Source organism: Sycon ciliatum, chromosome 12 (genome assembly GCF_964019385.1).
Source record: "Sycon ciliatum chromosome 12, ocSycCili1.1, whole genome shotgun sequence".
Classification (NCBI taxonomy): Eukaryota; Metazoa; Porifera; class Calcarea; order Leucosolenida; family Sycettidae; genus Sycon; species Sycon ciliatum.
In genome coordinates, this window is record NC_088654.1 from 2,141,702 (window position 1) to 2,213,790 (window position 72,089).

At 45.9% G+C, this 72,089-nt stretch overlaps 2 protein-coding genes across 2 annotated transcripts; both read left to right on the top strand.

The window, feature by feature from the left end:
* The first annotated feature begins 3,645 nt into the window (after positions 1 to 3,645).
* Positions 3,646 to 4,611, top strand: LOC135828708 (uncharacterized). The gene has a single exon (XM_065341132.1). The coding sequence runs from the start codon at positions 3,646 to 3,648 to the stop codon at positions 4,609 to 4,611; it is 966 nt and encodes a 321-aa protein (XP_065197204.1).
* Positions 4,612 to 25,372: 20,761 nt separating this feature from the next.
* LOC135828361 (uncharacterized) lies at positions 25,373 to 60,250 on the top strand. The gene is made up of 14 exons (XM_065340815.1): positions 25,373 to 25,433; positions 27,341 to 27,417; positions 28,458 to 28,754; positions 29,599 to 29,679; positions 30,814 to 31,107; positions 35,149 to 35,442; positions 42,222 to 42,395; positions 46,251 to 46,310; positions 48,064 to 48,324; positions 51,699 to 51,971; positions 57,536 to 57,841; positions 58,267 to 58,356; positions 58,737 to 59,114; positions 59,644 to 60,250. The coding sequence occupies exons 1-14, from the start codon at positions 25,429 to 25,431 to the stop codon at positions 59,661 to 59,663; spliced, it is 2,610 nt and encodes an 869-aa protein (XP_065196887.1). The 5' UTR covers positions 25,373 to 25,428; the 3' UTR covers positions 59,664 to 60,250.
* Positions 60,251 to 72,089: the final 11,839 nt, after the last annotated feature.

A 72,089-nucleotide genomic window follows, 5' to 3' on the forward strand; every position in this document is an offset into this window, starting at 1 on the left:
TGGATCTGCACATAGGCAAAGCAAGGGTTGAGGGCGGAGGTTTATAATAGGGAGGTTTCGCTCTATGGAATTACGTATAAAAATAACGTTGAACTGCACGGAATTTTCATACGTAAAAATCAGAGCTGTTGGGTTTCGCTCTACGTGATTTCTCCGCGATGCATTGTTGCTTTGGAGACGCGTTGGCTGCATGCGCCCACCGCATGCACCATGAACCGAAACCGCGTTTTCCATTATATCTTGCACGTGGTGTACAGTGTGTGTACCTTGTGTTTCGCGCGGCTTGAATGTTGCCATGGACAAATGCGGAAAATAGTAGTAGTAGTAGTATTTATTATTTTACTAGGGCAATCCCCACAGACTGTGAGTCTTTTTACAGGGTACCCTAGGTAAGTGCGTGAAATAGAGCTGAATGAAGAAAGCCGTAAGTGCGTGAAATAGAGAAAATGCAAAAAAATATTTCCAAAAGTCCTACGGAGGACCCAACGTAGGAAAGAGCGTTCCTACGGAAATCCGTAGAGAGATTTACGTATGAAAGTTGCCCTCGCTCCCCGGCGCGTACGACATACGGATTTTCATACGTAATTACGTAGAGCGAAACCGCCCTAATGTACTACATAAATAAAATAAATAAAAAATAAATTCGACGGGTTCGCGTACCGGGCAGGTCAAGAACAAGGAGTCGTACAACTCCCTGGTCAAGAACCACCTTTCCGCTTCCGTGGGACGCCACCACCCCATGATCAGGCGTCAGATGCGGCTCCTAAACGGTGGGGGAGGATAGATCAGATCCACCAACCATAGGCCAAAGGCCTAAATCCCATTTGCCACATCCATGATTTACTCATGCCAGGCCACGAGTTCCCAATTAACTGTGGGTCGCAGCACGGTTGGAAAAATCCTTCCGCTTCCAAGCAGGACTTGAACCTGGTACCTCTCGTTCATTAATCATGGTCTTAGACCAACCCACTGTGCCTGCCTGCTTCATATGTACTACATACTCACTGAAAATTGCCGCAGATCAATATTATTCACCGCATATTTACCGCATATTTACCGCAAATTCACCGCTAATTATTATTTTTTGTTTTTTTTTTCAAAAACGAAAAAAGAAGTTAAGAGAAGTGCAAAGCAGAGCTGGAGTGCAGCCGCCCAATAGCGGACTGAAAACTACTAGTAGTAGGATGAAAAGAGCACAGACGAAGCCAATACAGTCAAAACCAGAGGCAAATGGTATCAAATGCGAATGCCCGCCTCAGCAACCGCCAAGGTGGGAGGTGAGTCCAACTGCACCGGCCGAAGATTCCGGGATCCGCGCAAACACATCACGCTGGACCGGAGTAGGGCAAAACTCAATTTGCATCGAACCCAAGACATAACACAGCTGTATGCTTCTCCAGTCTTCGCGGCTTGAAGAGAAGCTATCCGCTTGTAGAGCGACTCCGCGTGTTTGCCCAAACCACCAGTGGTAGAGAATATGGCCGGAACAAACGACGAATGCTCTAACCTCCCTAATGTCAACAATTTACGTACTAGGTAAACACGTAATTTTCAGGACACGAATAAAATAATATCCTGTCACAGGTTCAACATTGTCACATGTCATAGTGAACAGACAATGCACCGTGGGCAGACTCCCATTTTTCGGGTGAGTTTGGGGCGCTTAGTATGCTACAGATTATACATTCGTGTTCACAAGGACAAGACGAGACCAAAAAATGCAGACGAGAGAATCTCACCAGTAGTCCACAGCTGAACATCTCCACAACTCAGGTCACCAAGTGGATACGTGGCGTCATCTTCATCTTCCACATCACTTTGGCAGGCATCTCTGTCAAGCTCCATCATCCTTTACCCCGTCAAGGCACAAACTTAGAATCACCAAATCAACTGCTGACACTCGGACGATTCCTTGGGAGCAGGATAATTTTTTTGATTTTTGGGACCAAACAGCGAACGCGTCCTTTGTGCATGACCTGCGCCGCTTTGACCTCATGGGCATTCTATATTTTCCCTCAGCACTCGTGCCCGAGCTGAGTCAATCATCCGACGCCTCCCCGTATTTTACGACTCCCTGCTCCGTATAGAAAAAAGTATAATACCAGAGAGGTTTTGCATTCCGAATGTCGGAATTATTTTCGGAATGTGGCGGCAGCAGTCGAAAAAGTAGTCGAACTTTCGGAAGTGTGGTGGCGAAAGTGCATGGTTTCCCGAAAATGGATTTTCGGCTCTTTCGTGTTTGGGAGTGCATATTTGAATACAAAAAAGTGTATTTTTCATGTTTGTATTTTTGCTTTCTGCTGCTCTCGATCTCGATTATTTGAAATTTTTCCACGTATGTAGTTTTGTTTTTATGTAGTTTTGATTTTTGCTGGTTTTGCTGCGCTCGCTGATCTCGCCATGTTGACTAATCTTCTCACACTCCATCACACTCTATCTTCCTTTGCCATGAAGCCTACTGACAGTATAAGACAGTAGTTCGCCAACCTCGTCTTCAGCTGTTGGATCACTTGGTCCACCATCAGTCCGTCCTCGTCTTCGAACCGCACCTAAATAATTCAGTGTGACCTGCGCACATGGATTTGATCCTGTTCAACCCCTTCTGTTATCACTTGGGTTTGGTAGTAGAGCATGAGACCACCAGAGATACCAGTTTATTACAGTCGGTAAAGCATATATCTCACAGGACGAGGACAGAATTATTAGACATCAACATTAGGGAATGTATTCGACTTCGAAGTTTGGTTATTTTAGAGTGAACTAGAATAGAATGTACGGTGCAATGCATGAGCGCGCCCATTTAGCTGGGCGCGCATTATTATGTGTATAGCCCGACCACGTACACTATAAAGGGATGTAATTAGATCAAATATACGGTGGTTTTATGTGCAGGGGCAGAAGGAGGGAAAACGGGCTACAAATGTGTATGGTACTAATTTAGAAAAGCGATCCTGTCAGCTTTTCTATTCTTTCACATGGCAGAAAAAACGACATCGCTATGCTACGTAAGTTTCTACGTCAGGTGCTCGGTATTTCACTTAGGCTACGTAAGTCTCTACGTAAGGTGCTCGGTATTAGATCTGTAGCAACCCGCTGCGCGCTTTATGGATTATTTGTGTTTCGTCTGGTTTACCATAGATTTTCAGTTTTTTCCCTTTTGCGTCACACTTGCTTTTGCGGAGGTGTACAGCACAGCGTACACCATGTTTGTAACTCGCGTTGTATTCCCGTATACGATTTTCTTGCACATGCCGCGCGTTCGTATGAACCTTGAACTCTGCGGTACAACCCAGTCCCGTACGGCATGCATTTGTACACACTGAGTTATCCGACTTGTTTATTTTTCTCCTCTGCCGTTGCCTTTCGGCTTCTTCCCCACTCGATTGACAACAACAAGTACTCTATTTTCTACTCTCTCAGTCTTGGTGTTCGTGGGTGAATTAGTATAGTAATTGGAGCCGCTATCCTCCAAATTGGTGACCCCGTACAACCGGTCAGCATCAGGCTACCGCGTTGTGTAGCCCAAGTACCGGTATCCCGAACTCTCGCTGCAAGTAATTTTCGTTCGTGTGTGGTTGAAGACCCTGCCTAGTACTAGTAGTAGTAATGGAGCGCGATACCTCAGCCCACGCTAAAGGCACTCCCATGCCCAGCACACCTATCGGTAGCAGCAAATTGCTAGCTCGCACCGAGACCGCGCTGGCCGCCAAGAGCACAGGGACACCGAGCAGGTTGGCCGCCAAGCAGGCGCCTTCGTCCACAGAGACAGAACAAGGCACAGGTACTCTTGTCGCTGCCAACGCCGACCCGCCCGCACACCGTGCTGGCAGTCCCGATGTGTCAGCCATTACTGCGGTGAAGCTACCGCCTTACTACGCGAGCGACCCACAAGTCTGGTTCGGCGTGGTGGAAAGTTTGTTCCGGACTAGGAATATCAGCAGGCAGTCCACGAAATTCCACCATGTCATCAGCAGTTTGAGCGCTGACTTCGCCACCGAGGTACGCGACCTCATCCTCAACCCGCCAGAGGATGCACCGTTTGACCAGCTGAAAGCTCGCTTGATACAGCGTACGCAGCTGAGTGAGCAGCGCCGCATACGCCTGCTCCTCTCCGAAGAAGAATTGGGTGACAGGAAGCCCACACAGCTGTTGCGGCGGATGCAACAACTCCTGGACGACCACACAATGGACGACGGACTGTTCCGCGAGTTGTTCATCCAGCGGCTGCCAGAGAAAGCCCGCCTGATCCTCGCGTCAAGCTCAGAGGCACTGCCCCTGGAGGATCTGGCCACCATGGCCGACCGGATTTTGGCAGTTTCGCCCGAAGCGAACGCAATCATGGCTCTTCGTCCCGCCGCAGCAAGTATGCCGGACAGTACTGTGGCACGCCTGGAGCGGCAAATTGCTGAACTGACTGCAGCAGTGTCCGCCCTTGCTGAGCCTCGTTTCCGTGGTCGTTCTACAAGTAGGAGCAGCACACCTTCGCACTCCCGGTCCAGCACACCAACACGTGACGTGTGCTTTTATCACCACCGATTCGGCGATCGTGCTCGCCATTGCCGGAGCCCCTGCTCTTTCAAGCGGCAGGAAAACGCGCAGGCCAGCAAGTAGTGGCACCCTTGTCTGGCCTAGCTGGAAGTCGCCGCCTGCACGTCCGTGATCGGCTCTCCAAGATGCAGTTCTTGGTGGACACCGGAGCCGCTGTCAGTGTAGTGCCGCCGACCTCCCAGGAGCGTCACCGTTGCCGTGGCACTCCACCACTACGAGCAGCTAATGGCAGCACCATTGTCACCTATGGGATGCGATCCCTGACTATTGACATTGGTCTCCGTCGCCGTTTTCAGTGGGTGTTTGTCGTGGCCGACATTATGCAGCCCATTCTCGGTGCAGATTTCCTGGCTAATTTCCAGCTGCAGGTTGATCTGCACAGCCGCCGCTTGCTGGATGCCCGCACCTCACTGCATATCTCTGTGCCTGTTTCTGCCTCCGCTCAGCCGTCTGTACATGCGTTAATGCCTGACTCTTTGCCGCCGCCTATTCGCTCCATGCTGGCTCGCTATCAGTCTGTCACGCAACCTCCTGCGTTTGATCGGCCCGTTCTGCATAACGTGGCGCATCACATCGTCACCAGTGGACCTCCTGTTTTCGCCAAGCCACGCCGCCTCGCTCCTGAACGCTTGGCAGCGGCGAAGCAGGAATTTCAGCACATGCTTGACCTTGGCATCATCCGGCCATCCGAGTCACCCTGGGCCAGCCCACTCCACATGGTCCCCAAACCCAACGGAGATTGGCGACCTTGCGGCGACTACCGCGCCCTCAATCTGGCCACTCAACCAGATCGGTACCCAATTCCTCACATACAGGATTTTACGGTACGACTCGCCGGCTGCAAGGTTTTCACCAAGATCGACCTGGTCCGGGCATACCACCAAATCCCTGTCGATCCCGCCGATATTGCAAAAACTGCTGTCACGACGCCATTTGGCCTCTTCGAGTTTGTGCGCATGCCGTTTGGCCTTTGCAACGCTGCACAATCCTTCCAGCGATTTATGGATCAGGTGCTCGCCGGCCTCGACTGCAGCTTCGACTATATTGATGACTTGCTCGTCGGCAGCCCAGACCTGTCCACCCACCTCAGCCACGTGGAGCAGGTTCTGCAACGCCTCGATAAGCATGGGCTCGTCATTAATGTCACCAAGTCCGTATTTGCTGTGCCCACCGTAGAGTTCCTGAGCCACACTGTGTCTGCCGATGGAATCTGCCCTCCTGCCAGTCGGGTCGACGCCATCCAGCAGTTCTGTGCACCTACCTCGCTGACCCAGCTCCGTAAGTTCTTGGGGATGCTGAACTACTATCGACGCTTCATCCCACATTGTGCGGAGATTGTTCAGCCCCTAACGGATCTGCTATGCACCAAGGTCGGCAAACAGTCTGCTCGTCCGCCACGTAAGCCACCTGATTTTGTCTGGCCACCAGCTGCTGCTGATGCATTTCTCGCCGCTAAAGCTGCTCTGGCCTCCGCTACCCTGCTCTGTCATCCCTGTGTGCAAGCGCCGATTTGCATAATGGCTGACGCATCTGACCTGTGTGTGGGCGCTGTACTGCAACAATACGTGCACAGCTCCTGGCAACCGCTGGCCTTCTTCAGCAAGAAGTTGTCTGACACCGAGCGCCGATATAGCACCTTCGGCCGAGAGCTATTGTCGGTGTATCTGGCTGTCAAACACTTCCGCTACTACATCGAAGGTCGTGTGTTCCGCGTTTTAACGGACCACAAGCCGTTGACGTTTGCTCTGAAGCAGACCACCACAGCATCACACTCGCCCCGTGTCCTCCGTCAGCTGTCATTCATCGCAGAATTTACCACGGACATTCGTTTCGTTAAGGGTGAGCACAATCCGGTTGCGGATACTTTGTCTCGTATTGCTGTCTCTGCTGTCTCAGCTGTCTCGCCGCCTGCCACTGTTGACTTTGCTAGTCTCGCTGCTGCGCAACAAGCTGATGCTGAAACTCAGTCTTATCTCAATCATCCTGACTCTGCCTTGCGTCTTCAGTCTCTTGCTCTGCTCTGCCTGGCTCTGCTGCTCCTGTGCTGTGCGATGCTGCAACATTGCCCGCCCGTCCGTTTGTACCGCTGCAGTTCCGCCGTGCTGTCTTTGACTCGCTTCATGGCCTTAGTCACCCTGGGATCCGCGCCAGCAACCGCCTCATTGCCGCTCGTTTTGTTTGGCCGCACATGCACCGTGATATCACCACCTGGACCCGCAGGTGTGAGCAGTGTCAGCGCGCCAAAGTGTTCCGTCATGTGAAAAGCCCGGTTGGCCAGTTTCTGCCACCCGACGACCGCTTTGCACAGGTACATGTTGACCTAGTTGGCCCTCTGCCTACCTGCCAGGGTTATACATACCTGCTAACCTGCATCGACCGCTTCACCCGCTGGCCAGAAGCCTTCCCTATTGCTGATTCAACTGCCGCTACAGTAGCCGCTGCCTTCGTCTATGGCTGGGTTTCCCGATTTGGCGTTCCGTCCTCCCTTGTGTCGGACCGTGGCGCTCAGTTCGAGTCCAATCTCTGGTCAGAACTGATGAAGTTACTTGGATGTCACCGCTCCCGCACCACCTCCTACCATCCCCAATCGAATGGTATGGTGGAACGCTTTCACCGCCACTTGAAGTCGTCACTGAAAGCTCTCAATGGTCCAACCCACTGGCTGACATCACTACCGTTGATCCTCCTCAGTATCCGCTCCTCCACGAAGACTGACACTGATTGTTCCGCCGCTGAGCTTGTGTATGGGACTAGTCTCCGGCTCCCAGGTGAATTCTTCCCTGGCACGTCTGCTCCCATCCGCTCTGGTAGAGCCGATTATGTCGCTCGTCTTGCTAACGCCCTGCACCGCTTGCAGCCACTGCCTGTTCGCCAGGTGTCCGACTCTACTCCTATCCATCTGCCCGCTGATCTGCAATCTGCTGCTAAAGTGTTTATCCGCTGCGATGCAGTTCGAAAGCCACTTCAGCCACCCTATGATGGTCCCTACCCTGTTGTTCGCCGCAGTGCTAAATATTTTAAAGTGCTGGTGAAAGGCAAGGAGCAGGTTGTCTCAGTAGACCGTCTTAAGCCTGCTCACTTGCTCTCCTGACTCTCTTTGTGTCATTGCTCACTACCCAGTCGTACTTAATAACTCTGGTTTTCTTCTTTCGTTTTCTCTCTATTCTCTGAGTTTATCGTGTTCGTATCGTGCCTCTCGTCCACTGGCGGGGGAGTGATGTAGCAACCCGCTGCGCGCTTTATGGATTATTTGTGTTTCGTCTGGTTTACCATAGATTTTCAGTTTTTTCCCTTTTGCGTCACACTTGCTTTTGCGGAGGTGTACAGCACAGCGTACACCATGTTTGTAACTCGCGTTGTATTCCCGTATACGATTTTCTTGCACATGCCTCGCGTTCGTATGAACCTTGAACTCTGCGGTACAACCCAGTCCCGTACGGCATGCATTTGTACACACTGAGTTATCCGACTTGTTTATTTTTCTCCTCTGCCGTTGCCTTTCGGCTTCTTCCCCACTCGATTGACAACAACAAGTACTCTATTTTCTACTCTCTCAGTCTTGGTGTTCGTGGGTGAATTAGTATAGTAATTGGAGCCGCTATCCTCCAAAGATCTACCAACGCGTGGTAGCCGGGTGCTGTGCACGTGCACGGCAGACATTGTGTTCAGTGCATGCATGCAGTCCGCGGATCCGTGTTCGGATGTGCATGCGCGAGGAACTAACCTTCCTTCTTTGGAACTGCTTCTTGCATGCGCTGTTTCGGATATTTCGTCTCATGGCCTGGCTTATTTCGTTTTGGCGCTGCTGAGACCTCCTTTCGCGGAATATTACTCAATGACAGGTGAGTTGACCAGTTGCCTTTGATTCATTTGCTTGTGTTGACTCTTTCATTCAGGAAAAGTGTGCTGATTTTGGGACGGAATGCAATAAATAATGGAAAAGTTGACAGGATCTCTTTTCTAAATTTTGCTTTTCTGCTGCTGAGCTGCGAGGCCTCCTTTTACGGAATACTCGATGACAGGTGATCTCTAAGTTGACCGGTTTCCTTCGATTCATTTGCTTATGTTCACCTTTCATTTACGGAAACGTGTGCTGATTTTATTCGGATTTAGATCCATTTTTATCTCTTTGCCCTTGTCTATATACAGTGTGCGAAGAACGCGAGTTCAACTTCTTGACGGTAAGGCTTATGTTAGTTGTGTTGTAGAAATACTCATATTCATTGTACATTGGTACGTTACAAGTCAGGCACTGGTCAGTGGCATACTATCGTTGGCAGTTCCCAATCTGGAGGGAAAGGTTCAAGTACCAATTGACCGAGTTTGCAAAATAAATTCGCATATCAGGGTTAAATCTCTATTGTGGAGAGGTTCAGTTCAGTAACTATGTTACTTGTTTGTTTCATACGAAACAAGCCAATGGGTGCAGTCTCGTCTCGTGAAAATCTCGTACTTGTATGATTGGATTTGTTTACTCAAGTCTGGACTGTTTGATTTGTGAGTACCGCGAGATTGCACTGCCCCAAATAAAGTTTCGTGCCGCCAAAGCAAGAATTACGATCTGCAATCTGTTTGTAGTACCTGTAAGAATGTGCAGTACATGTATCGTACTTTCTCTGTTGCTGTTTCAGTTTCCGTCCTGTTGCTAAAGAAAGGTTCAGTAGAGAGGTTCTGCAAAACGAAAATTCGAACGAAGTTTCGCGACAGTCCTTGCGAAAGTGTGTGCGAATTTTTGCACGAACTTTGCGTTCTGCACATTTTCGTAGTTTGCGCGGGCCAAGTGCACGTACGCCATGACCCGATCTCACGAAATTTCCTACGACAGTTCATTTCGCGTTCCCTGCAAGTTTCGCACTTCATGATGTAGAGCGAAAGTTTGTACGCATTTTCGTTTTGCAGAATCTCTCTAGTGACTCAATTGTTTCATACGAGACGAGTCAATGAGTCGGTGTGGCTTAGAATCTTTCGCTGTAGAAGAAGTCTATTCCTATGTCTATTGGAGATATAATTGTATTCTCTGGTTATAAAATAGGTTAAGCTCACAGAATAAATACCATCGGTCCCTTGGTGTTCGTCCTAAAGAGGTTCGACTGGATCATTCATACTCACCAAAAGATGTGTCAGATTTTATTATTGTGGAGTCCCTTGTTTATCTCTCAGTACCTCTAACCATAGCCTTGCCCCTTTTCTCCTCAGGATCAGTGTAGTTGTTGGAACGAGGTTTTGGACTCAGCAATGTATTCGTTTACATTTTAATACATGTTTATTGTTCCTCCTTTGCTGTGTTGTTTTAGACAATCGTGGACTAACAGTTTGAAGTCATTGAACTACTTCCAAAAGTTGTATCGACATCAACAGGATTACGATTTCAGTTTCAATATGATGCTGGATGACCTTATCACGATAACCCATGACTATAAACCATTATAAAAACAGAATCAACAAAAACATCTGCGACACGCACCTGGCGCATGGCTACATTTCTCAAATATATCTGATTGAGGGTGGAGAAATCTGAAATATCTGAAAGGCAAGACAATTTTATGACAGAGTCATGAAATTCTGCAACAGCAACATGCACAGAATGACCTCCGTATAAAAAAAATATCACCACCACTGCTCACATGTTTCCCCGCAGAAGAACATGCATTATGCTAGTGCCATTTTCTGCAAGAAAAGGCTTGCACATCAATGCGTATAATATGGTATTGATATGATGTGAAGGCCATCATTTACATATTGATATACATGTAGGGCATTCCATTGATTGGTGACAGAAAAAACAAAAGAAATTATAGCAATAAAAACTGCTTTATGGCAGTTTTTTTAAAAAAGTTATTGTGTTCTAGTCCATGGACCCCGTCTCAAAAGTAAGAAATTAACGAAATGTGATAGCTGAAAATTAAAATTTCACACAAAACCTCACAATAATCACACACAGAATGAAAAGCTACATGCAGAAGACCTTTTCCCTCGTGATCCTCTTTCCTATGCATGCATATTGCCAATTGTTGGTGCAGTACAAGTTTAGTGTTGAAAGCAGCATTTCAAGTGTTGTGATTATTGTGAGGTTTTGTGTGAAATTTTAATTTTCAGCTATCACATTTCGTTAATTTCTTACTTTTTAGACGGGGTCCATGGACTAGAACACAATAACTTTTTTAAGAAAACTGCCATAAAGCAGTTTTTATTGCTATAATTATTACATGCAGGGGCAGCGGGGAAATGGGTCAAATATGGTTATAAGTGTGTACGTACGAACTACTGCATGCAGGGGTAGGGGTAGGGGGTAATGGAGGGTGTACAAATTACTGCATGCAGGGGTAGGGGTAGGGGGTAATGGAATGTGTAAGAATTACTGCATGCAGGGGCAGGGGTAGGGGGTAATGGAATGTGTACGAATTACTGCATGCAGGGCTAGGGGTAGGGGGTAATGGAATGTGTACGAATTACTGCATGCAGGGCTAGGGGTAGGGGGTAATGGAATCATGCCGGGGTCGGGATCCAAATATGGGATGCGTATAACACTTCGATGCTCTCCATTTTGTTTTGCATGGCAACCCTTGGAAACAGGGAGTAGTACAATACCGGGAGGTGACATGGGCACAAATCCAGGCGGGCGAGCTTTGCCTCAGGTCACTTTTCTGTGGAGCGCTGTGTCTCGGGAAACGTCACGAAATGTCGTACTTTGCGTACCTTTATTTATTTTTTTTTTTTTTAACTTGGTAAACCGGCCTCTTGAACGGGCTTCATTGTAGCATTTCGTAGCATTTTTTAAAATTTTTCATGGAACCAGTTCAAGAGAGTGCCAGAATGCTGTCAAGAAGTTTTCGAGCAGTACTTTTTGAAGTTTGTTTTGACGATGTAGGGAAGGAATCCATCAGTCTTTGCTGAGTGATGAGGATGAATCCTACGAAGGATATCAAGTAGCAGCTGGCCTTCGCATGGGTACCTTCAGTGTGTCCAGTATTTACGTGGGCGGCTTGTAAGAGTGAATTTTCTTCCTAATTTAATTTGTATTACTTTTAGTTATTCACGTCGTTTTTAGGGGAATAGATAATGTTGACGCAAGTTTTAGTCACAATGAACGACATGTTTCAGGTATGGCCGACCCGTATGGCTGACCCGTCTCAAGATAGTAAGGCTATTCCGAATCCAGATGCTATAGTCGTCTGAGTGAAACACAAAACGAGAGAGCTTGGAAGCTCAGGGCCCTACGCTATGCTTTTATGCTTTTTTGCCTAGCTCATCGTACATGTTATAAGAACTGATGGCATTGTCTTTTTCCGTTCATTGGCCACATCACTGTATTGCAAAAACGTTTCAATCGGTTTGAATATTATGAGTTAGGCAAAAGTATTTGCAGAATTTATTGCGGATTGTTGTTTCTCTAATAATCATCTACTTTTGTTTTGCTCCTTCTTTAATTTTTATCTCCTTATATTGGAAATCAACAAATTTTGGCCGATGAGAAATAGAAACCTCTCGATTAGAGAGGTTAAGGTGCACGTTATTTCCGACGTGACGCGCAGTTTCACGTCAAATTTGAAATCGATCGGTATTTTTTGCTCTCACATGCATCCATTGCTCAATCATGCATCATTTGCCTATATGACAAACGTTGGCCTGCGATTTACTTTGTCCGGTTGGTACTAAGCGGCGAAATCAGCGAAATTAAATCGCCAGCGAACATTAGTTTTTAATACAGGAATCGAATTTTCTGGCCTTCTTGTAGTAATACATTTACATTGACCTGTTGAGCCAATGACGACGCCGAATGCATGGTTGCCTGTGGAGCACATTACATAACTTTACAGTCTCCTAAAATACGTACGTATCCTGTCCGACGGCAAAAGAGGCTGCAGATTTAGTTTTTCTGCGCGTCGACTGGATGTCTGCGACGCGAAAGTTCAGCTCGCGTTATTTGGCTTGCACGTCGAAAAAATCAACGCGAGTGACCTGCTGCTCACGTCGAAATTTGGACATTACATAACTTTACAGTCTCGTATATAAATACGTATCCTGTTCGACGGCAAAAGAGGCTGCAGATTTAGTTTTTCTGCGCGTCGAGGGGATGTCTGTCCTGACGTTTACTGGGACCGGCGCTGACTCTGCCGATCACGGGCGTTCTGGACTCAACGGGATGTCTGTCCTGACGTTGCCTGGTACCGCCGGACTCTACCGATCACGGGCGTTCTGGAGTCGACGGGATCTCTCTTCCGACGTTTCCTGTGACCGGCACTGAATCGCTCGTTCACGCTTATTTTGGAGACGACGGGATCTCTCTTCCAAAGTATGTTTATGCTGACGCATCCTATCACCTAATCGGCGTCTATTCTGATTTAATTTCCTCCTCGTCTCCCTATTTCTTTCCAAATCCCACTCTACATCAGGGAGTCGTATGCATAATACGACGAATATTGGTACGGTACGGGACAGATACAGGAGCCCGCAAATATTGTGGACAGCTGTTATGTACAATCCTGTAGAGCCTTTGTAGTCACAGATACGGGACAGATACGGGACAGATACGGGATAGCGCCAGGCGTGACACAAACAAACAAACAAACAAACACACAAACAAACAAATACCAAATTAAAGCTGTGTGGACCCTGGCTAGCGCCAGACGTTACTGAAGTAACGTCTTCTGCATAGCTACGGGAATAAAATATATTTCATACTGCTGAGACAGCTAGCTATTCGCAAATGTCACTATGACGCATGTCTGCGTCAAGCAAGGAGTAGCACAATGGTACAATGATATTGTGCTACTCCCTGCTACAAAGCCTGAGATGTTACGCGTTAACAGGAACTGGTGTTGATGATAAAGGCAGTGTGGAATTATGTACATTGTTACTGGTGCAAGTGTCCATGCTGTGTAAGTAAGGTATGCAGGTAATCAGACCAAGCGTAAAAGGATAAAGATAGCCTGCTTATGTACTACTAGTACGTGTGCTTATTATAGTCACGTTGTGTGACTACTAGTTGTATGTGTGTGCATATTACTATACGTAATAGTACGTTATTGCTTTTACTACAATTTGTACTTTGTGGTGAGCTGCGTGACGATGAAATATGGCCACCAAGAGCGTACGCAAGAGCGTACGCAATCAGAATCGTACAATATCATTACGTAGAGGATATAACCCGAGTCGGAGGGTTATACCGGCTGAATATAAATCCCGACTGCGATAGCAGGAGGGATTTATATGAGGGTACGGTATAACCCGACTAGAAGGGTCATATCCTACTTATGCCAGGTACCCCAACGCATTTCCAGAACAACGAACCTATTTGGAGATCTCGTACATCATGCAGTACACGAACATCTTCTGATGGTTATCAGTTGTCAATTGAAAGAATGGTCGAGCAACATCAGAAGGAGATTCCTCCGTGGATATCTGGCATAAGATTTCCTTTCAGTTCCAGTGCATATTGTAGCATCTTCATGATCTTGTCTCGTGAGCGGTGCGGAAATCAACTGTATTGCTGGGGTGCTGAAGTTTGACGGTGAATCAAACTACCGTCACTAGTTAGATTACAGCTTGGACTCTTTGGGAGTAAGTGTTACTATAATTATGGTACCGTGCTGATTTTAACATGCGGCATCTTATAATCAGTTTTGCTTACTACTTGCAAGTAGATGCATTTGCATAGACTGTTTTGTATCACTGTATCACATTTCAATCCAATCCAGCATTTTCCAAACTTAATTACGAAAGAGACTGTTGATGATCTTCAACTCTTTGAAGTACAATGTACATTGCTGACCCATTTGATACTTCGTGGTTATTCGACGTTCTTTATCCTCAGATTCAGTATAATAGAATACTCTGTGGACGAATTCCAGGTCATTCTTCTTTTCCATTGTGTACTGTTCCTCGTCAGTGTGCCGTTCTGTGTGGAGTGTACACGTGCATGTGGTGTCTGTTGTGAATGGTCCGTGCGCTGGAGTACTGCCGCCGTACAAGTTCACTGCCTTTCAGACAGTGAACTTGTACGGCGGCAGTGCCCTAACGTAAGTACCGTGCACCGGGATTTATATTGGCCAGTAGGGAGGTTCTGGTATACGTGAAACGTAGAGAAATCACGTAGAGAGCAGGTGTCTGGGTTAGAGTCTACGGCTTCGCGTGTTTCGGCTCCAGATTTCTACGTGGAGATGGGGTTCTCTACGTTGAGGCACACGCAGAGAAAATGCGTACGGATTTGCTGGGTATCGATCAACTGCATGCAGAAAACTGCCAAATATGGAAGCAGTCCGTGCGCCAAATTCAAAAAAGTCGTCTAGAAGTTGCACTTTTATTTGCAACCGCGGGAAATTTGAGAGGTCTGGAGAAGAAAATTCTCAATGGGACTCAAAATTGACAAACAAGACGACGACCAGCGCTCGAGCATAGTACCTTTTCGCCATTCCTTCGTGCATGATACCTATTCTAATTGATAAACACTACCCTCATGTTTCGTTTCATGCGCAACGGACGAAGCGAAGTGTCTTTTTTCGTCCACGAAAGAAAGGTAAGGAAATTGTCGTCTTCGCGACACCCTTCGGATTTTTTAGTGGGGCATTGTGGGCCAAGGGTATTTTTTCTTTTTCTTTACAACTGTCCCCAGGTACTGAGACGGCGCTGATATCCTAGGAGTTCTGTTGGTGCAAAATGCCAGGTTACTGACTTATGGCGAGGTTTGTCCACCCAAAAATATGGCAGATTTTTTGGATACATACACACATAATACAGTGAATGGTATTGCAGTGGGCATCCAAAACGGTTGAACCAAACAAATATGGTATGATACCTAGAGGCCAGGCACACAAAAATCACTCAGGAATTGGACGCAAGTCCCGGGACCTTGGTGCGTCATTACACCCAGACATTGAATGTTTGCCGGGGCACGGCTTTTGCTTCACCACTTCATATAAGTTTACGCACTCACTCAATTCGAAAGACTGGAACGAGACCAAACCGAATGTGACAACTAAGAGCGAGTTGTGCATTTGTTGGAACAACATTCGGGTATTGCGAGAAGGATATCAGCAGGGTCCAACAATGGCAGCAACAGCACCAGATGATGATGGAGTACCAAGGAGCTTGTATCATGCACATTACAGTGAGCAACAAGAGAAACCGTACTGTGGTACGTGAAATCAGAGCCTGGGCAGGATGATCGACACTGTACACTGTGCTACAGCACCTCAATTGTGCGAGAGAAAACAAACAGACCAGCAAGCACAGATCATGAACTGGTACACAACATTGACAAAGCACAAACCGCACAGCAAAGTTACAGGGCATAGCCGAGCGTTTTGTTACCAATGAATTGCTTGAGAAGGGAGCAGTATTCCTTGTAACATTGCATGGAGTATACAAGAACGCAGAGTCAGAACCAGGCGTAACAAGGCAAGACGGCTACTGTACAGGGGCAGGCTTGACGATCACTTGCATACTCGCAATTTTGGTACAACCAGGAAATTAGGCATCACGTCATACTGAAGTGGCTTCGACACGCTACATTGCATTCATAGCTGTACGGTGAACCTGTTACACGAGCTTCTGCGAAACAGACAGCATGCCAATGACCTGCAAGCACCAACAAACGCAGCCGGTAAAACAAACGCTACATAACTGCCCAACATAAACTTGTACATGCTGATGAGAAGCAAGAATGTGCTTGATGTTGGAAGTTATGCTCGCATATTCAAAAACATGCATGGAAAAACATCAATGACATTGTTCACGAATACAACAGAAACATCATACAGGGAGAGTAAGTAATCCTTCCTCCGTTTTGTATACGCGCACGCGTGCGCGTGGTAGATAAATCCGTTCGGCATGACTTTCGATCGAGGTTGCGTTCACGGTAGGGATAGGTGAACTCGAAACCAACACCTCTCACTTTCGCTCTACTGCCCCTTTGGGGCCGATGCGATCCTTGTGCCAAGTTGTGGTAGTGGCTCAACAGAACAGGACAACGACAGGTGTGTGTGTGTGCGCACGCGCGCGTGTGCGCATGTGTGTGTGTGTTTGTGTGTGTGTGTGTGTGCGTGTGTGTGTATGTGTAAGTGTGGTTTCTGAACTTTTCTCACAATAGTATAAGTTTCAAATTTTCGTGAAAAACCAGCTACACTGTGACCGGTACAATCGCATGTCGTTTACTAGTATCTGGCGGTCAGTCACATGGCATGTCGGGTATCCAACAGCACCGCACTGACAGCTTATAGACCTTATATTTAGTATTTATAGTCCTAATTCAAGTAAATGTAGACAGTCAGCATCATGGAAGTTGCAATTACGTAGAGTTAAATACAAGCCAGTCACTAGAGATGAGCACGACTGTCTCAGGGTAATACTAGTGATAAATACAGGTACTTCGAAGTACTGTCTTTTTGATCTGTTAAGTTAACACAAGATGGCTTTGTAGCTTCAGTCGTCCAGAATATTCATTTTATTCCGCGGTTGCCGCATAATCGACACGCAACTGTACTTGTGCAAATCTCCAAACGCTACGTAATTGGCCGACATTTACTTGTCCACGGTGATGAGAAGCACGGCTCCTAATTTTGATATCTTGAAAGGATTACATATGCAGGTACATCCACACAATGTGCACTATCCTGAAGTGGTGCGCAAATATTCAAAATCATTCACCGAACACAGAGAGGCGCACATACCGTAAAGAACCGCGAGAGCGCCCCACCTTGCTTTTGCTGCGACAGATTTTACAGCCAGGGAAAGGAAAATCGTATGGCAGAGTGCTGCGAAGTTCGTACGGAGTGAGCAACTTAGTGAACTAAGGTCACACAGGTTTTTGTGTGGAGCTCGTGTCCGCTTAAAGGTACGGATTGTCTGCAGAACGTGCAATATGTGTACAAAGTTCGTGTCGTATAACCTACAGACAGGAGACCAACCCACAATACGACCCCGAAAGGACGAGATGGTGGGGCGCTCTGGCGGTACTTTACGGTACATGTAAATACGAAGGAACCACATGCGCAGCAAGGAGATTAGTCATTACTTTACTTATGAGTTTGATGGATAGAAGTTTCCTTTCAGCTGACCATTACCACTCATGAAAGCAATAGTGAGTGCTGTTGTTCTGATTCACAGGTATATATTCGGCACTTAGCGCAATGTGTTTTCGAAGCTAGGCACACGATTTTCATGAGGAAATCATGCAAAGATGTGGCATAAGGCCCTACAAACATGACCTAGGTAAAGGGATGCCATTATTTGCATTTGCAGTACTTTGGCATAGGATAATTTGTGGATGATTGTGTTGATCAATTTCACATAATCTCACGACAGGTCATAGTTTATTTGACGGGGTGTTGTGGGCCAAGGATCTACGACCATCTCTTTCGCATTTCGAACAAGTAGACACTTTCAACAATTCATACAAAAAATGCTTTCAGTGCAAAACATACCGTTCGGACACACCAGGCAGTCCTTTCCAGCCTTGATTTTCAAGTGCAGACGTATCCACGATGACCTTCGAGTGAACTGCGGCTTGGAACACTTTGAATACGAACCACACACTCAAACTAACTAGACCACCGCATAGCTAGTGTATTCACGGAGCCAAAGAAGTCTCCTTCTGCCCCCACAGGGTCTTGGTTAGTTCTCTAGAAGGGACGAGAGCCATACCTAAATTCAATAAATTCTCCAATTCCAAAAGCCTCAAATGAAGGCGTCTTGGTGACTTCGTCTCCCGCGGTTGCAAATAAAATCAGCCCTTATTCAATAAATTCTCCAATTCCAAAAGCCTCAAATGAAGGCGTCTTGGTGACTTCGTTTCCCGCGGTTGCAAATAAAATCAGCCCTTGAGTACCCCTTGGCGCACGGACTGGAAGGGGAAATTCCAGGTACACATTCCACGTGACTTCTCTAGGGGCATGTTCGATTGGTAAGGATCGGGATCCAGATCTCAGATCCGTCGGATCCTTCAGAGTCAACTGGACACTTTTTTGAACCTTGACTGTTGCCATGTGGACGAAGTAATAAAAAGTCTTACTCACAGCGCCAGTTGCACAAAAAGTCAGCAAGCTCTATCTCGATCCACGTGTGCGTACCATAATGTGTACAAAAACGAGTTTTACCCACCATATACGCACAAAGGTCACATTTGGATTCGTTGGATCCGGTCAACCCTGCTCCCCGAGGTGGGTTGACCGGATCCAAATCCGAAGGATCCGGATCCGGATTCGACCAATCGAAAGGGTGCGAATCCAGTAGATCTGGTGGATCGGGATCCCGATCCTACCAAACGAGCATGCCCTAGGTGAAACGTAGAGCAGAATAGCATTTCTTTACGTTACGGGAACGCGAAGAACGTTTGCGTAATTCTTTGCGTCGCGTTCCCAAAACGTACAGCAGAACCTCCCTAGTATAAATCTGTCCCTCTAGAAACTTGCGAATTGCGGAGACATTTCGGAAATATCGCGGAAAAAGTTGCGAGGTAAAATGCCACAAATTGCGGGGAATATTACGGATTTTGTCAAATATTGCGGGATTATTGTGGTAAACTTGCGGAAATGTCGCCCGAATTTGGTACTTGTACTGTAGTGGTGTACGATGTATGAGTTGTACAGCATAAATCATGCATGACAAAACAGAACGTACGTGTGCTGCGCTGACTGTGTTCAACTGCAAGACAGCTTTCCTCCATCCTCGGACAACACTCGACGCGAGCCTTATTTTGTGACTTGTCAGCCGCTGATTTGCCCAGAAACTTCTCCATTCTGGTGTCGATCTCACAAGTAAACTACTGATGAGCTTGAAGAACCAAACAACATCGAAGAAAGACCCGAATATCGCGGTTGCTTTTCGAAATATCACGGTGCTTTTCAAGTACCAAGGACAGTTTTCTACAATAACGCGGATGATTTTTCAAATATCGCGGATATCACGGACTTTTGTTCAAATCGCGGAAAACGACGTGGCCGCGGAATCGCAAGTTCCTGGAGGGACAGATAAATCCCGCGCGGGATTTATACTGGCCAATATAACCATGGCTAGATCCGCGCTGATTGGCTGAAAACAGGCCCTCCGTACCGTACCATGGTATAATCCATGATTATAACCAATGTTACTTTTATGGCACCGTGGAATCGTGTACAGCGTACAATGCCACAAGTCATCCCTGTGCCATTCATGTTATGCAAATAATCACCAGGGAGTAGTACAAAATGTTATCCTGTCAAACACAAAAGGATAAAGACGAATAGTTTTATGTATGCGCACGTGCGCGCGCGTGTGTGGTGTACAAGTACAAGAGGGTGTGTGTATGTGTGTGGGTGTAATTTAGAAAAGCGATCCTCTCAGCTTTTCTATTATTGTGTTCACATGGCAGAAAAAACGACATCGCTATGCTACGTAACTTTCTACGTAAGGTGCTCGGTATTTCACTTAGGCTACGTAAGTCTCTACGTAAGGTGCTCGGTATTAGATCTACCAACGGGTGGTAGCCGCGTGCTGTGCGCTGTGCACGTGCACGGTTCCAAGTAAGGCACTGGTCAGTGGCATACTATCGTTGGCAGTTCCCAATCTGGAGGGAAAGATTCAAGGACCCATTGACCGAGTTTGCAAAATAAATTCGCATACGGTATCAGGGAAAATCTCCATTGTGGAGAGGTTCAGTAAACTTGTATGCTTCATACGAAACAAGCCAATGGGTGCAGTCTCGTCTCGTGAAGATCTCGTACTTGTGTGATTGGATTTGTTTACTCGAGTCTGAGGCTGTTTGATTTATTATTTGTGAGTACGGCCGAGATTGCACTGCCCCAAATAAAGTTTCGTGCCGCCAAAGCAAAGAATTACGATAGCAATCTGTTTGTAGTACCTGCAAGAATGTGCTGTACATGTATCGTACTTTCTCTATTGCTGTTTCAGTTGCCGTCATGTTGCTAAAGAAACGTTCCCAGTAGAGAGGTTCTGCAAAACGAAAATTCGAACGAAGTTTCGCGACAGTCCTTGCGAAAGTGTGTACAATTTTTTGCACGAACTTTGCGTTCGGCACATTTTCGTTGTTTGCGCGGGCCAAGTGTGCACGTACGCTATGACCCGATCTCACGAAATTTCCTACGACAGTTCATTTCGTGTTCCCTGCAAGTTTCGCGTCCAAAGTTCGTGCGAAGTTTCGCACTTCATGACGTAGAACAAAAGTTTGTACTCATTTTCGTTTTGCAGAACCGCTCTAGTGACTCATTTGTTTCATACGAGACTAGTCAATGAGTTGGTGTGGCATAGAATCTTTCGCTGTAGAAGAAATCTATTCGTATGTCTATTAGAGAAATAATTGTATTCGCTGGTTATACATGTATATATAAAAATAGGTTAAGACAAACTCACAGAATAAATACCATCGGTCACTTGTTGTTCGTCCCTAAGAGGTTCGACTGGATATCATCAAGAGTACATGTACTCTTGATATCATTCATGCTCACCAAAATATGTGTAAGATTTTATTATTTATGGAGTGCCTTGTTTATCTCTCAGTACCTCCAAGCATAGCCTTGCCCCTTTTATCCTCAGGATCAGTGTAGTTGTTGGAACGAGGTGTCGGACTCAACAATGTATTAAATATTTTGTTTACTTTTTAATACATGTTTATTGTTCCTCCTTTGCTGTGTTGTTTTAGAAAATCGTGGACTAACAGTTTGAAGTCATTGAACTACTTCCAAAAGTTGTATCGACATCAACAGGATTACGATTTCAGTGCAATATGATGCAGGATGACTTTATCACGATAACCCATGATTATAAACCATTATAAACACAGAATCAACAAAAACATCTGCGACACGCACCTGGTTACATTTCTCAAATGAATCTGATCGAGGTTGGGGAAATCTGAAATATCTGAAAGGCCAGACAAATTTATGAGTCATGAAATTCTGCAACAGCAACATGCACAGAATGACCTCCGTATAAAAAAAGTATCACCACGGTCCATCACTACTCACATGTTTCCCCGCAGAAGAACATGCTAGCCTAGTGCCATTTTCTGCAAGAAAAGACTTGCACCTCAATGCGTAAATACGGTATTGATATGTTGTGAAGGCCATCATTTACATATTGATATAGGCAAGAGTGCATAAACAAGAGTATGCAATTGTGGTGATGGGTCAGTGCGCGGCGCGCTGCCTTCATTACGCATTCAAACTCGCGCGGCGCGCTGCCTTCATTACGTAACTTGCCTTCATCACGCTCTTAAAGCATGCATTCAAACTCACAATTTCTCGTACGAGCCCATCCGTTTTTGCTCGATTCGTTCCAGTACCTACGCGATCTAAAAATTCTGGCGCGTGAACTCCAGTTCCGTACGAAAGTTCATTTCAAACCAGAGGGAAAGTGCGGTGTTTGATTTTCCGCATTGCGCGGACTGCAGCTGAATAGTGTAATGAAGGCAGTGCTCCGCGCATCTGGCCCATAGAAAAGAGATCACATTTGCATACTCTTGTTTATGGACTCTTGATATAGGGCATTCCATTGATTGGTGAAAAAAAAAAGAAATTATAGCAATAAAAACTGCTTTATGACAGTTTTCTAAAAAAAGTTATTGTGTTCTAGTCCATGAACCCCGTCTAAAAAGTAAGAAATGAACGAAATGTGATAGCCGAAAATTAAAATTTCACACAAAACCTAACAATAATCACCCACAGAATGAAAAGCTACATGTACTCGTAGAAGACCTTTTCCCCTCGTGATCCTCTTTCCTATGCATACACGACATGCACGTTGCCAATTGTTGGTGCAGTACAGTGTTGAAAGCAGCATTTCAACTGTTGGTATTATTGTGAGGTTTTGTGTGAAATTTTAATTTTCGGCTATCACATTTCGTTAATTTCTTACTTTTTTTTTCTAGAACACAAGAACTTTTTTTTAAAACTGTCATAAAGCAGTTTTTATTGCTATAATGTACAATGTGGTTACTGCCTGCACGGACAGTGGTCAGCAAGGATCCCAAACCGTTGAAAGTTCCACGCCGATCCAATGACAAGGATATAAGCACCAGCATCCACAATGACGTTGTAGCTCACCGTGACTTGAAGTATGGCCCTTACTTTGAACCAAATGAATATGTATCATAACAGTGCAATCTTCGTCAATTCTCTAGTCCAACTACAAAAATGCAACTTGTCTCCCGAGCTCCATCGCTCTCAAACCTTGATTGGATTGAAAAGAAAGGCAGCATCTTGTTTTTGGTATAGCTGTACCTTGGTAATTGTATTGAGAACGCAGTTGCGTCGATCCCCAAAATGCGTAGATGTACCTGCCGCCTGGGATAAGTAGGATATTGACCCGCGTACTCGTGTGTTACCGTACCCTCATATCATCCCTCCTGCTACGCAGTCGGGATGATATTCGGGAGGTAACACCCTCGTACTTGGGTAATATCAAGAGTAGATAAACAAGAGTGTGCAACTCCAGCTATGGGGTCTGCGACGGCAGAACTTCACATCACGTGATGAACCCGTGCACTCTAGTGCATGATGGATACTGGGTTGTACGCAGCCCAGCTTTGGGTACAACTCTCTTGTGGTCACTTTGCACTGTTTGCCAGCATAACCTTTTGAACCATGTCACGTGATGTGAAGTTCTGCCGTCGCAACACAGCATAGAGGTTGTGCAGGCAGTTGCACACTCTTGTTTATGTACTCTTGGTAATATCAAGAGTACATATGTACTCTTGGTAATATCCTACACTTAGTTAGTATATGTGCACCTACTGTCAATTATGTCCCAGCAACTTACGCCTTCGGCAATGATCATACTGTACAAAGGGTTCGTAAGACCTGTGATCGAATATAGCTGTACGGTGTGGTCGTTCTGATCTAATAAGAAACCCATGACCACTCTTGATCAATTCCAGGCAAGGTTTGCTAGAGCTCTACTGAAAAAGAAAAAAATTGCATTTGATTACACTTCTTCCAAATCTGTCTTAAATTCTAAATGCTCCCTAGAGTCACTAGCCTATCGTCGTCAAATCATCAGTCTCACTACTTTTCACAGATATTAATGCGATTAATAGTATAAGTGAAGCGGACATTACAAAATGATGAATGAGAATACATGTATCTAAAATGGTTGTTCCTAATCGATTTTCTTGAGACTATCATCTTTCACAGATATGTTTTCCATCATCGTGATTACCTTGCTGATTTCCATTTCAAGATTACGAATAGTGAGCGACGACCAAATAAAATCATTCTTCCCAAATTAAAATCATTGTCTAAGTCTCTCTTCATGTTCCGAACTGCTATTCTATGTTGTTGTTGTTGTTGTATACTTTATTTATAATGGAAATCAAAACAGGCAAAATGCCTCATAACATTGGACCCACTATGGAACTGTTTACCCCCCCAGTCTAACATCGGAAGCCTCGCTCTATAAGTTCAAAGCTGCCCTCAGGAAATTTACAGCTGACTATGCTTATGCAATCAACGGAATTCCGCCACCTTGCAGTTGATTTTCCCCATTTCTCTCCTCATCAATCCCTACTTCTCTTTGTACACACATCTACATCTACTTTTCTTTCAATCAAATGAACCCCTCGATAGGCACATTGCCTTTGGGTCATTTCATAATATAAGCGCATGACGTACTAGTACGTCATCCGTGGGGCACTGTGTGGGTGTTATGACGTACTAGTACGTCACCCGCGCTCAAGGGGTTAAATTAACTGAGCACAAAGAGGACTAAAGTAGAGGACTGAGGCAATTACAAGGAGAAGGCAACTCGGAGGACTACAAGAAGAACAACTGTGAGAACAACTAGGGGAACTCTGTAAGGAGAACGACTAGGAGAACTACACAGCGCAAGCGCAGCCTTTTGGGTATATTAAACTAAGGGTGCGTTCTTAAATCCTCTCGGAAAAGTTGGAGACTCTCCGAAAAGTTCGAGAGCTGTTCTTATATCCTCTCCGACTTTTAGGAGGCTCTCCAAAGCTCTCCAAGCTCTCCAAGCTTCAGAGGTGGTTGAAACTTGGAGATTCCCGCGGTTTGGGATCAGCGCATGCGAACTACGACTAAAAGGCACGTGTTCATCATTAGTGTACGCATTTCCCTTTTCGCATACGCACACGTGCATTACTACATTCATCACTCAAGATCGCGGCCCCTTTGGCGCTTCATTTTGCTTGACATGTGCAAAATATCTCCGAATTCTTCGAGACCCTTTCTTGAGTACTCCCAGTTTCTTCGACTTCTCTTTTTTTCTTCTTCTAGAAGCTAGAGAATATAAGAACGCACCATAAAGTTATGGAGGGAAAAAGGGGTGCATGCAGTAAGTGGCAATAAGGTGAGCGGGAAAAGGGTCCATGCAGTAAGTGAGACAGGGTGAGCGGGAAAAGGGGTGCATGCAGTTGGTGAAACAGGGTGAGCAGGAAGAGGGTGCATGCAGCTTGTGAGGCAGGGTGTGCATGAATGTGTAGGGAGTGCATAAATGTGTGTAGGGGAGTGCGTGCATACGGGAATGTGTACGGGGCTAAAGGACTCATGCAACACGTGTTCCGCGGCAACCTGCGTAACCTGCGTTATAATGCATGTGCTAGGCGTTTCACGCTCCGCAGTGCCACCTTTGCCACGTGCGAAACTTGAACATTAGTTCATTGCGAGGCTTTTCCCGAACGCATAATGAACCGAGCTCCGCATTGCTGGCGACCTGCGCAATGCTCGCATTGCGAGAATTGCGAGGCAATTCCCGAACGCAAATTGAATCGCCCTTCTGGCCAATCGCAACCGTCGCAACCAGCAACCCGCGCGGCGCACCATCTCGGGTATAATAAGGGCTTCACCTTCAGTCCGCTGCTCAGTTGCTTTTTTGTATCGCAAGAGGGAGTTTTGACTACGCTGGACTTTGAGGACTTGAGTGGATCTGCTATCTATGCGGTAAGTTCTATTCGTTTTATGAATGTATATGAGAATAGGTGTGCTGTCCGGGCAGGGAGAGAATTAGCTTGTACATGTACCTCAATGTGCTGTCCTCTCTAATCTTAAACCCTTTTTGTACCGTAACGTACTTGTGTATCAGTGGTAGATTTTCTTGTGACGTGACAGGACCTGACATTGCGTAAAAACGCAAGCATTGTCTGGTCCTCAGTACCACACCATGACATGTACTCGTTGCTCCTGACAAGTCTGATCAGTTCTCATCAACCAATCAGGCAAATAAGACTTGTCCTGAGCAAATACTACTTGTCACGGAGTGTGACTAAAGAACTGGTAATGCTGGTTTTCTGCAAGCACCGTGTTTGTCCAGTGGGTGAATGTCACACTCCAGTAGCTGTAAAAGGGATAACAGGGTTCTCGCCCCTCCTCACTTTTTGACCGCCCCCTTTCAAAATGAATGAACCAGCCTTCAAGTCAGAGTTCGAGTGCCACCTTTATTATGCATGATGAGCAGACAGTCATCATGTTCCATGTACTTGTAGTGGCACCACGGCATTGTATGAATCATTGCATCATGGTTATCACTTACTAGTACCTCAGGCGGGTTGCAGGGGGGAGGGGGTGAGGAGAGAGTGAACAAAATGCGTGGAATGGACGTACAATACAGTATTCCCGCGATCAGAGCCCTCTCTTGAATACAGCCTTATCTCCCATAGGGCCCTAGTCTCTAAGAGCCTGTGAAAAATAAAGCTCTCCTTTGAAGATTCCCCCCCCCCCCCACACACACACATACACATGGGCTTGTAAGAAAGGTACATGCAGATTTGGTGTTTTTTGCTAGTGTTCTTGTCCATGCCACTGCACGGGTGGTTTCAGCAACAAAAATCCCAGTTCTTGTTGCCGTTTTTGTGGGGTTTTGATAGTTTACCTGGATGGCGCAAATGTACCAGCATTTAAAAAAATAGTGCCCTCTCTTGTACAGTTTCCCACCTGTGAAAGACATTGAAAAAGCAGAGCCCCATGGTCACTAATCGCGGATGTGGTAGTTGGTCATTTGCTTACTGGTGCTGGTGACTGTGAAAGTAACAGCCAAAATTGCGGCACAAAATGGCGGTAAAATCACAAATGTTTGAGTCCAATGATCCCCGTCCCCCTTCACGTTTGTTCAGGCTGTAACACTAGTCTTGTCACAGGATATATCTAGTATTTGCTCACACTTAGAAATTTAGAAATTGGAGAGGCGTGGATCATTGTGGCATTAGCTAATCTTCTTGTTGGGCGGCCCACGCTTGTCTCTAAAAAGTATGTAGAAAGGAGTGTATAATGAACTGTGGTAGCTCTGGTGCGATCCATTCTACACTATTCCATTCGAGCTGTTTTGTCTCTTCGTCAGCCAATTTCCCGAATATTCGAACATTCTTTCATTCATTTTAGTTTCGCACCCCGAACATTTTCTCAGTTCACTGGCCTTGCAGAGGCAACCCACAGGCACAGAGCTAGTCGGGGAGTAGTCAGATATTTGAAGACTCTCTGGTGCTAGTCTGTACAAGTGTGACGTTCGTACTTCAGCGCTGTTATGCGAAGGGTGGAATTGATGCACTCCAAAAAACGTGCCTCGAGTCCCCGACTGCAGAGGGTAGCCTAGGTGCAACTGATCACAGGAAGTGAACCCACAGTGACTTTTCACCGTAGTTTTGCAGTGTTGTTATAACCAGGATATTCTTTCATTCACTCGTTACCATCAAAAGCGTTCGATTACGGAGAAATTGTTTTTATTTAGGCCCTATCCGTGAGTTAGTGGAGTGTGCACACATGGCGCCAAATTGTTAATTATGATCTTGTTTGCAATCACTTGGATTCTACTAAGTCATAACTCCAGTTCATTTTGTTGCATGTACTGTTAACAGGTTGAAGATGGGATCTATTTTATTGCTTACTCTATGTGTGCTGGCTTCAATGCTGCACACAATAAATTGTGCTGAAGGTAAGACTTTGAAAACCTAACAGATATTCATTTTCATTTTCTATCCGTTGTATGGAAACTTGCAATGACAAATATTGTGGACTCGTCAGCGCAGCATAGAGGAAATGAGGCCGAACCTGATAGCAATGGAAATAAAAATTTCCAATCAGGCCCGAACGTACATTGCCAGAGTGCTCAAACTGACAAGTCAGTGAGCTCTGCATAACGCAAACAGCAAAGGCACTACCCCACGCAAGAGTGCTCAACTGCTACAAGAGCAGGAGCGAAATACTCAATCTGCGGACAGAACTGTTTAGATACACTAACTATATATCAGGCAAAGCTCCGTATTAGTTCCGTACTACTTCCGTATTGGTCGGGCAGGGATACTACAGTACTATTGTTGCAGTCCTTGCTGATTTGTTGTTGTGGAAAGGTTCTTCTTTCTCGTCATGGTGGGCTGTTGTTGAGCAAGTGACGCTTCCTATCCCAGTATCCAAGCAACATTACTAGAGTTTCTGGACAAAACTGTCATAGTGTGCAAACAAGGTCCACTCAGGTATAAAATGAGCCAACTCGGTAATCGGTAATTTGGCCATGTCCGGGGATATTTGCTCGTTATAGACATTTACTGATTTAAATGATGATAGGTTGAAACCATTAATCCTATAAGTTTGGCAACAAGAGCTAAAAGCCAGAAGGTTATATACACAGTTCCATATTATTAAGAGTCATAAAAATGTAACGTCAAAGTTTGTGCCAACAAGCTAAATGAGACGATAGGCATTTCTCGAAATCCTTATATTGCTTTTAGTCGATTGCAATAAACAAAACCATTTGTAGCGGCATTTCATGAAGGTTTTATTGAGTTCTCACAAACACATTCTAGAGAAAGTGGTGTTGGACACAGAATTGGTTCGTGACATCTCAAAATGACGCTTCAGCTGGTTCTGTTTATTTGCAATCCCCACCTCACCGCCCTTTCAAATACAGTGATCGCCTTCACAGGTTTTACTGTATCCCTGTATTGCTACTTTCTATTTTCTTCTCTCGCAATGCAGGCGCTTTGTGGACCACAGTGAGGCACCACGACAAGTATTACCTTTCAACATTCAATGACGAACAGTGGGTGCAGTACGACGTGGCAAGCAGGGCCTGCGCTTTCCACGGCCAACGTCTCTTGTCCGAGAGTGATATGCCTGAGTCAGTATTGAAAAGCCTTCAACTTCGCGACGGTGCATATTTCCTTGACGGCGGCAAGAAGTTCGTGGTACAAAACTACGAGGAAGGATCAAACCGATTGATCCTGGAGATTTTCAAACTCTACCCTGGTGCTAAGAGACAGATATTATGCATTCGTAAGTTGGACATTTAACTTGATTATCGACTTCAAAATCTCACTGTTTCCTTGAAAACTATGTCCGAACGGCCAAACTGTCACAGTGGGCAAACAAGGTCCACTCAGGTATAAAAGTAGCCAACTCGGTAGTGCCATCTCACTGCTTCCTTGAAAACTATAGATACCGGTAATCGCAATCTGCTTCTTGATGTTCACAAGGTCCAGTGCCGTCGTGATGTCACTACATGACATTAGAGACCCTAGCACCAGCAAACTCTATCACACAGACATGTACCATCAAGCCTTGTATAAAAGCCGCACTTTAATACAAGCATCACTTTAGGAAGCGTACAATCGCACATAAGCCGCCTTGAAATGGTACCAGCGGCTTCAAAATGCAGCACTATGCTTACTCCCAGCCCTAGTTTAGTAGAGTGTAAGCCTGTCTGGTATAGACGCCTGCGGAATTCCCCCCCCCCCCCAAAAGTCGTATAAGCCGCGGCGTTTATACCAAGAGTAGATACGCTCTTTAATCTTGACTTGAATACGTGTAAACTTTGGATGCCCTCTATGTGGAGGTTTTCTATTTTATGAAAGTGCAGTCTGCTGACATTGTGTAGTGTTCAAGTTTTACGTTCGCAGTCTGTGTTAAGTTAACTGTTAAGTGACCAGTAGAGTAGTAAAAAAGCACTGCCTGACAGAAAGCCACTCGGCGTTTGTGGTCACAACCAGGAGCTTGGCAGTTATCCGGAATGCAGACACTTGAGAGGTTATTTACTCTTGCATTTACTTGTTGTTGTTGTTGTTGTTGTTGTTGTTGTTGTTGTTGTTAACCGAATGTTTCTCCTCTACTCTCCCTACAGAGATCTGCGATCATGGGCAACTTGTGAAGGGGCGCTGCATCTGCCAAGACAGGTACTTCGGCGAAACGTGCGAAAAATCACGTAAGACCTGAAAATAGGCTACGCAGACTGAAAATGCCCCATTTTAGATTGCGAACACTGGCAGTAATGGATGAGATCGAGTAGAATGATGACCAGCAAAGCTTTGATTGCACACACATTGCAACGCACCCGCCAACACCCAAATGATTTAACAGGGAGATTGTTATATCAAGCAGCAAGGCTCCATTCCCCTGTTGATCTCCAGTACCATGGCTGTCAGAGCAGAACAATAAACAGAAAAGGACTTACGTACGAGTTATGACTGACAATCCACCAACTTAAGGAAACGAGATATTATACAGTCAGGTAGTGCGCATAACAAGGCACAAAACTTGCAGAGATCTTGAGACATTAATTTTTTCTTGTCCAAGGAGTTTCTAGTGTCTTCAAGTGAGTTGGGTCAAGTTTAGCCTCAAAGTAGGCCTTGGCGGATAATGCCGGCAGAAAAATTGGCAGAATTCGGTACCATTTCTGGTAAGTTTCATGCATGTTTGGTATGTGGATAAAGAAATGGAGCAGAATTCGAGGAATTGCCCGCCATAAGGTTTGTATGGTTCTGCCAATTTTGGGTGCAAAAAAAGCAGAGTCTGCACCCTTTTCGAGCATTATCCGCCAAGGCCTACCTCAAAGTACCACACTAATAATTACTGATTTAGGTGATGATGGGTTGAAACCATTAGTCCTACAAATTTAAATTGCCAAGTTTGTTATAATTATTGCGCTCTTTGGAGCAACTCACACCATAATTTAGCATGTGTACGTTTCAATACCATTCTACTGCCAAAATGCTGTGTAAATTGACATTGTGCTTCGTCTCATTTTCAACCTTAAAATTAACCGATTTGAGAAATGATGAAGAAAGAAAAAGGACAAAATGATACGAGTTATGACAAACTGTCCACCAACGTAACCCGATCTTATACAGTCCTTTCCCTTTCTTCATCATAACTATATTGGCTCACCATGCGAGTTCAGATTTGAGAGATGATTATACAAAAGGACACATCAGATTTACAACTCCCTTCGTCTCTTCGTATGCAAATATGTTTCCCTTTGTATAAGTCTTGAGTTCATTTCTGTCTCCATGGCAACTGACCTATATGGGTACACTTCCATTTGTTGTTTTCGTTGCAGGTGATTATTACTATTTTTGTGATGCCAAAAGATGGCTTTATATGGACACGAAGGATAAAGTGGTTTACGATTTTGCCAAGAACTTTTGCAATATTAGAGGCGCCAGTATACCTACCGACGCCGAGGAAACCTGCATGACGGAGCTTGCCACCCAGGTACACAAACACATAGGACAAGTACATTTCTGGGCTACTAGACTAGCTGATGGGAGTCCGCTTGCCTTTAATGGACATGGTGTGCTTGCTCCTGCGATCCCTACGCACAAATTTAATATAGCCTGCGTTGACAGGAGGGGTAAGTCGATTAAATATAACATTCACATATTATTTGAGTTTCTTTGTGCTGTGCTGAAGCCATTTGAAGCCATTTATGTCACCATACGAGACAAGGTGACTATGCAATATTTGTCTCACGCTGCACAACTCCTGATATTCGCAATAGTCACCGACGACTTGCACAGCGGCACAGCGCTTGGCCCATTTGGCAGCATCATCCCCATCTCGGAACTTTGACGATCTGGATGTGTACAATTTCCATGCTTTCTTTGTATAGATGCCAATTAAGCAGCGTATGTGTGTGTCTCGTGAACATAATTTTTCTAAGATCAAGAAGTAGTACATGTACCAGGCAACTTGTGGATACAAAATGTGCCTTCGTCGCGACATATCGGCATCGTTTCAAATGTGATGGAAATCACATACAAAAATTAGCTACCCATAAAGGGTGCATGATCATTTACATGTCAGAATGCAACTCAGCCGAACATTCAAGCAAGTTACATATCTTCCTCGCCACTGTCGTTCCTGGAGGAACAGCTCAAACGTTCTATCTGCACAGCTGTTGCACGGTTCTTGTTCCACTTCTCCCCATCTCGAATCTCTCTCAAAGGCAGTGCGTGCCTGTAAAAATAATGCCTTTGTTTGAGACAAAAATGAAACGCCACATCAGCGGTGTCCTATTTTCTAATCGCCTCTTGCACTTGTCGTATTTGCTGATCCTCACCCAAGTGAGCCGCTGGTGCTTGTACATGCAGCACAGTGATAGCATCCGCTTGTTGTAGCACCTGTGCATACTGCACTTAAACCTTTATCAAGAATACATAAACCAGAGTGTGCAACTCGGAATTGTTCCTGTGGGAGCGTAATTCGTGCACTAAGTCATTTCTGACGGCCTGGTAAGCCACAGGTACGGTGAAAAGTTGCGTAACCAGTCGCGGTGGTGCAGGTCACTGAGTTTGTCCTGATTTCGGTTTTTTGATACGGATAGCCTGGTGACTTTACTTGTCGGTGGATGTACGCAGCGCACACAGTCACACAAAACACCGAACTCCTGCAACAGGACGTCTAAAATCAAGCAAACTTTTCATTTCCGGGCTATGAAACATGAAAATTTGAGCTGTACGCAAGTCTTGGCTTGGCTGACCTCATCAGGGTGACGTAGTGCACGAACTGCGCTGTTTCAGATCTGATATGCACAGTTGAACACTCTTGTTTATGTACTCTTGCCTTTATGTACCAGCCCCATCTCGAACCGTAAACACAGTTACAGTTGAGCGCGTCCATGCACTAGCCGAATCCAACTTCGGGGCAGGATATCAAACACGGAGCGCCTCCATATACCTTTTCGCTACACTACCAGCACTAAGACATGATGGGAATGATCTCTGCCCTCACAGAAACTCAAATGAAGCCGTCGTTTGCTGAACAACAGCCCAACATGACGAGAAAGAAGAACTGCTCAACTGCAAACAAATATACAGCAAGGGCTGCAACAGTAGCGCAAGATGGCCCAAAATTTCTCTTGTACAAGGCAGCCAGTGCACTCGAGTTTCACATGTGCATCGATGCCTTGTTGTTGTTGTGGAAACGTTCTTCTTTCTCGTCATGGTGGGCTGTTGTTGAGCAAGTGACGCTTCGTATCCCAGTATCCGAACAACATTACTAGAGTTTCTGGACCAAACTGTCATAGTGGGCAAACAAGGTCCCCTCAGGTATAAAAGGAGCCAACTCGGTAATTGGTAAGTTGGCCATGTCCGGGGATTATTGATCGTTATAGACATTTACTTCCTATAAATTTGGCAACAAGAGCTAAAAGCCAGATAAGAAGGTAATATACACAGTTCCATATTAATAAAGCCTAGTTCACATTCGACGCAACGCCGACGGTACGGGACGTAAGGGCTTGTCGGAAGGGCTGGGGTGAGCTGTAAAATCCTGTACGATACGTACGACACGACATGCAGCAGTCCTTGCGACGTTCAACGTCGAACGGCGCGAGTCATTATTATGTATTCTTCTTTTACTAGGGAATTCCCAACAGGCGTCAGCGCCTTTTTACAGGGAACCCTAGGTATAATTTGATGGATGAGCGAAATTCAGCTGGTGAACTAGACATGCGGCAAGCCGGTGGAAGTGTATTCCACCTGGCAGCGCCGAAATAAGAAATTGCACTAAAGCCATATCGGGTTTTAGCGGGGGGCAGAACAAGAGCAGCAGAGACTTGGCCACGGGTGGTGGCTGCAGTGCGAGCACCATGGGCGCGCAAGGTAAAGCGGTCTCGCAGAAGAGGACTAGCAAGTCCATTCAGGCAGCGGTAAACAAATACATATGTTTTTAAGTTTAGGCGTTTCTCAAGGGCGTACAAGTTAGTATGACTGTATAGAAGAGTGGTGGGAGTCATTCTATCCAACGAAAATATTCTCTTTAATGCTACGCGGCTGGCAGTAAGAAGCTTGTCATACAGGGTTTGTGATAAGCAATGAATATATGCAGTGCTGCCAAACTCAAATGTGGACTGAATGATCGATAAATACAAAAGTCGTTTGCCAAAAATGCTGATATTCTGCTTTGCATGGACAAATGCTCCGACCTTCCTATTGACAGTTGCACATACTGCATCCACTTGGGTTGAGAAAGACAGATGTTCGTCAACCAGTATTCCTAAGTACCGAGCGTAAGCAGATGGGGCTATGGAAGTGCCCCGGCAGTTTACTGCGGTGCCAGGTGGCAGCTCCTTGCCCGGTCGCCTGAGCAGGACAAACTGAGTCTTGGACGGGTTTAACACCAGTCCCTTCTGATCTAGGTAGCAATCCCGAGCGGCAAGGTCAGCACTCAGCTGGGTTGTGATGATCTGGATGGACTTGTGCCTGATATAGAGTGTGATATCATCGGCATAAAGTTGATTCAATGCATGTTGGAAGCACTGTGGTGCATCACGGGTGTAAATGCAAAATAGCAGTGGGCCGAGCACGGAGCCTTGTGGGACGCCTCTTGTGCAAGGGTGGGCCCCACCTAGCTCTTGTCCTACTCTTACTCGCTGGACGCGTCTGGTCAGGTAGCTTGCAAACCAAGCAAGTGCAGTCATAAGGCACGGTCCGTGACGGGGTGACTTTCGGACCTAATTTCTAGTTTTTCGAGACTTCTTTTCAATTATTTCTCCTTGAAAGAAGCAGAATCAAGTTCACAATACCAGTTTTTCATAAAGATCAAAAAATTAGCCCTGAAAGTTGTGGCATTCGAATAATAGCCCCAGGAAATGATAGAATAGTTCGTCTGTCACGCTTCTGAACTATCCCTAAATACAATAAGGGACATGAGATCTTATGTTGCTAAAATTCAACTCAAGTCGTGCTTGCCATTCTGTGAGTTATCATGGGAAGCGCAGTGTTCGAAATGCTAAAAATATTCAAGTACGAATCGGGAGTAGTCGGCGCACGACGCCGTCTCCTGTTCACACTCGAATTGCAGCCGTTTTGTACGCTTGCGTCCCCGTCTACGGTATGAAAAGTTGGATCGATCCAACTCTTCCCGTCGCTTCCCGTTCTTTAGGGTAGTACGGTTGCGTTCCCGTTCCTGGTGTTCACATTGGACGCCGTCAGACCGTCCTGCGCTTCCCGTCGATCCTTTCGTCGCGTCCCGTCGCACCCCGTCGAATGTGAACTAGGCTTAAGAGTCATCAAAATGTGACGTCAAAGTTTGAGCTGGCTCGAAAAGATTCTTTTTCGATCGAGTGGATGTCCTTCTTGTCCAAGGAGTTTCTAGTGTCTTCAAGTGAGTTGGGTCAAGTTAAGTCTCAAAGTACCACACTTAGAATTACTGATCTAAGTGATAATGGGTTGAAACCAGTAGTCCTACAAATTTGACAACAAGGGCAACAAGAGCTAAAAGCCAGAAGGAACTAACTGCATATTTTAAGAGTCCTTCTTAGTGTGGTTCTTTGAGACAACTCCCTTCGTCTCTTCGTATGCAAATATGTTTCCCTTTGTATAAGTCTTGAGTTTTTTTCTCAATGGCGACTGACCTATGGGTACACCTCCATTTTTCGGTTTCTTTGCAGGTGAATCTCACTATGCTTGTGATGCCAACAGAGTGCTTTTTATGCACACGCGGGATTTAGTGCTGTACGATATAGCACAGAACTTTTGCAATATTAGAGGCGCCAGTTTACCTACCGTCAACGAGGAACCCTGCATGAAGGACCTTTCTTCCCAGTTACATAAAACCGAAGGAGACCTATATTTCTGGACTACTAGACCAGCTGGTGGGAAGCCGTTTGCCTCTAATGGAGTTGATGTGCTTACTTATCAAAAGCCTACGGACAAATTTAATGTAGCCTGCGTTCAGAGGAGGAGTAAGTCGATTAAATAATTATAACATGCACATTTTTTTGGAGTTTCTTTGTGCTGTGCTGATGGGTCCACATGGGTCAGCAGGCTGCAGATTTCAGAGTCATTTCACACGATTAGCATAAATTGTTATGTTGTAACGGTATTACCGTAAGGGGGGTAATACCTGATCTGGGTTCGACCTTTGGCAAGATGCTTGTGCAAGCTATTATTTCGCTTGGCCCATTTGGCAGCATCGTCACCATGTCGGAACTTTGACGGTCTGCATGTGTACAATTTCCATGTTTTCCGTGTATAAGTGCCAATTAATCAGCGTATGTGTGTGGCTCGTGAACATAATTTTTCTAAGGTCAAGAAGGAGTACATGTACCAGGCAACTTGTGGATACAAAATGTGCCTTCGTCGCGACTTCGTCGCGACATATTGGCATCGTTTCAAATGTGATGGAAATGTGATGGAAATCATATATTAAAATTAGCTGCTCGTAAAGGGTTGAGTTGAGCGAATATAACTTGTTCATTACATTCATTTTGATTTTCTCTGTCCTATGCTGATGGGTCCTCAAAGGATGAAACAAGATGCTCTCTGCAGGTGTCGTAGTCAATGCCTCTAATAACCGAAATCACCGAACATTGCTAAATTTCGGATTTCGCTTAACCGTTTGCTCCGTTTATCCTTGATTGGAACTTATTCGCCGATTTAGTTGTGAACCGCTGGTGCTTATACATGCTGCACAGTGATAGCATCCGCTTTTTGTAGCACCTGTGCATACTGCACTTAAGTCCTAATGCCTTGCACCAGTCTTTTAGGCTAGTTTCCTGAAAGTCCTTTGCACGAGAGTATCCCTCAAGACTTGGTGCTTATTTTGAGCAGCTACTTTGACCTGTCCTCTGTGAGCTTCATGGTATCATGATGATGTAGCCAAATCAGCAAGATGTTGTCGCATCACTGACTTCTTCTGTGAATGGTATTTCGCGAGTTCGCATCGCGTGTCGCATCGCAAAAAAAGCTTCTGTGAATCCCGCTTGAATCGGTGGTTCCATGCCGTATGACATAGGCGGAACACCGAAAAATCATGTGCGTATATATTATAGAGCCAATTATAACTTGACGGTAACGACCCAATACCACCCGACATGGCCAAATTTCCGAATTCGCTAAAAGTTGGCGCCTACTGTCCCTACGGTCTGTTTCAAAAAGAATAGCAATCAAGTTTGACGATAAGGGAAATTTGGACAAAAAAGTACATACAATGGCTTGTTAGGGCACGGCAAATTGTTCTGTGAAGGTTTCGGAACAATTGGACCAACCGTTAAGGAGTTAAAATTTCGGCCAGGTTTAATTAACTCTGGAAGCCAGTATCTATTTGTGATCAAAACCTCCGATTTATCCCTTCCTTTTTGGCCTTTTGGTTATGAATGCTGTCTGCTGACCATGAAGTAGTTGTGAGTTCAAATCCCAACAAAGTAAAACATTTTTCTTCATTGTTTTGGTGATCACGCTTGTACAAGACAAAGAAGGTGGCTGCCCCAAACGACTTGTTGTTGGAGCTTGCGTTTCCTGCCGAACCGACTGGCACTTGACTGGCTCACGCCATGTGAAGTTGTCAATACACACAACACTGAAACCGCTTGAGTGAACACGGAAGTCATTGCGCTGTAGCTACGTGTTGTTGAATACACCCGAACATCGATCGATCGATTTCTATCAGCTTTCACAGGCGTCTGCATTTCTCAAAATGTCGTCGAAGTCACATGGATAGGTTTGCGACATCAAGGCTTTGGGAATGAGTCTGTGTCGATGCCGTTTTCGTCACATCGTGAGAGTAAATTGCATCCGCGGCAGCTCAAAGAATCAAATTGGTCACAAAACGAATTGGGACGCATCCCGCTCGTCAAAATGTATCACACTTTTGACACGTCCTCGACCAGCTCCTCTCTGACTCCATATCGATACGAGGAAGAACTCGTTTGTTGTTAACCAGACGAACATGTACGAGTAGTAGTAGCCGACGTCAGTGAGTTGTCATTTTTCATTCTTTCGCGCGGAATATTTCTTCGAGTTCACAGTGAGTTTTTCCAGGCAGCGCTTGAGCGCTCATACGGTAAGACGGCAAACTCCCTGTTGATCTTGTTGAAACTGACTATAGGTGAGCCTCATTCACTGAGTCTTGGGAAGATGCATTGATTTCCCGACACAACAAGAGCACAGTGATTTTAGTTATAATTCATACATTTACATTTTAATGGAAACCTGACCGGTTTCTGCAATTATAATGCTTCATCAGAGGATGAAGAATGAGGTAGAAAACACTAGCTTATATACACGGTAGGCATGGATTGGCATACTAGTAGTGTAAAGTGGAGAAGGTTGCTAGTCATGTTGCGCTATGCACCAGGAGCTGGGCGTGTAGCAATGCAGTAAAATAATTGTCTTGGCGCAAATGTGGCTAATACGCATGGGTGACGTGAAGCTTAGGAAATAGCTAGGTGAAAAGTTGTAAAGCTGTACAAAAGTAAATGAACCATAGGGTTGAACTAGGTGAAAGTTGTAGGTTTGTACTGATGTTTTTTGGTTGGTTCCAGAAATTTCTAGAACCAACCAGAACTCATTTGTTGTAAACCAGCCGACGCCAGTGAGTTGTCAATTTTCATTCTTTCGCGCGGAATATTTCTTCGAGTTCATAGTGAGTGTTTCCAGGCAGCGCTTGAGCGCTCATACGGTAAGACGGCAAACTCCAAGGTGATCTTTTTGAAGCTGACTATAGGTGAGCCTCATTCACTGAGTCTTAAGAGAGCATGTCTGAGAATACCAAAGTATGTGTGCAAGTGGATCTCTCCGATTTCGCTCAAAATTTGCAGGTAGGTTCCCTTTGGGGTGTGGATCGATTGGGCAAATCCCTTGAAAAAGTTTCTGAAGGGAACCTTGAAATTTGCATACCCCTCAAAAATGGCCGAAATATCACATTATTTATGGGTCTAGAAACGAGTCACGCCACAGCGTATACGAACAAGCTATGAACAAAACTCCATCAAGCCAACATTGCCTCACCTTAGAAGAGTTCCTGGAGCAGTACCGCTTAGCCACGCCAGCATCCCAGAAGACGAGGTCCATCACCCCCTGACGCCACAAATGATCGTCTTGAAAATAGCCAATTTACAAGCGCTGGCAAAACAGCCAGCTACGTCCTCAATTGGCCAGAACTATACACCGGCAGATAGTAGAACACCTCTTCTAGCGCTGAGGACATGTCCCCCATCTTCCTTTTGGGGTTTTCTTGAAATAAACCTTTTTGAATTTTTCCACTCGACCATGCTGAAATACGGCCAAAGTCATACCTGCGCAGGAAAGCTCGCCCCTCCGCGACGTCTCCTCAGCAATTTCTACTCCAACACTACTCCCAAGGCCGCAGAACAAAGTGTAGTGTTGACTCTGACAAGGAAAAGCAGCGGTGATCACTTGTCACTCCAAACGACAAGCTTCTCCTTGCGCCACCAATAATTTTTTGTGCGACTGTTGATGCAAAAGTGACTGAAGGCCTGAGCGCAGTTTTTGAATTTTATTGCAAGATGCACGGTGAAATCATGTGCCTTGTGACGCAAGAATGCCAAGTCGCGTGGCCCACGGCTCACGAAATTATTATTTCAGAGTGACCTTTGTCAAGTGCGCTTGTTACTCGCCTTGAACGCCCGTGGCTGTGGCGTTGGTCTGGAGGTGATCACACTTGTGTTGTTACTGCGCTCAAGAACACTCTGACCGTGTTGTAGGCCTACGAACCGGGAATTTCCCTGACCATGTAGGTCGAAGACCAGGCAAATGATGATGAAATCACATTCTTTATGACGTAAGAAATCTCTCATGCAGTTCACGCGACAAGTGCGTGCAGCCAGTGCTGCTCGCGTGCCAGTCAACAGAAAGGGACCGATCTAGCCGCTTTTGTTGAGCATCGACATGAAAACTAGGGACTTTTACTGTTGGACTAGTATGTTCGGGATTGCAGGAGGTAAGTGTGAAAGACGAATAACTCTCCATGCTGTACGGGGCATATTTCAACGGCTTGCTGCCATTGCAACACTCCTAGGACAGTTTGTGGGGGTTCTCAGCAGATCAAGCAGGAAATGCAGCTCATCTCACCTCTGCCATCATGGTCTGTTCCGAGTAGCGTTCCAGACACGTTCGCGATCGATGGCTGCGTATCGTGATGCAGGAAGCGTCATCCTACGTCACAGAGCACGCGATCTCACCGTGCATCTTGCAATAAAATTCAAAAACTGCGCTCAGGCCTTCAGTCACTTTTGCATCAACAGTCGCACAAAAATTATTGGTGGCGCAAGGAGAAGCTTGTCGTTTGGAGTGACAAGTGATCACCGCTGCTTTTCCTTGTCAGAGTCAACACTACACTTTGTTCTGCGGCCTTGGGAGTAGTGTTGGAGTAGAAATTGCTCAGGAGACGTCGCGGAGGGGCGAGCTTTCCTGCGCAGGTATGACTTTGGCCGTATTTCAGCATGGTCGAGTGGAAAAATTCAAAAAGGTTTATTTCAAGAAAACCCCAAAAGGAAGATGGGGGACATGTCCTCAGCGCTAGAAGAGGTGTTCTACTATCTGCCGGTGTATAGTTCTGGCCAATTGAGGACGTAGCTGGCTGTTTTGCCAGCGCTTGTAAATTGGCTATTTTCAAGACGATCATTTGTGGCGTCAGGGGGTGATGGACCTCGTCTTCTGGGATGCTGGCGTGGCTAAGCGGTACTGCTCCAGGAACTCTTCTAAGGCGAGGCAATGTTGGCTTGATGGAGTTTTGTTCATAGCTTGTTCGTATACGCTGTGGCGTGACTCGTTTCTAGACCCATAAATAATGTGATATTTTGGCCATTTTTGAGGGGTATGCAAATTTCAAGGTTCCCTTCAGAAACTTTTTCAAGGGATTTGCCCAATCGATCCACACCCCAAAGGAAACCTACCTGCAAATTTTGAGCGAAATCGGAGAGATCCACTTGCACACATACTTTGGTATTCTCAGACATGCTCTCTTAAGGCAAGTGCTGGCGAGGTAATTTTATGAGGGTGTCTGCATTTTCCACGATTTTATGGCCTGTGAGGCCGTCGACAAACATCACAGTATTGACCTTCAGCCTCCTCAATTCAGCCTCCACAGTAGCTCTGGAGGCTCACATTTTGAGCCGCCTGGCGGTGCGGCGTTATCCATGATAGGCAGGTAAATATGAGACAGAATATCAATTGATATAATATGAGCCCCGGCCAGAGAAAACCAGCACTTGTGTACTTGATATCAATCATCAAAATGTGACGTCAAAGTTTGGGACGCGCAGTAAGCTGGCTTTTGAAGATTCTTTTTCGATCGAGTGGGTGTCTTTGTTGTCAAAGGAGTTTCAAGTGTCTTCAAATGTCTCTGGTCAATTTATTTTAGCGCTAGGTGAGAGCTCGTCACACGGAGGTTGAGTTTAGACACAGCGATGGCGACAGGTGTCGCGACAAGGACTTAGGTCCAGAGTTGTCAGAGTGAGACTCAATGTATGAAGCGGCGCTGAAAGTTAGTTCGTGATCGGAATTATTTCTTTGGTGGCGATCTCGCTGAGTTTGTCCAGCAGTGGCGAGTCTCATATGCATAGCAACGAAGAGCCCTCATAAAATCGACACTGGATACTGGTGGTGACGATAGTCAGTGCGGGAGTAATAGCGACTGCGAGGAGAAGCTGAATGTCGACCTGATGAGCGATCCGTATTTCTACATCGACAACAGTGATGTTGCAGACACTGATGGAGGGCTTCTCACGGCGCAAAACAGAGCGTAGTATTATCAGTACTCTACCTTACCAGACGACGCCAAGCTGGCTGCTGCCTGTGCTGAGAAAGGGGATTCCTAAAAACTCAAACCGGCTGAACGCTTTGGGGCAACAACTTCACGTGCTACAAAACGCGAGTATTCGCTCATATCATTGCCGAAATACAATTATGCTGAAATCATGGTCTGAGTGAAAGTGTGCAAGGGAGTGGATGTCAGTGGTATTTGTCAGTACATCTATCAGTATGGCAAGCTTTGGGACAACGCTCAAACTGCCAGCACAGAGGTCCCTGAGCACAATATGGAAGGCCAGCCACCAATCATCGTTTTGCACTCTGGTGTTGTAAAGAAGGTAGTGATGTATATGGAATATCGTCACACTTCTGAACTACTCATTCCTGCAGCACCAAGAGGGCAAGCCTGACTTGCATTCTATTTACTTACATGTACCAGTTCCACATCACAATCAGAAACTGTAGGATCAACTTGCATGGAGTCACTAGGCATGGATGCTGCGCCAACTGTACCGAATCTTGACCTGTGTGACTTCAAACTCTATTTTCCATGATTTCGCTTATCAGATTGGCACCAAACTTGATAACTTGAAAGATTAATAGTGTAGAAACAATTTCGAGGGAAAAAATAATTTTTGAAAAAATTACACATGTTCAGGTTTCTGCTGGCTGGGGCTCATATATCAATTGATATTCTGCATATTATGCCTCGAGGGGTGGGGGGGGGGGGGGGGGGGGGGAGAGGAGTAGTCACGACACTCAGAGCTTCAAAACTTGCTTCTTACTCTTGGCGAGTTTTTGACAGGATGCCAAGAAAAGTACATTTTGGCAAGATACGTTCACACCATCACGCAGTATTCTTATCTGTACATGGAAGCAACAATACCCGACCCAACATAAACAGAAGAAAACATGAAATACTTGAAACACTCATCAAGCCTCTTTTTGCCCTTTTTACCTGTGTTGTTAGTTTGTATACGGCCTAAGGATCCAGCTCATGGGTCTTACAGCAACGGTGTATTCCTTCAACAAGAATTGCTTGATACGCTGACTTTGACATGTAAACCGGGATATGAGGTTCAAGGTAACCCGAAGGTGACTTGCATCACAGCGCCTTCCACTACTAGCCCACTACCTACATGCGGTGAGCTTCCTTGTGTGGTCTTCAGAATGCAAAATCATTTTTACAATAGCGTGTTACAACAGTTTGCCCATGAGCTTGTTCCCAGCAACTGACTGGTTTGGGTGCATGTGTGGCTCCAACCCTTTGGGGGTGATTTTTTTCTTCATAATCCCCCTCCTTTTTGTGGATGAGTGTGCTCTATATCATCCCATGTTACTCCAAAAAAAAATTCAGGGGGTGTTTTCGCGGAGATAAGGCTGTTTGAGGTGTATTTCTAGGGGTGTGTGTATTTATCGATTTCGGCCTAAATTTGCTTGTTTTGTGGTCATATTTCAGATTTACCAGTTGTCTGGCTTCTCTTTGTGATTGCAAGTCCTTTCACACATCACAGTGAAGCATTTGAGCAAGAAAATCTGGCAATCAGCATTGACTACTCAGAAAAATAGTAATTTTGGTACAAAAATGAACTTCGCAGAAATGCCCGTCCGCAAAGTACAATTGGGTGCACAGCTTCATATTTTCTTCATGGACATTCCCTTTTTATTTTATTTTTGGGATCCTCATACTTCATAGAAACTAGAAATATATAATTTTAGGGGGGCTACCGTGTATTTTAGACCTCCACAAATAAAAATAGGACAGAAAATTGGCCGATTTTCCACCATTCTTGGAATTGCTATTTTTCAGGTCAGGTGATCATTCTATGCATTCCTTGTGGTATTACTCCAATTTTTTGTGTCAAAAGCATTGAATGGTCCCCCAGATTGTTAAAGTATACATGGAGACTAGATGAGGCCATTGTTCCTGGGCTTTTTAGTCCTTGATCTGGATATCGGCATGATCCATGCACAACGTTATTTATGATCCAGGCCGATGCCGACTGACCCTGAGCGCAGTTCAGACCAGCTTTGCATCACAACTCTTGCAATATTTCACTCCTAGTATTTCTCATAAAGCAACAGGCAAAGAGCTTGAGGAGGATAACAATTATTATATTCTGGGGGGGGGGGGGCAGTTTCATGTTTGTAGTACATGTACAATGTAGATGCAGGTTCAACTCAATATTGGCAATGAACGACTGCTAGTAGCACCCATTTTTTATAATCATAACACTATTCCCAATAACATGGAACAACCACAAGTGTATGTGGGTGCATGCGCATTGCACACATTGATACATACATGTACACTTCCATGCACATGCTCACAAACAAGTACCTCTTGCACACACAAATACATGTACGTCATATACGCGCACCCGCAATAGCATACACCCACATGCAAAATGCATGGTCTTGAGCTTAGTTACCATATTCCGTATTCTGCTGTCCATGCACTTGTGCACACGTGCGCCCGCGCACACACACAACATGCACTGGGCGTGCGCGCGCGCACACACACACACACACACACACACACACACACACACACACACACACACACACACACACACACACACACACACAACATGTAGGCTCACACGCGAGCCTGCGTATATGCATGCACATAGTGCTTATAGGTACAGGTGCATGCATTCATCATAATAGTGCGAGTAGTGTAGGAATATTTTCAAATCACTGGTGCTGTACAACACAACATTTACAAAATACTTCACACTCTGACCATAGAGAATAGTACTGCAAAACAACATACTCAATTTTCAGTGCTGCATTTTATTCAAGTGGACGCAGGTGATGACTTACTGCTAGCTACAGCTTTCGTAAATAGCCCAAGTCACTGAGCAGTAGCTCACCAACGATTTACCACTCACTCAAGACTGCAATGTTTTCAGCGTAGCAATATATTTCGCCCCTTGAGAATTAGAAGTGGATCCACTTACCAGAGTCTGTGCACCCACTTCAATCTCTCTCTCCAAAACGCGCTTACAGTAGGTTTTGGTCCCTGGTGTTACACAGCCATCGAGACGCTTGGCTCCGTTGTCCTTGGTCATTTTTTCGTCAAGCAAAATTGTTCAGGATCTCGAGCTGTGAAGTCAACTTCTTGCTCACACCGGCGATGCTTTTGAAAACATGCCCTGATACCCACTGACACAATGGAAGAAAAAACAACAGGAACCTCGATGGGGCCCAGGGAAGACTACAGGTGAAGAATGAAACAATATTCTCTGATAAGACTGTCGATCGAGGTGTTCAAATTTTAGTAAATTGAGATGGGAATTTCACAACTTTTCGCACTTATCGGCAAAAACAAGACTTTTGCCTGCAAAAAACAGAGCGCCAGACAGGCTGCGCAGCGCAGAAGGTTGGAGCCTCCTTAATTTCATTGTTTGTGAAATTACAATCGGACGTGTTTCAAATAGACCTCATCGGCATTCCATTTGTAACCATCCGCCTCGGTGTGGATAGAGCTAAAGAATATTCACTGAGACCTTAGTGGTCGAAACAGCGTGAAAATCGGCTTTCGGTATGAACGTCCATTCAAACACGACTTCGCCCCGAGGAGTGTATTATCAGTTTAAACGCGAGTATGAACATTGAAGCAATTCCACCTCCTCCATTTGCGCTCTCTGACAGATATCATTTCCTCCAGGCAGCGTTGTTTGGATCACTAAGGTCTGAACAGTGGAGGTTGAGAATAAATAATGACTAGCATTAATTTGAAGTCACATATATATACATAGAATGAAGAGAAGAATTGTGATCCCGCGCAAGTACGCAAGACGCCCCTGGGGCATTTACTCCGTCAACTCGCTCATCACCATACAGAACTGTCATCGCATGATCTGGTGAAAATTCAGCTCTTGTCTCCATTGTATAATTACCGTTCTCATATATGCTGTCACCCTTTGAGTACATGAAACACCAGTATGTAAGCTGAGAAGAAGTAGCGACGACCCGGCCATTATAGAATCCAATACACCACACCACTACATTGCGCTCTTGGCCGATCCAAACTCTGCACTCACATCACCACAGCGAGGACAATTCCGGTGTATAAATTGATATTAACAATGAGCCTCTAGACAGCTGTTTCCCTCCTCCTGAGCTCATGAGTGGAGGCATGATGTTGACTGAAAGCATAATAGGAATAGACTAATCTTTACACGGCTACATTGGCTCAATTGCACAATTGCGCTCATTCGGCAAAGAAACGTGGCATACCCTAGTGACAAGTGATAAAACGGTCAGGTGATAACGACACGCGCTCATGGCTGGGACAGGAACATGTAGCATTTGTGAAAAGTTAAAATAAATCCAACCAACCAACCAAAAAGGGTGGAGGGGGCGCAAAAAACAGCAGAAAAGTTAGGGTGCGTTCTTATATTCTCTAGCTTCTAGAAGAAGAAAAGAGAAGTCGAAGAAACTGGGATTATTCAAGAATGTGTCTCGAAGAATTCGGAGATATTTTGCACAAAGTGAAGCGCCAAAGAGGCCGCGATCTTGAGTGATGAATCTATGTGCCTATGCGAAAAGGGAAATGCGTACACTCATGATGAACACGTGGCCTTTAGTGGTAGTCCGCATGCGCTGATCCCAAAACGCGGGTATCTCCAAGTTTCAACCACCTCTGAAGCTGAACTTTGGGGGGAGGGTTGAAATCAACCAGGGGCGAAATTTCAACCCGGGTCAAGCGCAGTGCGTCATGTAAACGCGCCATTCACTTTGTGCACATGGGGGGTTGAAATCTGACCCGGGTCGAACTCAACCCGGGTTGAAACGCTTCATGTAAACACAGCCTAAGTCGGTGTGACTTACAATCGTGTGACTTACGATCGAGTGTGACTTACGATCGAGTGTGACTTACACTCGATCGTAAGTCAGTGTGACTTACGATCGAGTGTGACTTACGATCTGAGAAATATGGTATGCACCACAGATACATGTTTTCACTCCATCTTGGTGTTTTCTTGCCCAGACACCTGTAATCCAGGGTGTACGGGGGGACTGACGTGTGTTGACGGAACCACATGCCAATGTAAGACAGCGTATTTTACTATTCTACTTGTTAAACATGTGTGTACATATTTTACGTGCGTGTGTGTGTGTTCTACTCTCCCCTGTCTCGGTGGCGGCGTGGCCAAGCATTTGGCAGCTGTACACCAGGTCAGGTGTGTTTGTGTGTGTGTGTGTGTGTGTGTGTGTGTGTGTGTGTGTGTGTGTGTGTGTGTGTGTGTGTGTGTGGGTGGGTGGGTGGGTGGGTGGGTGGGTGTCGACGCGTTCTCAGTGCCTCCTCGATCGGCTGTATCTTTGCTCGTTCAAGGAGAGTTGTGTTGGAGATGTGCTCCTGCCATTGTGTTTCCTGGGAATATCCAGCAGGAAGCGAACGCAGCGGTGATGAAAGGCTGCAAGCCGACGAACATCCACGGCCTTAATTGCCCAGGTCTCACAACATACAGCAGCGTCGACAAGACCACGGCCGAATATACGTGCACCTTCGTCTTGATGGAGAGATCACGATTGGAAAAGACAGATGAGCGCAATGTGCCAAATGCTCGGGAAGCTTTCGCCAAGAGAGCCGAGATCTCAGCAGTCATCTGCCCCAAAAGTGGTGTAAATGCGTCGACACCGTTTGTTAGGCCATGTTGCTCGAATGGATGACTCCCGGCGAACTCGACAAGACCCGGCCACGTCATGGGCCCCGGAAGCGGGGATGGAACAATGTTGTGTCCGACATGAAGGAGCGTCAGATAGTGGACTGGTATGACCTCTCCGAGGATCGCAGAGAGTGAAGATCTTCATGCAGCACCATTCCTCCGACCGAGCCTGTCACCTTAGACTTCGTGTGCACTTGTGGAAAGCGCTATCACCGCGCTATCACCGTTGCCAGGACTTGACTCGCCAGGCCCGATTCCGCTCGTGACTTGAACACTGTTAATCCCTTCGGGATCTGCCATCATCTCCGAATGGGCATAATGTATTGTGTGTGTGTGTGTGTGTGTGTGTGTGTGTGTGTGAATGTGTGTGCATGCGTGCATGTGTGTGTGTGTTTGTGCGTGGCAGGTTGACCGGTTGTAGCAATCCACTAGCGCGCGTGTACCTGCGATGGGGTTTTCCCTTGGCCAACATAATAATATGATGCATTCTGTTACCCTGCAAGTCGTTAAGAAGCTGTTTCGGAGCATATGCATTACATTGAAACCTGCCTAAGGTGCCGGCTCAAGGGACCTTACAAATGTGGTCCCTGTGTACAGGTGGTCTTCTTTTCAAGGGCCGGTCATTGGGACTGGAAATAACCTCCATTGGTCCTGGTTGTAGTGGTCTCCTGGGACAGGTGGTCGCCTTATCAAAGTGGTCGCCTTGACAGGTTTTGCTATACTTCCAGCTCTTGCTGTTATTGCTCTTTGCTCCTTTCTGTGCTGGCAATCAGAGCTGTTTGACAACCTTGGGGTGTTTTTGGTCGCCACTTCTTGCCCTATCAATACTCTGAATCCATCGTTCTAGTGAAAGCAATCCCCAAAGGGAGAACTGCAAGCATCTTGGCTTGATGAGGCAGTGAGCCAAGTGTGCCCACGTCTGCTCATAAATACAAGCTTACTGTGTGCTCGTGTACTGTCAGTCTGTATCATGGCTGGGCAATTGTTGGCCGCCGTAGCTTTGCATCGGCCATACCAAACGCATACTGTAAGACCAGTAATGAGCATTTAATTCTAATGATTTAACGATTTGTCCTATCCTGTATCTACCTATCCTTTCACCCATTCCCGGCCCCTATCTGTCGCCTACTACAGATGTTATGGTGCATACTCCCAACCTGATCAGCATATCCATGCAGCATACCTACCAAAAGTTGGGAGCAGATGTGGAGTACTACGACCAGGCGGCAGACGAGTGGGTTGAAACGCAGAAATTCACGTTTCTCGACACTCACTATCCAATCCGCATTCTGATGCAGGTCGGACACAAGGGCACGTATTTCCGATCGCGGGTCAGTATGTTCCTCCCGGAGCGCTACACAATTTCCCTCACCTCCACCGGCACCCCACCAACAGGTGAGACCCCGTCAGGCTGTACCCTTAAACTTGAGCTTGCCACTCCGATCAAGAGTACATAAACCCCAAGAGTGTGCAACTGCCTGCGCAACCTCTATAGGGTGCTGCGATGACAGAACTTCACTTCACTTTGCATGGTCCAAAACGTTACGCTGGCAAGCAAGGCAAAGTGACCACAAGCGAATTGAACGCAAAGCAGGGTTGCGTACGACCCTGCATCTATCATGCACAGGGTATAAATGTGTGCGGGTTTCATCAGGTGATGTGAAGTTCTGCCGCCCTGGACCCCATGGCTGGAGTTGCACATTATTGGGTGTTATGTACTCTTGCTCGAATTTAGTACTTTATCATCTCGTGAACAGCCTCTTTACAGCCTCTTTAGTGAGAACACAGACTTTCAGGCATTCACCAGATTTTCGACCAGGCTCCGCATCAGAGTGGAAAGGGTTTGTGAAATGGAGAACTTCTAAACGTGTAAGTGGCCGTGCTTGAGTTAACGGACAAGTCAACAATCTGTAGCAATCCCTGTGTGTGAGGTGTCCAGTTTTTCCGGATGCTGAAAACTCAGTCTAACTTAGGATGCGTTCTTATATTCTCTAGCTTCTAGAAGAAGAAGAAAAGAGAAGTCGAAGAAACTGGGATTACTCAAGAACGGGTCTCGAAGAAATCGGAGATATTTTGAACATGTCAAGCAAAATGAAGCGTCCAAGGGGCCGCGATCTTGAGTGATGACATGTTGTTTGTATGTGTGCGTATGCGGAAAGAGAAATGCGTACACTCATGATGAACACGTGGCTTTTAGTGGTAGTCCGCATGCGCTGATCCCAAACCTCGGGGATCTCCAAGTTTCACCCACCTCTGAAATTTGGAGAGCTTGGAGAGCTTTAAAGAGCCTCCTAAAAGTCGTAGAGGATATAAGAACAGCTCTCGAACTTTTCGGACAGCCTCCAACTTTTCCGAGAGGATTTAACCCTTTCAGGGTCACAGTGCATTTACTACGTTTGGACACTGAAATTCAGTGCATCAGTACAATTGTGGAGATAGCAACAAACAAATTGTCACAACATTTTTGTTTCTCAACGAATTTTCAGAACTTATGGCTTACTGGAAAGCTCCTTTCCTGCTCGTCATCTTCCACGTACGTTCAGAGCATACAGCACCTCAAAGACGCCCTAGTCTCGCCAACAGTGTCCCTGCCAACCGCCAGTTTGGCATCAAGACCACGCTCAACTATTTCCTTCGGTTTAGGGCTCATACTCAACGTAGAACTTCGATTCAAACTGCATCAAGCTCGTAAGATTCAAGCGATTCAAATGATGTACTCATACGTCATGCTGACTTTCAAATCCCCTTGAATGACTTGAAAGTTGCAAAAATATCGCCAGACAGAAAGTATGAAAAATGTTCAAATCGAAATCGCGAGTTCAATTTATCGCCTCTCGATCATTTGTTGAGCTATTGCCACACCGAAAACACCTCTGGAAAGCCCTTCTTTCCAAAACCGTTCCGATGAGCTATAGATGCGATAATCCGTTCCAGAGTTATGGCTGTTTGTACAGTGATCTATCAGTGCGTACGGTACGTGGACTGTACAACAAGTATAGCGCGAGTATACTCGTCATAGCCCAGACGCTATGGGGATGCGATAATCCGTTCCAGAGTTATGGCTGTTTGTACAGTGATCTATCAGTGCGCACGGTACGTGGACTGTACAACAAGTATAGCGCGAGTATACTCGTCATAGCCCAGACGCTATGGGGTCTGCATGATGAGTATACTCGTCATTGCCCAGGCGCGATGGGATCTGCATGACGAGTATACTCGTCATAGCCCAGACGCGATGGGGTCTGCATGACGAGTATACTCGTCATTGCCCAGGCGCGATGGGATCTGCATGACGAGTATACTCGTCATAGCCGAGACGCGATGGGGTCTGCATGACGAGTATACTCGTCATAAACCCGGAAAGGGTTAAGAACGCACCTTTAGTCTCAAGAGAACAATGCATTTTTATTAATGGCTGAACAAGGTTTCTTAGTGGACTAGTCAAAAGTTGTCATCATAGTTCTTTTAGAAGTGTAATCCAGTGCTGCTCCATTATATCCGATTATGCAAGTCAATGTCATGCCGGGCGCTATGCAGACCAAGGTCAGGGAATATCGAGTTTTGTCCCCGTGCAGGGCGCGAACTGGACTGATGCAATCAGATTTAATTTAAAATAACTCTGATGGAGAGCCAAGGATGATTTTATGGGAAAGAAAAAGGAGCGGGGAACTACAAGTCATCAGTGGTGTTAGTGGACAGCATAGCGTAACTTGTCGTTCCTTGGTCCATTTACTTTCCCATAGCATTTTAAAGCAGGTTAAAAATGAGCACAACCCTGTTCACTGTAGGGATTTCGGTCGCGGTCGGTATTGGCTTTTTGATGTCCACAACATCACTTGCCTAAAACGACCAACTTTGCATTGCAATAGGTGTACCTGAACTTGACATGTGTTGGAGTATAAGTGAGATCATGCAGAGTACAACCTGCGCTGACCGGACGCCCTCGGTGCAGCGGAAACTGTCCTGATATGACAGGATTCCGCTTGATCCAGGGATGCACGTTCGATCAGAAATTGAAAAAAAAGAAAAAAAACAGAAATTGTCCGATCAAAACAGGATTCCGCTCGGTGCAGGGGCCTTGGGAAGACACGTAATTTTTTTAACAGACCAGTACTATATCATGGCACACAATATCATATTTCAGCACGACGTTGACCCAATGAAACCAACGAAATTTGAATAAAATTACCAAAACACACGCGGATCCACTGTAAATTCGATATTTTGCTCGCAATTTGCCAGCAATTTCTTTTCGTTGAAAAATTCGATATTTTGCAGGAAGAATTGCCGGCAAATTTGGGCTAGGCCTACTACCGACCTGAGCTGTACGAGTCAGCAAAATGAAAAGAAAGGAAGATTTAACATCAGCAAGTGTGCGGGAGAAACTGTGAGACTATTAACAAATGACAAGGGCTGTTACTGAGAGGAGCATCATCATGGCTGATCATGGCTGATCATGGAACACGTGTACGTAAGCTCAGTAGGCACACCTATCTGCACGAGCGGAAACTTGTAGCCACTCATGACGTACCATATTCCCCGAATATAAGTGGCACCTTTTTACACTAAACTTCTTGGACGCAGAAGGGGGTGGCCTTATAATCAAGTATGACATCCTAGCAACGTGACTATTCCGAAACACATGGCCCACAAAAAGGGTAGAGTGACTTATAAAATGTCATGGGAAATATGGTACCGATAATCGTATCCCCAAAATCCGTACGCGATGATAATTCCTCTCATCATGATCTCGTCTCCTTTCCCTACAGGCTACCCTGTGTACACCTGGCCAATGTTCCCGTTTACCGCATACGACGCTAAACGAGCAGAGGTCACCCTGTCTTTGCCGACGGTTAACCCCGCGGCAACACTGCACGTGGAGTTTGGTCGAGATTACTCCGACAAGCCATCGTCGATCATCACGTCGATCACCACCACCGCCAGCACCGTAACACTAACAAAAGTCAAAGGAAATGGGACCTTCTATTTCCGCATGTGTCTCGCAGCGAAATGCAGTTGGAAAGTGACCTTCCATATCTCACGTAAGTTATCAGTTTGTGCCAGAGTTCTTTAAGGGAAGGTGAGGGGTAGGAGGAGGCTAGGGGGGGGGGGGGGGGTCGGGGTGGGGTGGGAGGCGATGTTCCGAGACCAAATCTATTGTCAACATTCTGCTGAGGGTTGCTTGTGTGTGTAGCATTAAGGGTGCACGCAGCTTCGTTCTACCGCTCGAACTATGCTGCTGTGTTTGAGAGTGCTGTTGCTACATGCTCATGCTTTGCTTCTGCCTACGGTTGTGTGCACCACACGTCACGGTGACCATGTCGTCCAAACAACATGGTGCATGCACGCGTGGTACTATATGCAACGTGGCAAGCTACCTGACATTGAACATGACACTCAACGTGGCATTTATGCTTGGCGCTCACCCTCGATGCGGGCGGCATGCAACAGGGCATTTAACCTGACATTTATTTAATGGGGAACTGTCACTCAAAAAATTCTTTGTCTTATCTTGTAGTTCTTTGGCTCCTGATCACGATGGTATGATCCATTTTTCTCTGCGATGGCTGGAAGTGGGTGAAAACTTGAAAAGAAGGTGCCCAAAATTGACCCGGAGTACCGAGTGACGTCACGCGGGACTTGACTTCCACGCGTACACTCGTCGTCAAAAGGGAGGTTCTGCTATACGTGAAACGTAGAGAAATCACGTAGAAAGCAGGTGTCTGGGTTAGAGTCTACGGCTTCGCGTGTTTTGGCTCCAGATTTCTACACGGAGATGGGGTTCTCTACGTTATGGCACACGCAGAGAAAATTCGGACGGATTTGCTGGGTATCGATCAACTTCATGCAGAAAACTGCCAAATATGGAAGGGGAGATTCCCAGTACACATTCCACGTGACTTCTCTAGGTAAAACGTAGAGCAGAACAGCATTTCTTTACGTTACGGGAACGCGAAGAAAGTTCGCGTGATTCTTTGCGTCACGTTCCCAAAACGTAGAGCAGAACCTCCCTAAAAACGAAGTTCAGCCCGTGTGCTGGTCAATCTAGCTACCTGTAGCTGTTCCGATGTACGGCGCACATGTGCCTTTTGAACTCTAGCACATATGGGTACGTCGTACAGAAGGAGAATGCCAAAGAGGCAGAGACCCACGTGCAGTTACACAGCCAAATCAAATTAAAAAGCAGCTGAGCTTTCACCTTTTTGATTTCTTCCGCGAGGATCTAAAGTTTCGTGAGCACGGAATTCCGTCGTTGTTTTGAACTTTTCGTGCGAGGAACAACACGATGATGAGAGTGTGTGCAGAAAACCGTACTCCTCCGGCTGGCGATAACACCACCAACCTGAGCCCAAAAGGAACGCAATGTAGCTACGTGAAGGCGATTCATCTGGCGATGTTGCTGAAGATGCAGATGACAAACTCCGACGTCTTTCATTTCAGAGCCGCGTGGGCAACCCCGCCACCTTCGATACAACGACATAATTTTCAAGTACGAGGTATTAATGTCACACTAACAGCAAACAAAAATCCTTCCACTCCTTCGTAATCACAAATAAAGCGGGATTCACAGAAGCATTTTTGCGATGCGACACGCGATGCGACGCGATCAGAGATGGATGCTTGCAATGCGAACTCGCGAAATACCATTTACAGACGAAGTCAGCGATGCGACAAAGTTTTGCTGACTTGGGTACGTCACCATGATATTCGCGCGGTTTGACACAACTTGTAAAAATTTATAGGCAACTCTTGAACCTTTGTACAACTTTGCTGTAGAAAAGGTCAAAACCGTACACCAAATCGCTTGTCGCATCGCAAAAGTTGAGCCAAGCTCAACTTCTGCGATGGCCTGCGATGGCCCAGTTGCGGCAGTTGCGTGGGGTGCGACATGGCTGCGATTTGGGGTTTCGCGTCTGTCGCATCGCGTGTCGCATCGCAAAAAAGCTTCTGTGAATCCCGTTTAAAACAAAGCGCTGGACCGTAGAGCTTCGGGGTGGAAGTATGAGTACCAGTGCGATAAACTGCTGTCGACTTTTGGTTTTTTTGTCCCTTTTTGGCGTTCTCATTGTGTAGTACAACGTACACATCAGTGTCCGAGTTCAAAAGGCAAGCGTGCACCGTACATCGAACAGTTGGCTCGATCGACCAGCACACTGGCTGAATTTCGTTTTTAGAGAGGTTAAGTTACACGTTTTTGCCCTTTTTCAAAACGCGGTGCAAATCTCACGTTACGTGTAATTTTTAGAGGTTAGGTTACACGTGCGACGTGACGTGAAATTTTGCCTGGCAGGATTCGGGTTTAGTTCGCACAAATATCATCCTCGATAAAATTCCGGAAACTCACACAAATTCGGTCGGGATAACCAAGCGAAACTTCCAAAACTCACATCATGAACTTACGTGCGGGACAGTCAACTCACGTAAAACACGTCAAATTTTACGTTAGTTTTTTCACTTTTTGACGTAAACGTTTACGGACGTAAGACTTTTTGTGAAACTTAACCTCTCTTTTGACGATGAATGTACGCATGCAGGTCAAGTCCGGCGTGACGTCACACGGCACTTCGGGACAATTTTGGGGGCCTTTTTTTCCAGTTTTCACGCACTTCCAATCATCGCAGAGAAAAACACCATCGTGATCAGGAGCCAAAGAAGTACAAGATAAGACAAAGAAATATTTTTGTGACAGTTCCCCTTTAACCCTTTACCGTTTGGACGTACAAATATCGACTGCTCGCGGTCGAAGACGTCTATGCGCAGAGCGCTTGACTGGTTCACCGCTGAGAGCTGGGATTTTTCCTACTGAAAGCCAAGATGTACACGGAGAGGGTGCTGACACTTTGTGTGTGTGATGCAATATAAAAAGGACTTCGGGTGGACACAGTATGAAACTCGGACGTTGAGATGCTGTGCTTCACATGCACACTCGTAATCCCTCATATTCCATTCATGGTTTTATCGTAATGTATTTTTTTGTATATGGAAGCACAGTCACGAATTCTAGCACATTGCACTAACCTGTTTCTGGCTTATGCTGAGAATAAATGCTTCCCATTTACCACAGTATGCACCTTCACGTAAATACAACCCATATGATATCCATATCGATTTTTTGTCAGATCTGGATAAGAAAAACTCCTCATAAGACAAACAAATTTGTTCAGTCCCTTGAAGTTCGTCCTTACGAGGTTTGACTGTACACGTATTGCCCTATGGTAAGAATAATGATGGGTTGCTAACTCCACTTACCCTGCCATGCATGGCAACTTAAAATTTTCTGTCTTTAACCCCCCCCCCTCCTCCTTCACACACACACACACACACACACACACACACACACACATACACTCACACACACACACACACACACACACACACACACACACACACACACTTGTATTTTCTCACTGCCAAAAACTGGTCACGTGGGTCTCCCCGGGAGAGGGGAGAGAGACTCAAAAGGAATCTTGGAAAGATGACTCAATTGGCCATTGAACCACCCAACGGCCGACACCCCCGGAAATCCCCAAACTAGGGTGGATTTGAAATGATCCCACTTATGGGCTCACCACACCTCAGTAAGTGGGTGAGGACAAGGTGCAGAAAAAAGGATTGACGGCATCAGGGTATCCGTCCCGGGATCCAACTGCAGGTACCCTCTGCCCCCAGTGAAGGTAATACTAGGTACTAGTGTGGGTGGCTAAATCAGAGTGGATCTGATACAAGCTTCACTAGCACCATTGATTACACAAGAGTTAATCTAGCCAGAAGCAGTCCATGGTAAACAGGTATGTATACTTCAAATAGAAAGTATATGAACCCTGAAACCAACAAAGGTGGTAGGTACAACAATACACCTTCAAGCAGCCAAGCCCGTTGGCAACAGGCTCAACACTATCTGGCATAAGATTACCCACCAATTGAACTAGCTGGCACACACACACACACACACACACACACACACACACACACACACACACACACACACACACACACACACACACAGAGTATGTGTGTTCGATTATCCGGTTCCCTTGCCTATCGTTTTTTTTTCGGGAAATCGGATGTGTGCGGTTATGCGAGGTCTGACTGTAGTGATAAACGGATACTTTAAAACATGATAGAGATAGAGAAACCAGGCACCTCAATCTAAATTGTGTCAGAAGGCTACCCTCTTGCCAAAGCATTTTGGAAGTTGGACTAGTTTCGGCTCCACAATCCAGTGTGTCGTTACTATATGGCTTTCATGGCTGAGTTTGTTGGTACGTCTGTTGGCCCTGGGTTCCGAGTACCCAGTTGCCGAGGCTGGTTGGTAAAATAACTCCAATTTCACTTGAAGGTACCAGTGCATCTAGTGTCCGCTTTTATCAAAGCAGCGTGCTGTCTATACTGGTTACGCCAGCAAGTGTAGGGTGTGCATAGGGAACTGTCTTGGCCGTCCTATTCCGATGTACTCCGTGTGGTGTAGACCAGGTGTGCATTGGGGGTCGATTCACATGGCTTCGCCAGTTGTGTGGATTAGACAGTTATCTGGTGCTTGTCTTGATCTGTTTCAATCAGAATCAGATCCGCTATCGTTGCTATAAAGAAAAATCTTTGGGTGCACATCCAGTGCATTTGCAGATTTGCGAGCTTACTTGCGACGGGCGTATACATGGTACATGGTGTGTGTGTGTGTGTGTGTGTGTGTGTGTGTGTGTGTGTGTGTGTGTGTGTGTGTGTGTGTGTGTGTGTGTGTGTGTGTGTGTGTGTGTGTGTGTGTGTGTGTGTGTGTGTGTGTGTGTGTGAAAAGCCACAGCTAGAGAGAGAGGGAAAAAGAAAGAGACCGAGAGAGAGAGAGAGAGAGAGAGAGAGAGAGAGACAGTGACAGAGAGAGAGAGAGACAGTGACAGAGAGAGGGAGACAGAGGAGGCAGAGACAGAGAACCAGAAAGACAGAGGGAGAGGTTAAGAGACAGAGAGAGACACGGAGAGAGACACACAGATACAGACACAGAGAAAGAGCCAGATATAGAGATACAGAGTGAGAGATAGGATTCAATGCTGACTTCACGAGAGCTTCCTTGAGGTTTAGCGGAGTACGTTCATGTACGACATTGACCGGGAACCCCATTAACCCGACCATTATGCTGAATGTCTTCTGTATGCCCAAGTACATTCCATGCTACCACAATGTCGTCTGTGTCAGCTTACGATTTTCTTGGGCTGTGGAAAAAATAATTAAAGAGTAAAACCTCGTGCATGACTGTACACTTCCATAACGCTATTTCAGATGGAAGACTGCCTCAGAGATGCCGCTTATAGATGAACAGACCCTAATACCTTCCCCATACATACTGTGTTCACGGACCACCGCTATGGGTACGTCCGTCAATCACTGTTTTTTCTTGCACGTGCATGTATTTCTAGGTCGTATTCTCCAAACGTAGCACTTCTTAGGGTTCCCTGTAAGAAGGCGATGACGCCTGTTGGGAAATCCCTTGTGAAATAAGAATAAAAAGATTACATAAATAAACAGCACCGCACACGGTAGGTATCCTGTCGCAAAAAAGTCTGCTTTTGATGATGCTTGCGCTTTCTCGTGTTTTGCTTTCTGCATTTCACAGCCGAGTCCTTGCATTTCTGCATGCTAGAAAGATTCCGCGTCTCCGCCAACAGCTTTACATTCGATGCCGGCAGAAACTACTGCCTAGACCAAGGGGAGGTCATGCTCACGTTTAACACGCTGCGCCTGGTCTCGCAGAACAACAGCTGTTTCCGCGAGAGTGTCATCCGAACTCTCCGCAATAATGGACATGATAAGTTCTGGGTCTCTCAGGTTGGCTTCTATGATAATTATGAGGCGTACGACCCAGTGGCCAATGAAGTGCACTACGACAGGGGAATGAATGCGGTCGTCTGCCACCGAAACAGTGAGTAGTGGATTAGCACTGGCTTGCTCTGATGTTGTCCTTCAGTGTCTAGCTGGCAGCATGCTGTGAGACACACTTTCTGTGTAGATTTTAGGCACCTAAATTCCATTCATTGTGTGACCCGTGCACATTCTGCTTGCCATGTTTGAGGCCAGACACGTCCAAGAACAGGTGAATAGAAATTCAGCAAGTGTTGACAAAATTTGAACATGTATGCCATTGCAAAATGTAAGGAGAAACAGATCCCAGACTCAGATTTTGAGTGGTTTTTGTCCTTTTGTCCTTTTGATCCTCAATTCGGTATTGCATGTTCTGTGACGTTGTTTTTGTAACCTTTTTTTCCTGACTTTGTCGTTGCCCTGGGAAAGCCCATGCTGCATTGGTCACGGGCTAACTGTCTTGTTGCAACTGCTGCTCCTGCACAGACTTGGACACGTGTTCGACTTGGACTAATAGACCTTGCTCCCGGGAACAGCTGTGTCGTTCGACCAGCTTCACTACCCAAGTGTGCCATGGTGAGTTTTATTGTGTCAGTGTGTGTAATATGATGGTGTCCATGGTGATGGTAGCAGTGCTAGATCTGGCCTGGGGGGGGGGGGTGAGAGGTCTTGAGCAGGTCTTGAGCAGCTGTGGGGATCTCCATATAAAGTCATTGCGTACCGTCAAATATAGAAGGTGGGAGTGATGCGTGGGAGTTCGCTTGAGTAGGGGTCGGGATTCCCATGTAACGGTACACAATTTGTGAACAGGCCCGGAGCCAGCTCTCAAGAGGTGGTATGAATAGGGTTCCATTGTTGTATGAGTGCACTCACTTTACTTACATCGATAGTAGGTTTCTTTTTTCCACGCCGACTTGTTAACATCCACTGGTGCTGATCTGGCTTCTTGTGTTCAGATACGATTATTCAGAGGCCCATCACTAGAATGGAGCATGGAAAGATTGTAAAATACTCGGTCCACTACGAGCTGTGGAATGGAAACATCAGATACGGGTCTCGAAATGATGCAATTCAAAATTGCCGACTAAATCAATATCTCCCTCCCCACGCTGGCCCCTTCCGAATGGAGGAGTACGCCTCGTATAACCACATCTATCTTGCCGTCAACAAGATGCTCAAGGCGATCGGAGTAGGCATCGACGTGCTCGTCGACACCTTAACTCACACACCTACGCTTAACCGCGTATACCGCACTTTCCGGTACACACCAGAATGGGGCATGACCAACTTGCTCACCAAGCCCGTTCCCACACAAGGCGTTATCATATGCACCTGTAAGTATACTGTGCTTTTACTATCATATACGCACGCACATGCACACACACACACACACACACACACACACACACACACACACACACACACACACACACACACACACACACACACACACACACACACACACACACACACACACACACACACACACACACACACACACACACACACACACACACACACATATGCTAGGGAAAGCAATGCCTGGGAAAGCAAGATCAAGGAGTTGTACACAACTCCATACAGAAGAGAAGCATCGCATGTACATCTCTAAACAGCACCACCCCCTATGAATGCTGGATGCAAATCGACCAGAGCTCCAGCACTTCGTGCATATACTACATGCATGGTACGGTGTTTGCTAACGCGCAGTGGCGCGCGCCTTTGGACCTACTTGAGAAGTATTTCCGACGTGTTATCAGGGCTTTGTACTTTTGCAAAGCGAAACTAATCCACCTTCGAGCGATATTGGGATCTAATGCTTGGTGTTCTCTTCCTTTTCCTCTTCGTCTTTGTGTCATACAGCGCTTCACCGTAGTCCTTAGGCGAGGACAAGGAAACTGATCAGTTCAGCTCAGCTTTTGCTTATATTTCATCCCATAACAATTTTAAACAATACATCCCTGTCAGTTTGCCATTTTTACTCAAGAGAGCTCGGTCAACAATAATGTTTGGCTTGCGTTTTCCAATGACAATTGTTTGAACATGAAGAACAGGGAAATCAGCCGCAAACTCCAGGCTTCATTTGCACTGATGTGCTATTACTCAATGTGCTTAATGTGCTCAATGTGCTTACTCAATTACTTGTGCTTTCAGAACCTTTTGTCATCAACATCTGTGTGCCACCTTGGCCGTTTTTTCCCCTCATTATCCATGCTGCCCTTGTGCTCCTGCGGCTTTTCACCGGGGGGTACTGAAAAAGTACCAACGGTATTTTACGACATGTAGTACGCATACTCTCTGCATTTACCACCCCCGTTTTGATACACGCACTGCTAACCACTCTGAGGCCTGCAAAGAACACAGTCATCTCTCCCACTAATCAAGACTTACACACTGATTTTCGCGCCTTTGGCTTTAACTATTATCCCAGGAATGTGACCGTAAGGGAGCATGCATTAATAAACTTCTTCACAACCAATCAGTTTGGTATGCTTTTGAACAGTTTGTGCAGCCCAAGCTGGGAATGCAGCTAGCACATCAGACTGACAAGTTGCGGATATGATCATAATAGGGAGGTTTAGTCCCACGTAATCCGTGGGTACTTTACGCGTGTGTACCACGTGATACTTAGTGACCCACGTACAGACGTTTTCTGATTCACGATACACCGTGTATGGAGGCTCACCCACATTCCGCCAGAACGTGGGTGAAAATCAGAATGGAACGCATTGTGCAAGCTGGGAGGGTGTTTCCGAAGCACGGTATCAAAATATTGGATGAGCTTCTTATGCCCGGGTAGCTTCGTCTTTGACCAGGTTTGGGCCTTTCGCTTCATGCTTTTGTTTGTTCCGTGTGACTAAACATAACATTGCAACGTGGGTGCCCTCCATCCACTTTACGTGGATCACCCACGTACGCGTTTCCGTTACGTAGGAACTAAACCTCACTAATATCAAGAGTACATAACCCCCCAGAGTGTGCAACTCCACTATGGGTGCTGTCCCGACAGAATTTCAAGTTGACGTCATTTTGATGATGCAATGCGCACTGTACACGGATTATCAGACGAATCCGGAACCTGTGGTTGACCGAAGCCGATCGATCCTGTACAAATTTTTGCAAAGAAAAACGTGTGATGCGTTGACACCCGTACACATGTCGTAAATCACTGCTGCAAGGAGCATTGCGTCATAAATAATGACGTCAACTTGAAATTCTGTCGGGACAACAGGGTATGTGGGAGTTGCACACTCTGGGGGGTTATGTACTCTTGCTAATATCAAGAGTACATTAAAATAATTCTTGATCATAATTATGCATATCTTTCGAAGAAGCTTAGCTTTGAAGTTTTTGTCGATGCCCAGGGGCGTCGCACACGGTACGCCACTACGGTATTGAGCGCACCACTATTTGCACAAGTACCCCTTGACTCAACGAAATGCACTGATCTGGGCTCTAAATTTCCAAGACTTTCGGCTCAGCCATCCCTCCCCCACGAGTAAATTGTACTTCAGATGGCTTAACGTACCATACCAAAAATACCTTCCGACGCGGAGATTATTGATAGGAGCGGCATCGGATTATACCGCGATGACGGCCTAGCTGTGCTGAGAAATGCCTCTGGTGCGGCAGCCGACAGAGTGCGCAAGGATATCACCTCTGCCTTTGCGTCGTTTGGCCTGGGAGTGACCATTGAGGCCAACCTAAAAGTCGTCAACTACCTGGACGTCACGCTTAACCTCCAAAACAGCAACTACCAGCCTTACAGAAAGCCCAATGATAACCCACTCTACCTCAACCACCAATCCAACCACCCGCCTAATATCCTCAGAAACCTACCGAAGGCAGTGGGTAGACGCATCGCCAGCATCTCGGCTGACGAGGCAGTGTTCGACAGTGCTGCCCCCCTCTACAACGACGCACTGCACGCAAATGGGCATGCGCTTAATATAGAGTACAGTAAGTATCGTTTATAAAGTGACCGGATATAATGATATACCGGTTATAGTGATACAACACGTCAAAATCAAAATCAAATCAGAAAAAAATACAGCTAAAATATCACTATAATACACTATTATCGGCTATACCGATATATCGCTTATTGTGATGGACTTCAGGAAGCAAACCATATCAAATGTACAGGAAAATATCGCATATAATGATCAAGAGTGATGATCACACATGTCCGTTTCTGGCTGTGCTACCCCTCGCAATGTGCTCCCTTTGTATGCTCTTGTCCGTTTCTGTATGCACATGTCCTTTTCTGGCTGCGCTACCCCTCGCTCCCTTTGTATGGTCTTGTCCTTTTCTGTATCTTTCTGCATGCTCTTGTCCGTTTCTGGCTGTGTTGCCTCTCACGATGATGTTGCCAACTCGTACTCACGTACAGCCACTCATGTCTATTTCTGGCTCTACGCAACTCGTTGGACACCGAGTAGATCTACGTGAGTACGGATCCAGCTCAGGCTTTTTTTTGGAGAACACGCTGAAGAAGCAGCCATGCCACATGATGTATCGAAGTTCTTGTGCATGACAGTCTGTACTCGTACTGCACTGCCATGCACTGCTCTGTGTCATGCACCGGTACACAGTCCGCGGAGCATGCATGCACTTTCAGCATGCTTTTTCCAGCGTGTACGCATCATTTTATGTGCAGTCATGTGCCATGTGTCGGTCAAACATGCAAATCGGCTATAGTGATGCACCGATATAGTGATAACTTTTCGAAAATCAAAGGGGCACGTTATATCCGATATTTACTGTACGTCGAGCCAGAGGAGAGGCAAAGGAAGCGCCAGCGAAAGCGCAACATCATCTGGTTCAACCCACCCTTCTCCAAAAGCGTGTCCACAAACGTTGGTGCTGTGTTCCTCCGCCTAGTCACCAAGCATTTCCCCAAGACATCGAGACTCCACACAATATTTAACCGAAACTCGGTCAAGGTGAGCTACTGTTGCTTACCAAACATGGCGTCTTTGATAAGCTCGCACAACCGCAAGCAGATGACAAAGCCCGTAGAACAAAAGCCGTGCAATTGCAGATCGCCGCCAAGTTGCCCGCTGCAAGGAGACTGCCAGGCAGAAGCTACTGTGTACGAGGCAGTGGTGACCAAGCAGCACGATACGAGAGGCTACTTCGGATCGACTGCACCCCCGTTCAAGCTTCGCCTGGCAAACCATAAAACATCTATGCGCCTCGCCACTTACAGGAATAGCACAGAGCTATCGAAGCATGTCTGGGGGTTAAAGTCCACAAATGAAGCGTGTGAAATCAGGTGGAGGATCTGCGAGAGGTCCAGGGCTTACAGCAACTTAACCAAGAGATGCCCGCTATGTACAGCAGAGAAGACCTGGATAGCGCTGAGCAACCGAGACTATGCTCTGAACAAGAGGAGCGAGATTGTCTCAAAGTGCCGACACGCCAGCAGATACTGCCTGAAGGACTACGCAGGGGCAGCTATCACCTGAAGCCCCCATATCCACCTAGGGAAATCAACGCTGTCTACACATCCCGTAACTATTATCCTTCATGGCGCTGATTTCCCTAGTGTGTGCTTACACGTGCACCAACTGGCTTTGCACTAGCCCAAATTGCTCTTTTCTGTGACTGGCACTAATTTTCACTGACCCTGTTCTTGGCTCCTATCATTCCCACCTCACCTCGCCAGGCCCTGTTATAAGACCCCTTGTTCTGGCTAGCCCACTATTGTTGCTTTTTGCCTGCCTGATGATTGCACCCGCTTGTGCATGAAACTCTTGAGTAGCAAAAGTGAAATGATGTTTTCTTGGTAACCATTGTTTTCCCATGTTTTCCCTCTGTGCTGCGCTGATGAGTTCGAAAAGAACGAAACAGCATGCTGTCCGCAGATTGAGTATATATATATATATATATATAAATAGACTTCACTGATCGTGCAGTGTATATATAAATAGAGATGTAGGCGAACAAAATTTATATACACACAACAACAAGGTTGTCAATTTCATAATACTAAAAGCTTTTCACCCATTTTCATCAGTAGTTACATGGGAATGAGCAAGAACGAAAACGAAGCCAGAATTTATACTGGGGGTAGAGAATCAGCAAGAATATTCTTACGCGCCTCAAGTTCACACTACACTACCATAAGAATGTATGGAGCAGTGGAAAAATGCGGGAAACAACACATGAGGGGAATGCAGTACCAGAACAAACACGTGATAAAGTTGTCAGTCCGGTTGCAGCTTGAACAGCCGTAGCACCTTGATGTGCTTCTTTTGTCGACACAGCTCTGGCCTCAAACTGCGAATGTACAGTGCCTCCAGTGTGAATCTGTGCACGCTGTTCCGGGCTGGTGTGATCACACTGAAGCTGCTGTTGCGTTCCTGCGGGATGCATTCAGGTTGCGCCTGCAAATGCTTTGTGATGGCGCTATCACTTGTTGCCACACGTTTGTCAGGCGGCTTCTTGTACAGCTTGTCTGGGATATGCTGCTTGATCCTTTCCGAGAATCGCTGACATGTCTCACCAACGTACGTCCGCTCACAGCGACACGCATACTTATAAATAAAATTACTGTTTTCAAGAGTTGGTGAAACATCCTTCGCGATAGACCTGAATGCGGGTCTGGTTGTATAAATTACAATGGGGGATACTGTAGGATAGCAGTTCAAAATTGCAGCTTTAATCTTTTTGCGGAAGGCAATGCAATTTTGCCCTTTCCACGGCAATTTTGTGATAATACGCGTTGCAGATTCAAGTTGAGCAGAAGCTGTATCTGGGCTAGGTTCAAGAACGCTTGTCATGACTCGCTTGAGTACTTTGAGTGGGTAACCGTTAGAACACAGAATATCCTCTAGCGTAGCAATTTCAGCTGATAATAGTGATGGTGAGCAGATGTTTTTAGCTCTGAAAGTTAATGATCTGATCAAATTGATTTTGTTTCTAGTGTCACAAAACGAGTCCCAGCGGGTGTAAAGACCTGTGAACGTTCGCTTTCTATATACTGTGGTGAGCAATTCTGTGGAAGAATGCTTAATCAACACATCAAGAAACGGCAATTCTCCATTATTCTCCTCCTCCATTGTAAACTGGAGAGCTGGGTGAAGATTATTTAAACGCTCAGAGAATTCCAATGCCAGTTTCCGGTTGTGAAATGCTGCGAATGTGTCATCCACATAACGCCTATAGAATTGGGGCCAATGACTGTCTGGAATTGTGTTCTCAAAATATCCAACAAAGATATTGGCTAGCACGGGGCCCAAGGGTGAACCCATGGCTACTCCGTCCCTCTGTGCGTACATATTGCCATTGAAACTGAACTGCACGTCTGATGTGGCTTTGAAAAGCAGCTTCTTGAAAAGATCTTGGGGTATTTGCGGGGCTGATATTTCATCATCATGGTATAGCGACTGTATGCAGATATCTATTGTTTCCTTGAGAGGCACGTTTGTTAAGAGGCTGACGACATCGAAAGAGCACAGGAACAGCGATCCAGAGTTCTCTGCCTGCTGCTGGCCAAATTCCTTTACGTCATCCACGAACTCGAAAGTATCCTTAGTTGCGTGGGCGGAATATTTAATCAGGACTGGCTTTAGTAATTCAGCTAGCCACTTTGCCATTTCGTGTTGGGGAGCATTGATCATGGACAGGATTGGTCGAAGTGGCACGTCTTTCTTATGTATTTTCGGTACGCCATAGAGCACAGGTCGGCACGAGCCAACGGGTCGGATCCGGTCGTAATCTATATTGAGTATTTTTCCAGCCTTTTTGTATCGCAATAGGTATGCCTGCAAGGCGCGTTCATCCAGGTAAGTGCGGTCATGCGTTTTCGTCGGTCCCAAGAGTTGAAACTTCGATGCATCAGCCAGAATAGCATTCATCTTGTCATTGTAATCACTTCGCTGCATTATCACCACTCCATTCTCTTTGTCCGGCCTGCTGATTATTATATCTTTGTCGTTCTTTATTTTCCTGATGGCTGCCATATGCTTGTCGTTGAGGGGATAATCGGTTTTATCTGCTTTACTGTTACTAAACTCCTCTGCAAGATTCGCCAACGCTGCTTGGCACGTATCCCTCTTGGCATCACTCACTGGTACGCAGCGCTCCAGTTGATCATTTGTTAGTTCGAATTCTGCCTGCACAATCTCCTTGTCCATTCTGGAACTAGGGGGGGACTCCAAACTTCAAGCCCCTGCACAGTACGTCTTTTTCAATATTAGTTAGCATAACTCCGGCCAAGTTGAGTAGGTGGGAGTGTTTCAATTCGTTTGAGCCCTTCTCATAGCGCACCTCCCTCCTGAGTGCATCTTCCAACTTACTTTTGATCCGGCATTGTAATCTTGAGGAGGTCTGGTTGATGAGCTTCGCGAACCTGAAGCGGTCCAGCACGCTGAGGCTCCGATTGACTTCGTGAAGAACACGACGGTACTCAAGGAGAAAATGTGCCAAGTCAGCGGTTGTCCTCTCCAGTTCGTCCTTGATAAAGGCGCGTTCGATTCTCCATGGCTTCTTGGCCTTGACTCTCTGCACCCGCTTCTTGATCGAGCGGGGCGCAACGCCGCACGTAAGGCAGTTCCGTAAAAAGTCTGCATTCTCACGACTACGGATGATCCGGCCTTTGCACTTTAAAACATAATTCAGGTCCTGAATTAGTCGGTGGTCCAGTCGCCGTTTTAAATATTTAAATAGAGATGTAGGCGAACAAAATTTATATACACACAACAACAAGGTTGTCAATTTCATAATACTAAAAGCTTTTCACCCATTTTCATCAGTAGTTACATGGGAATGAGCAAGAACGAAAACGAAGCCAGAATTTATACTGGGGGTAGAGAATCAGCAAGAATATTCTTACGCGCCTCAAGTTCACACTACACTACCATAAGAATGTATGGAGCAGTGGAAAAATGCGGGAAACAACACATGAGGGGAATGCAGTACCAGAACAAACACGTGATAAAGTTGTCAGTCCGGTTGCAGCTTGAACAGCCGTAGCACCTTGATGTGCTTCTTTTGGCGACACAGCTCTGGCCTCAAACTGCGAATGTACAGCGCCTCCAGTGTGAATCTGTGCGCGCTGTTCCGGGCTGGTGTGATCACACTGAAGCTGCTGTTGCGTTCCTGCGGGATGCATTCAGGTTGCGCCTGCAAATGCTTTGTGATGGCGCTATCACTTGTTGCCACACGTTTGTCAGGCGGCTTCTTGTACAGCTTGTCTGGGATATGCTGCTTGATCCTTTCCGAGAATCGCTGACATGTCTCACCAACGTACGTCCGCTCACAGCGACACGCATACTTATAAATAAAATTACTGTTTTCAAGAGTTGGTGAAACATCCTTCGCGATAGACCTGAATGCGGGTCTGGTTGTATAAATTACAATGGGGGATACTGTAGGATAGCAGTTCAAAATTGCAGCTTTAATCCTTTTGCGGAAGGCAATGCAATTTTGCCCTTTCCACGGCAATTTTGTGATAATACGCGTTGCAGATTCAAGTTGAGCAGAAGCTGTATCTGGGCTAGGTTCAAGAACGCTTGTCATGACTCGCTTGAGTTCTTTGAGTGGGTAACCGTTAGAACACAGAATATCCTCTAGCGTAGCAATTTCAGCTGATAATAGTGATGGTAAGCAGATGTTTTTAGCTCTGAAAGTTAATGATCTGATCAAATTGATTTTGTTTCTAGTGTCACAAAACGAGTCCCAGCGGGTGTAAAGACCTGTGAACGTCGGCTTTCTATATACTGTGGTGAGCAATTCTGTGGAAGAATGCTTAATCAACACATCAAGAAACGGCAATTCTCCATTATTCTCCTCCTCCATTGTAAACTGCAGAGCTGGGTGAAGATTATTTAAACGCTCAGAGAATTCCAATGCCAGTTTCCAGTTGTGAAATGCTGCGAATGTGTCATCCACATAACGCCTATAGAATTGGGGCCAATGACTGTCTGGAATTGTGTTCTCAAAATATCCAACAAAGTAATTGGCTAGCACGGGGCCCAAGGGTGAACCCATGGCTACTCCGTCCCTCTGTGCGTACATATTGCCGTTGAAACTGAACTGCACGTCTGTTGTGGCTTTGAAAAGCAGCTTCTTGAAAAGATTTTGGGGTATTTGCGGGGCTGATATTTCATCATCATGGTATAGCGACTGTATGCAGATATCTATTGTTTCCTTGAGAGGCACGTTTGTAAAGAGGCTGACTACATCGAAAGAGCACAGGAACAGCGATCCAGAGTTCTCTGCCTGCTGCTGGCCAAATTCCCGTACATCATCCACGAACTCGAATGTATCCTTAGTGGCGTGGGCGGAATATTTTTTCAGGACTGGTTTTCGTAATTCAGCTAACCACTTGGCCATTTCGTGTTGGGGAGCATTGATCATGGACAGGATTGGTCGAAGTTGCACGTCTTTCTTATGTATTTTCGGTACGCCATAGAGCACAGGGCGGCACGAACCAACGGGTCGGATCCGGTCGTAATCTATATTGAGTATTTTTCCAGCCTTTTTGTATCGCAATAGGTATGCCTGCAAGGCGCGTTCATCCAGGTAAGTGCAGTCATGCGTTTCCGTCGGTCCCAGGAGTTGAAACTTCGATGCATCAGCCAGAATAGCATTCATCTTGTCATTGTAATCACTTCGCTGCATTATCACCACTCCATTCCCTTTGTCCGGCCTGCTGATTATTATATCTTTGTCATTCTTTATTTTCCTGATGGCTGCCATATGCTTGTCGTTGAGGGGATAATCGGTTTTATCTGCTTTACTGTTACTAAACTCTTCTGCAAGATTCGCCAACGCTGCTTGACACGTATCCCTCTTGGCATCACTCACTGGTACGCAGCGCTCCAATTGATCATTTGTTAGTTCGAATTCTGCCTGCACAATCTCCTTGTCCATTCTGGAACTAGGGGGGACTCCAAACTTCAAGCCCCTGCACAGTACGTCTTTTTCAATATTAGTTAGCATAACTCCGGCAAAGTTGAGTAGGTGGGAGTGTTTTAATTCGCTTGAGCCCTTCTCATAGCGCACCTCCCTCCTGAGTGCATCGTCAAACTTACTTTTGATCCGGCATTGTAATCTTGAGGAGGTCTGGTTGATGAGCTTCGCGAACCTGAAGCGGTCCAGCACGCTAAGGCTCCGATTGACTTCGTGAAGAACACGGCGGTACTCGAGGAGAAAGTGTTCCAAGTCAGCGGCGGTCCTCTCCAGTTCGTCCTTGATAAAGGCGCGTTCGATTCTCCATGGCTTCTTTGCCTTAACTCTCTGCGCCCGCTTCTTGATAGAGCGGGGCGCAACGCCGCACGTAAGGCAGTTCCGTAAAAAATCTGCATTCTCACGACCACGGATGATCCGGCCTTTGCACTTTAACACATAATTCAGGTCCTGAATTAGTCGGTGGTCCAGTCACCGTTTTAAATATTTAAATAGAGACGTAGGCGAACAAAATTTGTATACACACAACAACAAGGTTGTCAGTTTCATAACACTAAAAGCTTTTCACCCATTTTCATCAGTAGATACATGGGAATGAGCAAGAACGAAAACGAAGCCAGAATTTATACTGGGGGTAGACAATCAGCAAGAATATTCTTACGCGCCTCAAGTTCACACTACACTACCATAAGAATGTATGGAGCTGTGGAAAAATGCGGGAAACAACACATGAGGGGAATGCAGTACCAGAACAAACACGTGATAAAGTAATCAGTCCGGTTGCAGCTTGAACAGCCGCAGCACCTTGATGTGCTTCTTTTGTCGACACAGCTCTGGCTGTGAATGTACTGTGTGTACAGCTGTACATTCGCAGTTTGAGGCCAGAGCTGTGTCGACAAAAGAAGCACATCAAGGTGCTGCGGCTGTTCAAGCTGCAACCGGACTGACAACTTTATCACGTGTTTGTTCTGGTACTGCATTCCCCTCATGTGTTGTTTCCCGCATTTTTCCACAGCTCCATACATTCTTATGGTAGTGTAGTGTGAACTTGAGGCGCGTAAGAATATTCTTGCTGATTCTCTACCCCCAGTATAAATTCTGGCTTCGTTTTCGTTCTTGCTCATTCCCATGTATCTACTGATGAAAATGGGTGAAAAGCTTTTAGTGTTATGAAACTGACCACCTTGTTGTTGTGTGTATATATATATATATATACTCAATCTGCGGACAGCATGCTGTTTCGTTCTTTTTGAACTCATCAGCGCAGCACAGAGGAAATGAGGCCGAACCTGATAGCAATGGAAATAAAAATTTCCAATCAGGCCCGAACGTACCTTGCCAGAGTGCTCAAACTGACAAGTCAGTGAGCTCTGCATAACGCAAACAGCAAAGGCACTACCCCACGCAAGAGTGCTCAACTGCTACAAGAGCAGGGGCGAAATACTCAATCTGCGGACAGCATGCTGTTTCGTTCTTTTTGAACTCATCAGCGCAGCACAGAGGAAATGAGGCCGAACCTGATAGCAATGGAAATAAAAATTTCCAATCAGGCCCGAACGTACCTTGCCAGAGTGCTCAAACTGACAAGTCAGTGAGCTCTGCATAACGCAAACAGCAAAGGCACTACCCCACGCAAGAGTGCTCAACTGCTACAAGAGCAGGAGCGAAATACTCAATCTGCGGACAGCATGCTGTTTCGTTCTTTTTGAACTCATCAGCGCAGCACAGAGGAAATGAGGCCGAACCTGATAGCAATGGAAATTAAAATTTCCAATCAGGCCCGAACGTACCTTGCCAGAGTGCTCAAACTGACAAGTCAGTGAGCTCTGCATAACGCAAACAGCAAAGGCACTACCCCACGCAATATATATATATATTTAAATAGAGAGGTAGGCGAACAAAATTTATATACACACAACAACAAGGTTGTCAGTTTCATAATACCAAAAGCTTTTCACCCATTTTCATCAGTGGTTACATGGGAATGAGCAAGAACGAAAACGAAGCCAGAATTTATACTGGGGGTAGAGAATCAGCAAGAATATTCTTACGCGCCTCAAGTTCACACTACACTACCATAAGAATGTACGGAGCAGTGGAAAAATGCGGGAAACAACACATGAGGGGAATGCAGTACCAGAACAAACACGTGATAAAGTTGTCAGTCCGGTTGCAGCTTGAACAGCCGTAGCACCTTGATGTGCTTCTTTTGTCGACACAGTTCTGGCCTCAAACTGCGAATGTACAGCGCCTCCAGTGTGAATCGGTGTGCGCTGTTTCGGGCTGGTGTGATCACACTGAAGCTGCTGTTGCGTTCCTGTGGGATGCATTCAGGCTGCGCCTGCAAATGCTTTGTGATGGCGCTATCACTTGTTGCCACACGTTTGTCAGGCGGCTTCTTGTACAGCTTGTCTGGGATATGCTGCTTGATCCTTTCCGAGAATCGCTGACATGTCTCACCAACGTACGTCCGCTCACAGCGACACGCATACTTATAAATAAAATTACTATTTTCAAGAGTTGGTGAAACATCCTTCGCGATAGACCTGAATGCGGGTCTGGTTGTATAAATTACAATGGGGGATACTGCAGGATAGCAGTTCAAAATTGCAGCTTTAATCTTTTTGCGGAAGGCAATGCAATTTTGCCCTTTCCACGGCAATTTTGTGATAATACGCGTTGCAGGTTCAAGTTGTGCAGAAGCTGTATCTGGGCTAGGTTCAAGAACGCTTGTCATGACTCGCTTGAGTACTTTGAGTGGGTAACCGTTAGAACACAGAATATCCTCTAGCTTAGCAATTTCAGCTGATAATAGTGATGGTGAGCAGATGGTTTTAGCTCTAAAAGTTAATGATCTGATCAAATTAATTTTTGTTTCTAGTCTCACAAAACGAGTCCCAGCGGGTGTAAAGACCTGTGAACGTCGGCTTTCTATATACTGTGGTGAGCAATTCTTTGGAAGAATGCTTAATCAATACATCAAGAAACGGCAATTCTCCATTATTCTCCTCCTCCATTGTAAACTGGAGAGCTGGGTGAAGATTATTTAAACGCTCAGAGAATTCCAATGCCAGTTTCCGGTTGTGAAATGCTGCGAATGTGTCATCCACATAACGCCTATAGAATTGGGGCCAATGACTGTCTGGAATTGTGTTCTCAAAATATCCAACAAAGATATTGGCTAGCACGGGGCCCAAGGGTGAACCCATGGCTACTCCGTCCCTCTGTGCGAACATATTGCCGTTGAAACTGAACTGCACGTCTGATGTGGCTTTGAAAAGCAGCTTCTTGAAAAGATTTTGGGGTATTTGCGGGGCTGATATTTCATCATCATGGTATAGCGACTGTATGCAGATATCTATTGTTTCCTTGAGAGGCACGTTTGTAAA

Excerpts from the sequence above, each read along its gene's own strand:
- LOC135828708 (XM_065341132.1), top strand. The coding sequence starts at position 3,646 with ATGCCCAGCACACCTATCGGTAGCAGCAAATTGCTAGCTCGCACCGAG.
- LOC135828361 (XM_065340815.1), top strand. Across the intron at positions 29,680-30,813 it reads CGAAACGTGCGAAAAATCAC|GTGATTATTACTATTTTTGT; the intron begins GTAAGACCTGAA and ends TTTTCGTTGCAG. Across the intron at positions 58,357-58,736 it reads CACTACCCAAGTGTGCCATG|ATACGATTATTCAGAGGCCC; the intron begins GTGAGTTTTATT and ends TCTTGTGTTCAG.